The following is a 54,076-nucleotide window of genomic DNA, read 5'->3' as shown; positions in this document are numbered from 1 at the left end:
ACCTAACCTAACCCTAACCCTAACCCTAACCCTAACCCTAACCTAACCCTAACCCTAACCCTAACCCTAACCCTAACCCTAACCCTAACCCTAACCCTAACCCTAACCCTAACCCTAACCCTAACCCTAACCCTAACCCTAACCCTAACCCTAAAAGATTTATAAAATTAAAAAGATATTATATAATAAGTATAATAAGAAATATATAGAAATAATAATAATTCGGGTTAAAGATTAACGCGTTAATAATGTTATAAAGTATATAAAAAGCTTAAATATAATATAAAAACTTATTAAATTAAAATAAAATTATTTAAATAAAAATATTTAAAGTAGTTTTAATTAATTTATAACATTATAATTACAAATTTAATTAAATTATATATTATATTAATTAATATAACTAGCTTCTTTAAATAATTAATTCGCTTATAAATTATATTATTAAAATTAAAAATATAAAGAAATATATTTATTTAATTATTTATAAGTTTTATCTTTTTAACTTTATATTAATTAAATTTTAAATAATTAAGAAAAAGGTTATATAACTTATTTAACTCTTTTATAATATTAATATAATTAATATTTATTACTTTAATATAAAGTTTAAAAAGCTTTTAAAAGGCTTTTCTTCGCTTTAATAATATAATTATTTACTTTATTAATTTTAAAAATATTTTATAAAATCTTTATTTTATTATAAATTACTTATAATAACTTTATTAAAATACTTTTCGCGAATATTATTACTTTTTAACGAATAAGTAATGCTTTTTCTTTAAAAGTATTATTTATTTATTATTAATTAATAATAATTATTTAAATAATCTTATATTTAAATATAATTATTATATTATTATTATATAATTTATAAATTATTATTATATTATTAATATTATAAGCTTTATTTATTATTTTTAAAACTTTAATAATAAACTTAATTTTTAATTAATTTCCTTAAATTCCTTTTATTATTACTTTTCTTTTATAACTTATTAAAATAATTATTATTTATTTTTATAAATCGACTTTATTATATTTTAATTATATATTTATTATAATTTTAATTTAAGTTATATTTATTAAGTTTTTCTTTTTTATAAGAATTATTTATATAAATTATATAAATTATAAAATTATTTATTATAATTTAATTAAAACTTTAATTATATTTTCTTTATTAATTATATAATTTTTATTTTTAAAAAAGTAAAATTAATATTATTAACTTATTAACTTTATTAATTTATTAATTTTTTTAAAAGTAATTAAGCTAATTATTATTAATTTAATAAATTATAATTTATTATTAATAATTTTATTTATATTTATTTTATTATTTTTTTATTATTTTTTTATTATATTTATATTAATTAAAGTATAAATATTTTTATTTATTTAAAAGTAATAAAAACTTTAATTAAGTTTATTTTACTTTTTATTAATTATTATTAATATTATTATTATATTATATTTATATTTTAATATAAATATATAAATATAAATAATAAAAGTCGATAATAAGGATTTAATTATTATATTTAATATATTAATTAATTATATTTTTATAAAGTTATTATTTATTTAAATTCTTTTTTTTTTTTTATAAATTTTAATAATTTTTATTTTATATATTTTATATTTTAATAATATTAATTTTTATTTAATTAATATAATTATTTTAAAAAAATTAATTATTTTTTATATTAAATAATATTTTTAAATATAATAATTATTAAATTAAAACTTTTAATATTTTAAAATTAATATAATTATATTATATATAAAATTAAAGTAATTTTAAATAAATTTTAATTTTTTATTTATTATATTATTCATAATATTTAATTAAAAAATATTTAAAAATATAATTTAATAATTTTTTTAATAATTATAATTTTTAAATTAAATAATATATTATTATTAAATATATTATAAATTTTAAAGTTTTTTAATATTTTTATAAATTTATATTTTTAAAAAAGTTATAATATATAAATAATTATAATTATATAATTATTATATATATTTTTTTTTAAATAAATAATATTTTTTAATTAAATATTAATAAATATAATAATATAATATTTAAATTTATTTTTTAAAATTAAGTATTATAATTATATAAAAAATATTTAATTATTTTTATTTATAATTAATTATTTTATAATTTAAATATTTATAATTTTTAAATATAATAAAAAAGTATTATTTTTATATATTTAATATTAAAAAAATAAAAAAAGATTTATTAATAAGTTTATTAAATAAATAACTTTTAATATAAAATTATATTAATTAAAATTTTTATTAATAATTAATTTTTATTTTATTAATATTAAATAATAAAATTAATAAAATTAATTTAAAATAAAAAGTTTATAATATTATAATTTAATATAAATTTAAAATATAAATTTAAAATATAAATTAAAGAAATTTATTTATATATTTATTATATTTTATAATTTAATTATAAATATTATAATAATAAAAAATATTAATAATTATATTAATTTTATAAATATTAATTATATATTAATATTTAAATATATATTTATATATTAAATTCTTATTTTATAAAATATTATATATTTATTTTATAATATAAAAAATAAACCTTTTAAAAAATTATTTTAAATTAAATATTTAATTTAAATTTATAATATATATTTTAATATAAATATTTAAAATAAAAATATTAAATTAATATTTAAAGTTAATATTTAATATTTAATATATAAAGTTTAAAGTTAGGGTTAAGGGTTAGGGTTAAAGTACTAAGCTATTTTAATATTTAAAATTAATTAATATTAAATTTAATATATACTTTTAAATTATAAATTTAACTTCTTTTTATATTTAAAAACTTTATATAACATAATTTAACTTTTAATTATTTTAATATAAGTTTTATTTATTATTTAATAACTATGCCTTTAAAATATATTATTATTTAAGGTTTTAATAATAATCCCTTACGTACTCGTATAGTTTATTAATAAATAAACCTAGAGAGTTTATAAATAATATTATATTAAATCCTTTTATTTAGAAAATAAGCAATTATTATACTATATATACCCGTAATGTCTTACCTTTAGTTTTATTTATAATTGTTCCTTGCGAATTCCCGTGACTTATACCGCTTTTAACGGCGCGAATTCGTAAAGAATTCCTTATTAAAGTAATGTAAGTTATAAAACAAGTAATTATTACGATATATACATTAATAATGTTATAAAATAAGAGGTTTATACATTCGTTCTTTACGAATTCGTATACTTAAACGGTATATAAGTCACGTACATTCGTAAAGAACAAGCTATTAAATCTGATTAAGCCTGTTTATTATGCTAATGGCCCGGGTATACCGAGATTATCGAGTATTAAAAACATATTTAATGTAATCTGTTTATACTAGAGCGAGTAAGCTAACGTTATTAGTTATAAAGACATATAACCGGTAAGGCTACGATAAAGGGCGGTGTCGGTAACCTAAGTTAAGTGTCGACTTCTTCGTCGTCCTTACTTCCGCCCTTATTATTATCGTTACTTCTATTATTAGCCTCGCGACTTTTACGATTAGACTTGTTATCACTTCTAGTCTTAGAGTTATCATCGCCGCCGCCCTTACTTATGCCCTCGCTCGCGTCTTTATTAGCGTCCTCGTTATTATTATCGCTTATATCATTTATAACCACTTCCTATTCTTATAAAGACATTATCTCGACTAACCGAGTTTAGTCGATCGGGATAAGGGTAGCCTTCTTTACTACACGCTTGCCCTTTATTTCCCTGGCCATGTCTTTAACAGCTTGCTTTAAGTCGGTGATTTGCGCTAGGACGTCTTTCTATGCTTATATATGCTTAAGCTCACGGGCCGCCTTTCGCTCGGCCTTCTTTTATAAGCGGAGCTCGGCATTACTTTTACCGTCGTCATCGGAATCCATATCAGAGTCTATATTAACAGACTTAAACTTCTTCTTCCTACCCTTGGAGGCCGACGCCATCCTGGCTTGTTAAATGATCTCCCGGAGAGTGCGACGCACTTATTACGCATTGACTAGGACGCGGGCTTCGTCGCCCAGTTTAGTGTACGCCTTGCCGATTTGGTTTATATATAAGCTTAGCTATAGCTACTTCTCGGGTCCCTTCATGTCGTCCGGGAGTTATAACAACATAATTGTAATAGTAAAATAGAAGCTGCCTAGTATATAGTAACGGTGATCGTTATATTCTTGTACGGTAGCGGGGGGATCGATGTTAACGGCATTTTAGCAATACCGGTTAAATGACTAGGCTAACATAACCTTTATTTGCTCGTACGCTATAATACGTTATAGCTTTGGGTTAGTTAAGTAGTCGGGCGTATAGCCATCGTTTCGGAGCACTTTTATAAACTTCCGGTACATCCTGTCCTCTTAGAAATTATAATAGCTACCGACCACCTTTATGACGATTACCTGGCAAATTTTGGTCTGGCCGATGCGGAGAATACGACCTATCGCCTAGATGAGGATGGACAGGTTCTAAAAGAATTATACGATGAGTATGTAGTGGCAACATGCCTGTAGGTTAAGTCTGGTAACGTTAGTAAAGGTATTAATTATAAAGGCCGCCATCTTAGTATCTTTGTTAGTAAAGTCGGCAATTGCCTCCTCCCTCTCCTTAGTACTATTTACGGCACGGATAGAACTTACTTCTTAGCCGACCTTTTCTAGAATTGAGACGAGGAGCCTATAATTAAGTTAGCGACGTGACGATGATAAAAGACCGAACCCTATTCCCTGCGAATTCGCAAAGATACGGTCCATTAACTTATCGTGCGAATTTGCGTGGAATGGATATACAGTATAAGGACGCGGGATGTGTTATACTAAGCCGAAGACTTTTATAAAAAGAGAAACCGTAGGTAATTCCATGCGAATTCGTAAAGAGTTAAGCGGTGGACGAGAAACGTGCGAATTTGCACGGAATAAGCGAGTACGAGGTGGCAGGGAATATAAGAAGGGGGAGGGGGTATTTATTGTTAGTAGTACTAGTTATCGACAACGATAAGCGTGCGCTCCTTGTTAGACCAATTTTCGTGAACCTTGCGCACGATACGGGCTATTATAGGCGACTTGGAAATGGCCTATTATACTATTTGTACTCGCTCGATTAGAGGTAGAGTACGGGTTTTTTCATACTCGTATAGTAGCTAACTGTATATAAGGCCGCTATCTGGATTAAGTTGTCTTATCTCGTCGACCTGCTCTACACCTAGGGCGATATCGCTTATAGCTTTAGTAGCCCGTGATTTGCCCTTGTTACGAGAAGTAACTGTCTATTTAAGTCCGGAATACGCCCTGGCTGCCTCTTTCTGCTTAATCCCTGCTAACTTTAAAGGCGTAAGGTTAGCCTTGTTAATGGCGTCCTCTTTAGATAACATGTCCACGGTTCGGAGGTCGAAGCCTAGAAAGACAAGCTGCCTATATATATGTATGTTTATACAGACGTCGTTTAAGTCGCCATCCCTAGCTTCGCCGTGGTCCGGTAGCGTGTCTTATAGTACGGTAGGTCCGATGTTAAGCCTTATGGCGAGGTTGTTTGTTAAATACTCGACAATGTTTTTGTCCTCGGTGCCGTTAAAACCCTTAAAGGAGAGCTCCTTTATAACAACCTCGTGTAAAGGTATATTAGAACCCGGGAAGTATTCGACTATTCTTACCGGCTAATCGTCGGTCGCCGGGAAGGGGACCTTAACGGTATCTCGTATTGTCCGTCTCGTTTGCATATACCGGACGGCATGGCTGTAAACCTTATTATTAAAGTCCCCGTTATATTCCTTATCGGGGGCTAGTTTCTCCGTATAGGCGTAGAGGAGGACCTATAGAGCGTGGCCAATCTTTACACGGTACGACTTAACGAGGGCTATTTAATCTAGTGTCGTTCTAAAGGCGAAGATAAACGGATAGTTTTTGCCGGCATCTATATCTTGCGTGTAGTTAACGCGGTCTAAGTCGTAATGGTCGTTTAAGGAATTTAGATGGATAACCTCGCCGAAAAGTAGAAGTATAACTATAGCTATCTAGTCTAACAAACCTTTAATATCACTTAAGCGGTTTAATATAGGCGTAACGGTTATAAGTACTATTATATCGCGAGGAATAAGCCTGTTCATCCTGGATACCATTGACTTTAGATTACGTAAAGCCTGGGCTTCGTCGTAAATAAGTTTCCTAAACCTGAACTTAGGCGTAGCACTAAGGTTAAGGACGCACACTGTATGCGTGAATATAATCTTGTCAGATCGGGCCTTGCCGCTAACAAGCTGTCCAACGTCATAAATGTCCTCGAACTACTATGCCTCCCCCTAGTCGAGATCATCGTCGTCCTAGTATTCGCCACCCGATACACTAGCCATACGACGGTTACTCGGATTAATCCATTACACTTCGTCAAGAGTGTCACGTAAGGCTTCCTTATCGTACCCGGTTATAGTCCTCTTATACGTCTATCTATACAAAGCAGTAGAGTAGGTGGTAACAACCAATTTAAGGGCATTCTACGCGATGTTAGTATAGGCTCGGACGACATATAATGCTCGAGAGCGACACGGAGATTTCATGCGAATTTGCAGAGTAATGGGCCCCTATTACCGCGCGAATTCGCATGGAACAGTGGATAATATCAGATAGTAAAAATACAGTGGAAGGGACTGGCAGTAGGGTATAGCGAGCAAGCCACGAGCGATTCCATGCGAATGCGCAGAGAAACCACCCCTTATCGCCGTGCGAATGCGCATGGAATCGCCGACAATATCCAATGGCTAGGATATGGTAAAAGGGTAGGGGATCACTTACTCTAGGGTCGCCAGTCACTGTCTTATAACGACTGGTCTCCGCGGTCCAGTCTGTCCACTTGTCGACTATACTAGTAATGGTAGCGCGTATGCCTTTAAACTCGCCGGGAGATCCATAATAGGACAAGATGTCGATAAGTCCGCCGAAATGCTTAAAGAGCTCGTCGATTGTCTGGCCAATGAGCCCTACAGTAACTTGTAAACAAGTAGGCCGAGCCTTAAATGCTTCACCTACCGCTTTCTTCTTACACAAATCGAAGTAGTGAAGGATTATAAGGGAAATAACGGTGATAGTTTTGCCAGTCCCTACATTATTGGCTAGAAGGGCGCCTCGCACGAGAGATTTCTCCTTTAACTAGAGGATATATACATCGACTAGCTAGTGATGTATAACCGTAAACTCTGGGTTGCCGGCGGGGTTAAGCTTTAGATGCTTACGCTAGGGCTTGTTAGGGTCGAGGTTAAAGGCTTTTAGCATTGTCACAAAGTCGTGTTCCTCCGGTAGGGTGGCGTTCATCATCTTGTTAAAAGTCCAGCTGCTCTTAATATGCTCGTTAACCTTTACAACAGCTTCCTGAGAGGTTATGTCGCCAGCCTCGGCAAGAACTTGCCCTAATCGCTCAGCTAGGGTCTCTTACGAAGCCATAAAGCTTCTCATAGAGGGATCTTTCGTCTGGATAAAGGCCTTAAGAGCGGTGACGCTACTCTCGTCCGGCCTAATCACTTGGACTTCACCAAAGTACGGATCCACGCCGTTAAGTACCATTTCAAGGGTGGTGCTGTCGATAGGCGGAACTAACGGCAGGTCTATCCTGTCCCGACCCTTGCCCTTTGGTTTACCCTACTTCTTGCGCATATTGGCTGAACGCCTCTAGTACGTGTTGCGCATCGAGCAGATAAAAGTAAGGCGTTAGTTATTGCTGTCCATGCGCTCTAACACCTCGTCAGGCGTGGCTGCCGATACCTCCTCAAAGCCGACATTGGCTACTAGAGCGCTTTGGAAGGCGATCTAATCCCTCGTGGTAACGGCATGAGGCAGCTTTTCGCCCTGAGCAGCACTCACTACGCTAGTAAGCTCAGACACCTTAATGCGCTACAACTCCTAGATGGGGCTGTTAGAGCCTTATGGCCTATTAATAGCCTTGCTATCGGCGCGTCGGCGGTCGTAGAATGCATTTGTTATAGCTAGTATAGTAACCCAATGGTCGGCATAGTAACCATAGTAATACGGTTCTATAAGACCCTTATCACCTTCTTTAAAAGGGTACCGGGCGGTGCCGTTATGGTCGGTGGCGAACTTTAGTACGACTAACACATTGGCCAGGTAGGTTACAACGAAGTGGGTGTAATAACGCTAGTTCATCGGGTGGTACGCTATATTAACGTCGCCATTACGTACATAAAAAGAGCGTGGCTCAAAGATGTCTCCTACCGCATAAAGGACCCTATGAACACCTCGATCCTTATATTTGCTCATAAAAACCTTACCAAGCTTTTCAAAAGCGGGCTGCGTGCTAAACAGAGCCCAACTGTTTTTGCGCAAGATAGCGAGCGGTCGGAACAAGTCGGCAGCTATAGAAATATTAATATAATATACCGTCTAGCTAAGCCAACTTGGTAAGGAAACAGGGAGTGTGAAACGAGGGGTGTAAGGCATAGCGAATCCTTGCGAATTCGCATAATTAAAGGGTATATAAACGACGGGAATTCGCAAGGAACAAGACAGAGCCATGCTAGTATACAAGACCGGATAACGGCGTATAGAAAGAGCCAATAGGGCTTACGAGCCGATAAGGGCAGGGCACAACGAATCCTTGCGAATTCGCATGGTTAAAGGGTATATAAATAGCGGGAATTCGCAGGGAATAAAATACCGGGACTATGGCGGTACTCACCTTTAGTGTCGAGCCAGGTGACAAACGCCTTAGATGTCGCAAAACCATTAAAGGGAGCATTAAGGCCTACTCCATGTGCCTTGGTTCGGATGACGAGCATGACGGTTTGGCCTTGGATGAGAAGCGCCTTGTCTTTCTTAAAGGCAGAAGCGTCCGCTTCGGAAGGCAAATCGGCGGTGAACTTAGGCTCGGTCCAAGCCCAGTTATAGTCGTGCCACTTGTCAAGGACCGGGATATCCTTTTTAAACTGTTCGATGTTCTAGAGGTCGTAGTTAGGATGGCTTACGCGGACTATGGCGGCGTATTAACTATACTTGGCTCCGTACTCAGCCTTAGCAGCGGTGACCTGTTCATCGGTAGCGGGTGCCTAGTCTACAACTTCGATAGCATCGAGGTTCATGACGTCTAGATATTCAGAAGTTGCAAATGTATAGGTTCTAGTGTCGATATAGTCGTCCACTAGCTCGTCGCTATCGTGCTTAGATACAATAGCTATAGTTTTGGCCTTCTAAGGCCTACCACGCTTCCTAAGTTGGGTGCTTATGCTCTTATATACATGTTAGCATTATACATCGTGTATTATAACAAGGCTTGACAAACCCGGAGGCATTTCGCTTTCGACGCGGCATCGTGGGAATCTTTACGAATTCGCGCGGTAAATTATACGGGAGCGGGAACGGTGAATGGAGATCGGGGCCGGTACTATGGCGATACGGGGGGCGATCGGGTAAATGGCGGCAGGCGGTGGTCAAAATCGGGACCTAAGCTGGCAAGGTTTGGGGACGACAGGGGAGAAAAAACGGTGATATAAAGGTATAAGGATATCACTAAATTATCAATGGTAAGAACAACCATTTAATCGCAAGAATTCGCACGGAATTAGTAACCGTTCCATTGCGCGAATTCGCATGGAATTATTAAACTATACTCACCCTATACAAGCTTAACAAATACAAATAGTGAGCACCGACACCGTATTTACTATTTTATCTAGAATGGATTATTATCGGCTTATTTCGATTCTCTCCCCACTTTCCTCCTTATAATAGTCATATTATCCTATACATATTAAGCCCGTTCCTAGTCTATAAAGTAAGACACCTTATCATTAGCTACCCCGTTACGTTTATAACGAGTATAATAGTCCTATATACTTATATACTACTAGCTATTAGCTAGACGGTAACTTAGGCAAATACGTATATTAACTTTATCACCCGGAGCGGCGGATGGCATTCCGTGCGAATTCGGGCGACTAATTGGCCGGTAGTGACCATGACTTGGTATACTCAAAACACTCCACTTATTATACAACTAGCTGCCGCCTAACTCTGTACCGCCTCTCGCCCAAGTCTCGCCCCCATCTGCCCATAATCGGGCTCACATGTACACGGACCTTTACCCTATTTTCCGTACGAATTCGCAAAGAATGGCGGCCTCCACCGGTTGCTAATGCCGCTAGGCCCCGGGAATACTTCTAGAAGAAAACTGCGTACAATGGCTATATAAGCCAGTTTTACGCCATGTCGTTCCAGGACCTACTATATCCTAGTATTACATTTAGAACAGCTAAGCACTATATACACTATCGTAAGGCCAAGCACTTTAAGGACGAGGAGTCCGCAGCCTATATCGCCAGCCTACCAACCACATAGCCGTCAAGAGCCTACTATCGAGGAAAGCGTGTCAAGCCGTTTAACAAAGACGAGTAGGCCAAAGTTAGTCGGGACGTTATACTACGGGGTAACATGCTTAAGTTCACCGCCCGTGGTATAACGATAATAAGACGGCAATTAGTCGCGACTAGAAATACAAAGCTAATTAAAGCTAGTATAAATAAGGTATAAGGCATTGGTTTTATAAAAGACGAGGCAGAGTATCATCCTCGGTCACGGTAAGGCCAAAACCTCCTTAGCATTTGCTTAATAACAATGCGTAACGCCTTAATAAAGGTAAAATCTAATGCTTTAGATTCTTTAGGGTCGCCGCTATCCTCTAAAGATAAGTTGTTAAATAAGGAGGGCCTAGCTATTACACAAGGGGGCACGGAAGACGAGCTGTTACGTTCTAGTTCGGAGGAGTCTGGCCAAGAAGTGGCTACCGCGGAGGAGCTACCGCTCCTAAAGACGGTAACCACCACTCCTCGTATAAGTACTCTTACACGTCTACTATTTCCCAAGTCCACCATTCCTAATTCTCAAGACGACATACCCGGCAAGCTTGGTTAGATACCTAATATACCCAAGGCAGCTAACCATACTGCCTCGTATAAGCGTAAATCTAGAGAGGGGCAAGACGTGGTCGAGGCAGTTATAACTAGTCCGGCCAAGAAACGGAAAGTTAACACTCCGGAGGGTAATAAGAAAGACAAATCCTCCGTCGATACTATTAATGTTACCACTAGGCCAACTACTAAGGCCATATCTAAGGCCAAAACTTTAAACAAATAACTAGGGCTATAAGCTATACATGACGGTACAGGCGATACGGGTGTTATACTATAACACAAGATATACGGTAACGAGAATCCGTGTAAATTCGCACTAAATTAGGGGAGGGATAGCATGGTTTGGTTTAATATATAGCCCGTCCGCATCTCTAAGTGCGTATACAAGGCTAACGCGTAGTTTCTTTTTAGCTAATAAAATTCATAAGTACGTTTATATGGACGGTATACTTCGATCCTTTTTATTTTTGTTAACAATAGTGCCCTATATAAGATAAAAGAACAAAAACGTGAATCCGTGCAAATTCGCAGGGAATTAAGGATTACGATAGGCCTACGCTAGACTTGTACAGGCAATTCTAAGGCTAATTTATAATGTCGAATCGCTATAATCCGCAAATCATTCTAAGTCTATAACGTGCTTAAATAGCGTTCATTATTATTTAGGAGATAATAATAAAAGGCTACGTAAAATAGTGATTGCTTACCCCGCCAAGTCTATGGCCGTAACGATTCTTTACGAATTCCCACTCTAAACTATTTAACTTTCGGGCCCGACTCTATCCCGGCGCGCTTCCCTAGCTTACATATTATAACCCCGTTACTGTGTATTCGGGCGCGATTAGGACCCGAGTATCTTCCGAACCTAATCCGATAAACACTACGGCCTGGCGCCTTCGGCCTACGCGAATTCGCACGGAATCTCCGCTAGGCGGCCGCTACCGACCGTTACTAACTAAGATGTCAGACACCGACGGCTCTATCGCTTACCCCAGTCCACGTAAGGGCCATCCCACTTACGCTGGAAAGGGCATTCCGCCTTACGCTGGACAGGGCATTCCGACCTACGCAAGAAAGGGTCTTATAACGTACGCTGGAAAGGGCCTCATGTCTAGCGGCACCCTGCCAAATGAAAGCGATAAGGAGGGCAACACCTTTGATTTTATACGCGTACTTATTCCGCGTAACGGGAAGGTAAACCCTAGCACTCCTGAAATAAGCAAGAATCCTAAACGTTACGGGTATTACTAAAGAAAGATATTAACAATAAAGGGGAAACTAAATCCCTTTATCGTCTACTAGAGGACGCCTTATACGTAAGATTATATACTTCTTCTCGATATCGACTAATTATGTTAGCCGTTACATGCTTAAATGCTAACCGCGATAACAAAAGACGCCTTATCGCTTGGGGACAGGATGATACCAAACTCGAGGAACTAAAAAGCGCGATAAAGGCTGTTAGGGTCGAGGCTACTACCCTTAATAAGATTACAGTTAGCCACGATAATAAATTCTACTAATACGATCCTACGGACGAGGTAAGTTGCCATACTAGTCGTGTATAACTTCTATATTAACAAAACTACAATATATACAAACTTAGTTAGTCGCCGCTAGACGCGTATTAGAGTATTACCGTTCGCTCGATCCTAATAGTACTAAGCCCATGACGACACGTCTAAAGGAAGCGACTAAGCGCAAGATCGAGGACGTCTCCTCTACTAAAGACGACGAGTTTAAGCGTACGGTGGCGTAGCGCATGTCTACTAGATAAGACCGAATCCAAGAGCTATAAGGCGAGTAGCGCCGCGACATGGACCTTTTACTATAGCTACAAATTGCTAGGCACCCATCTCTTATATTGTCTACGTTAGTAACAACGTATACATTACTTGTATAGCAAAGGGTGTTTCGGGAGAAGGGGGGGGGGCGCATATAGTCACGGAATAGATTTCCATACGAATTTACACGATACCCGTTGATTTCTATTGTTCGAACTTCGGTGCGGATGTGCACGGAATGCCACGGGGTTTATGGTTTAGGTGTAATAAGATCTGTTCGTATTCTCTTGGCTTAGCCGTGAAATCTGGACTATAATAATGCGACGTTCTTTTTCCTCTTCTAACTAAACTGTAAAAGGTGTAGTTTATAATATGTATTAATAATGCGGCGTAAAGTAATATATAACGCTAACGTTTTAGATAATCTTTAAGTAATCCGTGCGAACGCGTATAAAATGTGCCTAGCTTCCTTAGGCGAATAGTTTCCTTATAAAATCACTTATCTCTAATAATTAGTAACGAGGTGATTTATATTCTATATATATTGTACAAGTTACCGTATTTCTAATATAACTCTCTATATAAATAGACATAATCGACAGGTTTCTAACTTTCCTTATTTAACCCTTTTTCCCATCTACCTGGTTATACTGTCCTCCCTTCTCCCTTCGTATATATCTTTTCCCGTCTTTTCTCCTTCCTTATACTCCTAGCTTTTAATTACCTATACTATTATCTCCGGTCGCAAACAACGTATAATAAGAAGTCCGACGTATAAAATCCCTTTATATTAATAAGCCTCTTTATTATCATCTTCCTTACTAATGTATTTTAATCCACCTTACCCGTCTTGCTTTTCTCGCCATAGATTACACCACTCTTACGGCATGCCGTAGTGGTAATAGCTAGCAAATGTCTCTATATGCCCTCGCAACTTAAGCCGGCCGTTAATCGCCCTAGGGATAAAGTTCTTCGGTAGCCTGGACTCTAAGTTAGGGCAATCAAGTATATTATATACGCCGTCGTAAGGCGGCATGGGTACTAATCGGAGCGTAGCTAGCCAACTACATACGGAGCATTCGACTCGGAACACCTCGTCCATTAAGTCCTTAAATGCGCGTATATCGGCTTCCGTTTGCTAGACCGACTGCGCTCGCTGTTGACGGAGATGTTGTACGTCCCTCTCGGATATGCGCACATCTTGCACTGCCCTAAGCAGCCCTGCCTCCGGCTCCTCCTGTTCCGAGCCATCCCTTGCACTAGCGTCCACTCTGGACCTCGCACTCCCAAAGCTGCTCGTCTTTGCCCCGGCCTTATACACGTCGTATATTTGCTCCCCTTCGTTACAGCCTCCCCTCTCATCGTCCCCGTCCATAATAAAGCTCATAACCCTTCGACGGCAGGTCAAACCGCTAAAATAATCCCTTAACGTATACGGGGCGAGGGGGTCCGCCTCTTCTCTCGCTCGCCGGTACCGCTTTAGCTACGCCTCCCCTATAAAGGCGACCGCCTCGCTCGGCTTCCCGTCTTAGCCTACGCGCCCGCTTTGTTATGCGTAGTCTTGCATTCGGTAAACTGGGCCTACATGGACAACCAGCCGCACGTCCGGCACGTCGATGCCCAGGCCCATGGCGTTGGTCGCCACGATGACACGCCCGTCCCCGTAACGCCCTGGCCGTGGCTCGCCCGACATCCACGCCTTTAGCAAGTGGCTCTTGTCCTCTTTGGTGCCTAGCTCCCGGTAGTAGGCATTACACCTAAGCGCAGCAAAGAGCAGCTTGGTGGCCTCGACCTTAGTACAATAGATGATCACCTTGGCCGGCTACGGGTACTCCTCCAGCTTGCTATCGACCAGGTTCCTAACCTGCTATTTAACAAGCTTTAGGGTATATAGCGGCTTAACGTGGACGCCATAGCGGATATTAGTACGCGTCGTACCATCCCGGAACATGGTGACGTGCTCGCGGGGCTAACCACCTAAGTGTTTAATAAACTCCGCCTCGCTGGCTAGTAGCAACGTGGCCGTTAGATAGACCATCTAGACACTAACTAGGCTCAGATCCCCGAGCTGTTAGAGCTTTGGTCTAAAGTCCTTCTTACCCTCTAGGATGGTGTAGCATTCGTCGACGACGATCCGGTCCAGGCGCCGGCTCTCCTATAAGAAGGCTAGATACGTGTGGAAACCCTTGGTCATGGCCGACTCGGGCGTTACGAACACGATCTCGGCCGCCGCGTATGGTTGCTAGACGCTCCACGTTACTACAGATATGCCCATCCTTATGCAACGCCTCTCCATGTCCCCCTGTAGGGCCACTAGCGGCACGACGACCACCGTAACCCCGCCAGAACAGACGGCCGCTGGAAGCATAAAGCACAGGCTCTTGCCCGCGCCCGTCCCTATAACGGCCACGATCGGATTAGTTCCTTGTAAGACGGCCCGGATAACGGGCTCCTATAAGCTGCGGAACTCTGCCTCCTCATACATCTTGGTCCGGAGCCACTTGTGGATGTCCGCCTGTCGTAACACCTACTAGCGCATAGTCTGCATCCGCTCGTTCTCGCTCTAAAAGAGCGACGGGTTCTTACGCTTATGTCCTAGATGTAGCGGCCCCCACAGTAGTTGTTCGGCAGCGGACGGAAACCCTAACAACCGATGCCAGTCCCGCGAGATGGCCCGGAACTGCTCCCGCTTGTCCAACGTCTCAAAGGCGGCTTCGCTAATAAGACGGGCGTAGATGCGTCCGGCTAAATGGCTGTCATGACCGGCTTGCAAATCCCACGCGCTACTCTTCCCCCGATCCGTGTCGAATATGTCCCCGTCGTCCTCGTCACTAGCATCCTCCGCCTTCTCTAGTAGCCCCTCCCGCGCATCCGTTCCGAACCACTTACGAAGATAACGTCGAGCCATAGAGATGGCGATATAGCGCCAGCTGCTAATGTTCAGCTCTTATCCCGTATACTGCCTACTAACCCGGCTAATGACTAGGCGTAAGCGCGCGCTCGTCTAGCGACTTCGGGCCGGGCTTCGTCCCCTAGCCGGCTCGTCGTCCTCCGCCACCGTGACCATCGCCATGAGTGCGTTGTCGTCCAAATGGGCTGGTATGTAGTCTTGCCGAGCTCGGACACCGTCATCCTCCACGTCCGCCCATAGACTTAACCGGAAATTCGTGTCCCCCTTATAACGGGCCTGGCAGCTCTGCCAAAACGGCAAGACCAGCCATAAATAATATACGAGCAGCTCCCTAACCTCGCGCGGTAGAAAGCGGTGGATGACTTACAACTTCCCCGTCCTTGCGTAGCCTTTATGATAGCCGATCACTACCATCACCTCGCCCTTGTCGATAAAGATGTTCCGAATCCCTCCATTCGTCGTGTTTCGGTGGCGCACGGACAGCACTTCGGGACCACGTGCTGGCTAGCCAACACTCACGTGTACGCAGAACAAGAGCATCTCTAAGAACTGGTTAATCTTGCTCTCGTAAAAGTCTAGCTAGCATGCCTGGAAGGGCACTAAACCCTGCTCCCCTTGTATAACTAGGCCGCTTACGATCCCGGACCGGTTAAGCCACAAGGCTTATAGGTCGGACTCGTCCAGTATGCGACGGAACAGCCACGCACGGCCATCTAGCGCCTTGTACAGCTCTTTTATAAACGAGTAGTATTATATATGCTCTCCCGGGCTATCTATAATCATGTCCTAGGGCACGGTAGGCAGCTTCTACCTCTCCTCCTCCCCCTTAACCCAGGGGAGGGCTAACAACTCGTCGAGTAAGACCTGTCGATACTGGCTAACGGCAGACTGTACCATGGCCTGGATGTCGCTTAGTTATAATCGCACGCCCTTGAACTGGATCGTCGCCCCATCCCAGGCCATATGCCCGGTACTAACGACAGATGCGTGCAGCTTCATAGCATACTGTCGTAGGCGGAGAACAAATTGCGTCGGCGTAGGCACTACCTTGTCGCCCTCTACAAGCATGTACGTGTGGACGATCGCTTTTACCCGTTAGAAGTAACTAGTCGACTTCTCCGCCGCCTCCTCCTCCGAGAGCCCTAGGTCGATATACTTGCGCATGTCGGCCCGGCGCATCTAAAAGGCGTGTATAAGCACCATTAGTCGCAATACTACAAGTAGTGCCGACAGCTTAGGCGCGACGTTGCTAGGCGTGTCCCACGTCTCGTCGGTCCGAATGCTTAGCACTATGATAAAGCTAACAAGAATGCTGTCGTATTCCGACCCGGGCGTAACGTGACGTAATATGGCTATAATATGCGCTAAGACTTTCTCTTTTACTAGCCTCTAAGCACTTTGTACGGAAGGGTGGCTCTTATCGTCTAGGTGGGCCTCCCACGCTTCGGTAGCCCTGTCGGCCGCATGTAATATCTCTAGACGGGTCCTGGCCTACCATGCCGTCAATCGGAACGGCGGCCGCCTATCGTCTGCCTCTAACGATTCCGTACGTATAGAATAGGCTAATAGCTGCTTAAACACGCCGATATACCGTGTATACGTCTTGTCTCGATGGTTCCAGTGAAAGGGCTTAGTAGAGCCGCTTTGTAGGCTAGGCCTTATAAGCTTAAACAATGTCGCGAGCCTTATTACGTTCTGCCTAGCTATAGACTTCCCTAGTAAACAAAGTCTGCGTAGAGCCTAGTATACTTGTTGTATAGCTTTCTCGGTTTCGGCCCTATCATCGTCTTGCTCGCTATCCCTTTGCACCACCCTTGTATCTTGTGTAGTAGACGTAGGACCGGGTAGACTAGTAGAGACTAGCCCCCGTAAGAACGGCTTCTCTCCTTATAAACTTGCTAGGTGATGTAAAGCACCTAGCCTCGTTACCCACGGGTTCGGTGCTACGAACTCATTCACTATATCGTGTTAGGGTATCCGCTTCTCGTCGCCAGCTACTATAAACGCATCCATAAGTTTTTCCTATACCGTGATATTGTCGCTTATATCGCTTATACTAGCCCGGACGGCATCGTTAACGTGATAAAGCACTTAGAAGTACTCACGGCCGTGTTACCGTACAAATAGCTGCTAATACTATACACTAGTCGCCTAGGGTCGATTTTCTATAATGGTATCCCCTTTCCTCGGGCGGCCACGTTACTTATTTGTATGGTAATAGTAGGCGCTCTTTAGGTGTTCTCGCATGCGTTTTTCGTGTACTATTACAAACTAGCAACTAGGTTCGAGTAAACACCGGAGACCGTTGTTAGTAGGTAGCCGGATATATGGGATAGGTAAGACGTCGCTTAGGATACGGAAAGCTCGTAGCTAGGCTTTAGTCCTTATAATGTCTTGTTATATAGCCTAAGCGATAGCTTTTAATACGTTACTAGATTAGATATTATGTTATTAAAGGTGGGCTTTAATACGGCTTTGGATAACCGTATACTGACAACGCTTACATATAAGTAACTTATAATCTGGTAATATAGAGAATAATTCCATTTTAAAGATAAAGAAGCACTATGTAATAGTTTTTATAGTTAATATAAAGGACTATTATAATAAAGGTCGAGTATAATGCACTAAAAGGAAGAGTATAAGAGTATAAAAGAGAATGTCGGTGTATAGAAAGTGGGTATATACTTACTAGCCTAGTCACGTGATTACCACTTCCTAAGTTCGGTAATTTACGCGCTCGTCGCCTTAGTGTACGGAGTGCTCTCCGTATACTATAGACATCTATAGTTATTTATATTACCACATTTTTCAATTAATTAATAAATTGTGGGTTAGGGTATTATTCCGGCCTAGTTAGTTTGCTAGCCTGTACATTTCTAGCGAGGAACATTTACATTTTTACCCTAACTTTTCTTATTAGAATATCTCTATAGTTATAAGTCCAATCCGGAATTTGACAACTGATTTAAGATCATAATAGTTAGATTACCCATTCATCAAAATTATAGCTTGTTACGACAACAGGAACATTGGTTTCCTAGTAAATCCGCATACCTATCCTTTGAAAATCCGCATACCCCTGGTCAATCCTTAGCGCTGGTTTTCTGTCACTGAATTTAAATCCGTAAAGGGTATGCGGCGCAATGCATACTTATAAGGTTTGACCGGGTAGATTTTCATAAATCTAGGTTCCTTTCCGTCCTGGAGTGGAATCTCATGGTTAAATACCGAATACGGCGGTAATCCTGTGTCGAGCTTTCCGTTAAACAGTTTTCTAAACTTGTTATATTCTTCGGGTATCGTTTTGTTTGAGTTCAGCTTGACATCTTTAGTTACTAGATAGAATCCAAATGTCTTAGGCTTACTTGAGGGTTTCTTCAAACACTTCTTAGAGGCTAAGTCTCTGCTTGGTGTATCCCACTAGAAATGGCCTGTGATCTAGTTTACTCTGGGATTGCTCGCTCGTAACCAAGGTATCCCTAGGACTAAGTCGTAGTCCGTGATTTCGGTGATGTCGCATTGGAGTTGTTCCTCTCGATCTTGGATATAAACGGGGATATGCGTAGTCTCTCTGCTTATAAGTCCGTTGTCGTAAGTAACGAATTCTCCATTTACCGTCCTGAGTGTATAGGGCGTCGTTTTCTGCTTCTAGTCGATTTGGAGCCTATTAACGATTTGTGGCGAGATAAAATTTCCTTAAGCACCCGTGTTTACTAGGGCCTTAATATCGTGTCCTATGATTCGAACCTTTATCGTGAAGTAATCATGTATGTTGGTTGTGGTAATGCATAGGGACCTTTCTTCTAACCGTTACTGTCCCGTTACAAACGGTTAGGTTCTTTTCCCGATCTTGTCTTGATAGGTCGGCGTCGCTCTCGACGTTCTATGGCTTCTTGTATAGCCTAAGCGTACCCGCGCCATTCGTTTGCTTCGTAGTCCTCTTCCTAAGTTCCTGGGGTATTGGCTCGTCGTCCTGTCGCGGTTATCGCGAGGATTGCGTAGTTCCGCAATGTTTCTATCTAAAGTGGAATGACTCCGTCTTGTTCTAACTCGTGTTGTCGATCTCGTATCCATCTCTGGATTCTACTGCTAGGTAGATTGTCAGGGGTTAGTGCTCGTCTATAGATCGTGACTTGATTTGTTGGTTTAATGCTAGTTCTCTGGCGATACAACTCTAGACTAAGTTGTTCCCATTGTCGGGAAACGTCCCGATATATTTCCCTAAATAACGGCTAGTCGTGGCTGTCGTCGTATTCATAATACATCCTTCGCTCGACTTCCTCGAGTAAGTATTTGTGATCGTTATATCCTTCCTAGGGTGGTGATTCGCTTAGGAGGTCTCTCTTAACAACCTCGATTCCCGTTAATCCTTCGTCGGGGTCTTTATCCATGGTATCGCTGTCGCTATTACTGTCGTCGACATTAGGGGTTTTCTTGTTCTGTCGTGCTCTAAGTCGTTGGCTTAGTGTATAAGCTTCCTCTCTTTCTTGCTTATTAATGCTAGGTTGTTAAGTAAGGTGCTAGATTAATTGTTCTAGTTTAAGGCTTTTCTTATTTATAATGACGCGAATTGCGAATTGTTAGTAATATTGTTATAGGCCTCTTTACGCGCGGCACTTCATGTCGGCGTGTTCTATATAAGTGTTATCGTGGTATTAGTCCTAGTTAACTTGTCCCTTAAGGCAAGCGAAGTATTAACGAGGGTCCGTAGTAAAGATAGCGTATCCTTACGGGTCTCGGTATCGTACCACTACTTCTCCAATCTTATTGGCCAAGTAAGGTTTGTTAATAGACTATAATACGATCCTATTTAGAAAGAATTCATGCTTTAATTTCTCTTCGAGGTAAAACGCATAGTTCCTGTCGATGCATGAGGTCTAAGCGAGTGTTCTATGTCCTCTACTATTTTTATATAATATCTGGTTATCTCCGAAGATGGCTCCTAGTGTCCACTTCTCCCATCCTGTATTACCAAGGTTTTGTACGTCGTTTAGGGCTTGATATAGTTCCTAGGGGGTATGGAATGATTGTCCTGCGAAGATCATAGCTCCTATCTCTTCGAGGGTATTTTCAGTAAGTACTCGTGGAAACTCTTAGGTTCGAATAGCTCGATCCATAAGGTAGCGAAGTTTCGTAACCTGGTTGTCTCGGTAAACGTTTTCTTGGTATCGATCATTGTTTGCTCTGATGTCGAAACCGCTTTGGTTGTCTTCGGAATCTTCCTCTAATTCGTACTCTAATTCGTTCTTTAGACGGGTTGGTCCGTCGTATTCTTGGGCAGCTAGTACGTGTTCCTCTGAACTATTATACGTGTCTTCTACTTATGTTACTAGTTGTTTACGAACTATGTAAAAGTTACGTGGTTTAGAAAGGTATTAGCCTTAGTCCCTTTTGCTAAAAGCGTGCGTATTATAGCCATTGTTATAGCAAAATGTCTAGTATAAGTCCTTATATAATGGTTCGGTACGGGTGGTTATATTAACTTATCGTTCTTCCGTAATATTAGTTCTAGTGGTTACTTAAGCCTGCCGTCCTTTTGGAACGGGTTTAAAGCCTCCCTTCTTAGGCTATCGGCATTCGTTAGCGAAGTGACCCTTTCTGTTATAGTTATAGTATATGACATCTTTTTTGTCCTTCTTAGGTCCTCCTCGTTTAGTGGCGTCGAGGTCCATAGGTCCGCTATATTGTCCGTATAACGTCTTGTTACGCCAGCTGTTATCCCGTGGTCGGTTACTATTACGGCTCTTTCCTATATTCATTCTAGGCTTTTAGTAATTGTCGCGGTTACCATTTCCGGATCCTCGCTTCTCTAGCCTTCTCTTATACAGGCGGTTGTTAATCTTGACAATCCTTTCGACGTAGTCGTCGAATTCTTCCGGTCGATCTTCTTTAGCGACCTTATCCTTGACGTCTTCGCGTAGTCCTGCGTAGAAGAGCGTTATAAGGGCGTCGTTATCACTCTATATAATTCTAGAGGAGATTTGCTTAAACTCGGAAGCATACTTAGATATAGAGCCCTTTTGCTTAAGTTATATAAGGCGTCTTTCTACGGTTCGTGTCTCATCTAGGTTACCGAATGTTACCTTAAGCTTGTCCTCGAACTTGGCGTAGTTAGCAAACATTTCATTGGTGCTATCTTCTCGACTAGCTTCGGTGTTGTTGTTAAGGTAGTCTCTCATAGTTGGCTCGAACCATTCGAGTGCGTCTCCTCGGAGGAATCCTGTAATTTAAAGGATCTTATCAAATAGCGTGATGATTTTGTCTCGATAAAATCGTAAATAAGCCTTACATTAAGTAAGGAATCCTTAAACGTTCCCATCCTTGCCGTCGTATGCCTATGGTGCTAGCATCTTGTATCCGTTACTCCTATGCGCGATCGCCGGCGCTAGAGCAGTAAGGGGTATAACAACAAGTTGCTCGTTTAGCTATTCATTATCGTTCCTAACGCTAACGTAGGCGGCTTAGAGTTCGTTATTCTGAACTTGGAGAGCTGTTATCTGTTCCTAGAGAGCTCGTATTATCGACAATACGTCGGCTCCTCCCGTAGGATTGTTAACAGTGCTTCCGTTACAAGACATCGTGTATTGTTCCTATATGGAGTATTGCTTAGTACTTTTCGCGGATAACGTACTTAAACAAGAGTAATCAAAATGTAACGATTATATTATCGGGTTATATAACCACAAATAATATAATATAAGGGGGTTTATACTAACAAGGTATGCTAGCCGTAAAGAGAAGACTATAGAGATAGACCTTTAGAATATATTGAGTAAAGAGATTTATAAGTGTAGTCGTCAAAGCGTGAGCTTTACTTATGGGTAAAATAGATGCTTAGATTGATTACTAAAGTAATGACTGTCTATGTAGAGTAGGAAATCCAATCCTTATTATATCCATTCATTCTTTCACTAATGTTATTAGCTCACCTCTGGCTTATTGTTAGCTCACTGCCGAGTTAGTGATCTAGGAGTAATCCTTTGTTCGTGCTCACCTTTGGCTTACTAATCCAAAGGTAATCCTGTCACGTGACCCTTCTTTGTCGGGCCAGCCGTCAGGCGCCCTGCCGGCTGTACATATGTGGGGCCCCTGGCCTGCCTTCCGGCCAGGTTCGTAACACTTTGGACTACTGTGACGATTATACTATCGGGTTGCACAACCACAAATAATATAATGCAAGGGGGTTTATGCTAACAAGATATGCTAGCCACGAATAGAAGACTATAGAGATAGACCTTCGAATATACTGAGCAAAGAGATTCACAAGTGTAGTCGTCAAAGCGTGAGCTTTACCTATGGGTAAGATAGATGCTTAGATTGATCACTGAAGTAATGACTGTCTATGTAGAGTAGGAAACCCAATCCTTATTATACCCATTCATTCCTTCAATGATACTTCTTGGAGCGCTGGGAGCGCGATGCTCCTGTCGCTCCTGGAGCGCTGGGAGCGCGGCGCCTTCATCGCTCCTAGAGTCGCATGAAGCGCCGTCCCTGTGTGGCTCCCAAGTCACGTGACCCAGAGTCCTGTGCTGTCTTTTTGTCCAATGGAATCTCAGCAGTGGTGACTGGCTGGTCCATGCTTCCTTTCTCCACTTCAGGCCTGGTTCCTGGCCTTCGTTCGTAACAACTACGGTCGCGTAGCTAGTTTTTATAACAGTGCATTCGGGAGACAACGAGAATGGCTCGTTATTACTAATTAATGTTATTTTGGTCACCAAGTTCATTCTTTCCATTCATTTCTTAGTAATCAGTCCGCGAGTGAACTAGCGAGTTCGTCGTAAGGCTTATAACTTAAGGGACAAGACAGTGGTCTTAGTTCACTCTATACGCTACTTAAGCGCTAAGCTAACACTTAGGCTAAGTTGTTACATTAATATTATCTTAATCTTTAAGTTCATTGTTTCCATTTATATTTAAATAATTAGTTTACGAGTAAACTAACAAGTTTTATCGCGAGGTTTATAACTAAAGGGATAAGATAATAGTCTTAGTTTAATATATAACACTATTAAGGTTATGATTTTTTAATTAATTAATAAATTATAAGTTATAATATTATTATAACCTAGTTAGTTTACTAGCTTATACATTTTTAGCGCGGAACATTTACATTTTTACTTTAACTCTTTTTATTAAAATATCTCTATAATTATAAGTTTAATCCGGAATTTAAAAAGTAATTTAAAATTATAGTAGTTAAATTACTTATTTATCAAAATAATAGCTTATTACGATAATAAGAACATTAGTTTCCTAGTAAATCCGTATACCCATCCTTTAAAAATCCGTATACCCCTGGTTAATCCTTAGCGCTGGTTTTCTGTCACTGAATGTAAATCCGCAAAGGGTATACGGCGCAATGCATACTTGTAAGGTTAACTAGGTGATCAAGTCAATTGTGGAGTACGTTATAGAGATTAGAAACTTAAAAGAAAAGAGACTAGCAATTTTGTAGCCTTTTAGCTGCTTGTTACTGCCTGTGCCCTCGCTGTAACAAAATCTTCCAGGCTTGCTATTAACTCTACATATTCGGGCCTTGATATCATCGGGCATACGTGGTGTGGGTCCCAGATCTCCGACCTTGGAAGCGTGATATCTGCCCCGCTGTCGAGAAGTAATTCAACAATTTTCGTGTTCTTCTTCTACATCGCAAGCTGTATCACCCTCCCACAAGAGAAAACTGCTGGTATCTCCACCTCTGTGTCTTGGTGATCCACGCGAAGGCATAGATAGTGGTAGCCAGCGTCGGCATCAGCACCATACGCAAGTAGCATCCGAACCAGGTTCGGCGTTACCTAGTACGGTTGCTCGAACGATGGGGGGTGTAAGATGGAAGGCTGAGAGTGTAGGTACGCCAGATCTGGAGTCGTATATATCGGGAGGGTTAGGAGGAGTAAAATCCGATCTTTTGAAATCACAGCAAACGCCATCGGCGAGTAATGTACTAGCGCTTGTGGTGTCTTGCATCTCTATCGCTGAGCAGAGAGCTCTTGTCGAAAAAAGCCGGTTTGTTTTCTTGAGAAGAGCAGCTATGTTTTCTTGGTTCTTTTTCCTGACTGCCCTATGTAGAGCAGGTCCTATTGCCACGCTATAGGTGTGGTTCGCGTCGGCGCCGTTGTCTAAGAATATGTTGACCAAATCGAGTTGTTCATGCTCCACAGCCCATTCTAAGGGCGTGACCGGAATCGCATCTATGATGGAATCACGCTTGTGATCGTACTTGAGTATGGCTATGTTGAGATCTATATCATATGTCAGGATCTGCGAGACCACGCGGCTGTTGTACCCAGCTTTCAGTGCAGCCGCCAACGCGTCCCGTTTTTGATCCACGCTAGGACGCCGCGATATTGCCTCGTCATTATCTTCCGGCACTGTAGGATTGCTTTTGGATACGCTTGCAGTTCTTGGGGCTTTTTCTGCTTCTACCGTTGTATAGGAGCCTTGAGGGCCAACTGGTCGTTTCTCGTCAGTTAGACGGTTTTTGAAATGAAATTGTCGAATGTTTTGATCCCAGACCAACTCCCACCCGTGTTTATAGGCGTCAAGTGCAACGTCATCGTAGACATTGACTCGATTTTCTTCTCCTTTGTGAGACTCCAATGTTATAGCTTTAAATTTGTTTCTGATGTCTACCCCATTTACCACAAATGGTGTAGATCTTTGCTTTGGTGCTTTTGGGTTCGGAACGAAGGATGTTGATATATTAACTGGCATCAGTGGGCTCATTTGTTTACGTTGGAGAAGCTCTTGCCAGTTGATGCCATGGAAGAATGCATGAGTTTTCAACTCTGAGGCTCCGTTTGCCCCGAGACGATTCGCGGGACTCTTCTGAAGCAGACTGTGCAAAATGTCGTTGGCAGCTGGAGGGAATCCTTTAGGGATCTGCAGAGCTTGACTGAGAGTCTTCTGACGTTGCTCGCCAGCGTTTTTATGTTGGAATGGCGGCAATCCAACCATCATCTCATAGAGAACAATCCCAAAACCCCACCAATCGACTTTTTCGGATATCTCTCCCCCGGTAAGGAGCTCAGGTGCTGGGTACTCGGTCCCTAACAAAAGGCAATTCTTATCGTTCGAAGCCAGCCCAAAGATGTTAGGGCTGCATAGGCTGATGTGACCAAAGGAGTCCAAAAGAATATTTTCGAGCTTTAAAGAGGCTATAATGCCCAGCCCATGCAGATGCTCCAATACACAGACTAGCTCAGCAGCGTAAAACATGACTTTATCAAGTTCGAAGCGTCGTTCCTTTTGCAGGTAATAAAAAAGGTGACCACTACTGGGTACCGGCGAAAGAAGGCTTAGTCCTTGGGGAGACTCGAAAACGAATTGCAGTGGTGCAATGAAAGGATGTTGCTGAATCTTAGAGCGAATATTTTGCGTAATATCAGAATCAGCGTCAAGTACAACCAGAGGCAACGTCCTCATAGCATACTTTCGATTGCCGTTCCCTCTTTTACATGTGACATATGCATAACTGGTGTTCTTCAAGACGGACCATTCTTGTGTCCAGTTTTGCCAAACATCAGGGTCCGGTCCCTTTTTCTCGATGTATGAGACATTGATTCGAATCTTAACGGTGCTGTCTTGGATATTTCTCCAGCCTCGATCCGGGGAATCGGTTTCTTGGAAGGGGTTGTATTTGATCAGTCCAAGGGGTATGACTTGCAGCTCTTCTTTCAACCCCGAGCAACTAGATGATCTAACCAAAAGATGTACAGTCAGCTGGGAAGGCCTGTAAATATCAAATTTCAGCGGTCCGTGGATTTGTGACCACCTCACACGCCCTGAAATATCCCAGTTGAAGTCTTCAATGCGTTCCTGGAATGCCTCATATTCTAGGATCGCGTAGACCTGCCACTTGTTTTGTACAATCGCTGCACCTGATCCTGTGTACCCAGACCCTCGAACATGGTCGGGAAATCTCAGCCCAGACACGTGACACGACGCAATGGTCAGTATCCCAGGTGCGCGCGGACTGGGCGGCTGAAGGTGAACAACTTTAGACAAGGCTAGGGAAATTAGCAGAAGTCGTAAAGATGGCACTATGTATGCATTCGTACCAGTATCTTCATTCTTAGGAGAAATATCAACAGTAGGATAAAGCGATGGCTTCCACCATTCCGGCCTCTCCTGGCTGGCCATCTGATCTGGCCGAGGTTTTCTAGACCTGTCTTAGTATTTCAATTAATAATACTAAAGAATGCATGGCGGGTAAGTCGAAAGTGAGCCAGCTAGCTTACCTTAACTTCTATTACAAGATATCTACGATATTAACATAACGTTTTAAAGGAGGTGGCGGGTTTTAGGTGGTGTAAAAGAAAGATTCGAACAGGCTAGTTACAGCGCGTAAGAGTAGTTAAGACTGCTCTGACTTTGCTGTACGTATTGTGGAAAATCTAAAGCTAAGCGAACCCAAATTACACACGCGACGCGTGTCACGGCGCGTAAGAGTAGTCAAGACTGGGCTCTGACCTTGCTATACGTATCATGGAAAATCTAAAGCTAAGCGAACTAAAATTATATATGCGACGCGTAGCTTAATATCCGTAGCCCCACCCAGCATATCCACTACAGTAGGTGGCATTTAATTTGTCCCCATATTAAGTACTCTATCTATTCAAATATGTCATAGTAGTGTTTATAACGATTACGCTAACTCCAATAGTATGAGTGAGCTAGTTTAAATACATAAGATACTTGACCACGGGGACAAATTAATTGCCTCAAACTGTAGTGCCTAACGGGCCGTGGCGGGCTATATCGACTGGCAGGACCGTCATAACGCGTAGCTAAATATCTAAAGCCCTACTGTGACGATTACACTACTGTATCGGGTAGATAACCACAGATAATATAACAAGCTGGGTGTATGCTAACAGGGTATGCTAGCCAGGACGTCAACACTATGACGATAGTGTGAAGGTAATACTGAGCAAAGATAATTCACAAGTAATAGTCGTCAAAGCTTGATAGGATTTACCTATGGGCAAGATAGATGCTTAGATTAATCACTGAGGTAATGACTATCTCTGTAGAGTAGGACATCTAATGCTTAATATATCCATTTATTCCCTCACTAATGCGTGGCTCACAGTCTCCCACCGTGAGGCTCATTCTGGGATCATCGCGATACAATGGTGATCCGTCGCGTGACTTCTCGGGGCCATCCGTCTCGTTTCGCATTGCGTCTGACATATCCAGCTGTCCCCCACCTGCTTGGCCGCAGCTGTGCAGCTTGAGAATGTGTTCCCCAGTTCAGGTTCGTAACAATAATAATTTAAAACATTTTATTATTAAGATTTTAAATTAATAAGCTAAGTTTAATTAAACTTGATTAAAAAATGTCTTTTATAAATATATTAATTCCTACTTATAAAATACTAACGCAAACATAATAGCCAAGGCCCAAAGTGGCACAAGTGCTTCCTAGGCAGCCATGCTGGTATCAGAGATTGGATGTCTTTGATCTTAAAGTCAATCATGCAAGAACAAATCCTGCCAAGTCTATTTCTAATAGTGGCGCGCATTAATGCGGTAGCTCAATCACAGAGAGTGGCAAGCTGAGTGAGGCTGAACAGGAAGTGTCGATATGTGTAACCAGGTAAGATTATCTGAACTAATAAAACAAGGATCAATAGCACTAAAGGCGAAGATTGTAACAATTCTACCTACAATTTCCATCTATAAGGCGATGGCACTTGACGCAAGAACAAAGCCAAAAATGACCCAGAAAGTGTTCAGCCACATCTGACTGCCACTCCCTTCATCAGAGGTAGCGCTACCAGTCCCATCCTGGAACGACTTTCCAGTCGGTGCCGTGCTCCCTTGTGTCCCGTTTGTAGCACGCAAGCACGACAGAGTGCCTTTCTGGTAAGTACCTGTACCGAAGCTAGCCATAACAGGCCACGCTATACTGCCAATATAGTTATAATCCGTCACATTTCCACTATCATGCAATGTAGCTCCACCATATGTCCAGGTATCCAATTTGCCATCTTCCCATTCCCGGATGTGTGTCGAATTGAACAGACGCGCGACACAAGTGTTTTGCCAAAGACCACTGTCATCTCCCAGCGTAGCGCACGATAGTATGTCCTTGGTCACTGGACAGTTGCATTGGTATGGCGAGCTTCTCGTTGCCACTGCTTTCTGCAAGTCGGTAATGCATTCGCTGGTCAAGACGCTAGAGCAGCTGCCGTCGTCCGTACGTAGCTTATCAGGATAGTCGACATTGCTGATTTCCCAGTTGAAGAGGCAAATCTGCCAATCGTCATTTACAGTGAGGTATTGTGTAGAAGATGCCAAAAGAGAAGCGGGTGCATTGAAGGTCAGCTTTCCGCCGGTGTAAAACTTCTCGCTGCCATATTTGGAAGCGAGCTCGCTGGCAATTGGCAGATCGGCTGTAACGGCTAGTGACCAAGACCAGCCGTCTAAAGTATTGTCATCAGTATAGGGCACAGAAATATTCGGTCCGGCGATTCGATAATTTCCTGTGGCATTTGGGGCATCAAGACGCGCTTCAAAGTCCTCGATAGGCTCTTTCCAGGGCCCTTCATCGCCAGTAGCTTGAAATACCGTCACAGAGCCTTTAACAGTATCTATTGCGGCAGCCAAGATGGGATAGAGACAGAAAATGCTTGCAACAACGTGGAATACGCCCATTGATTGGGAAGTCACTGGCATACTTGCCAATTGAATGTCAAAATCTCGAGAAAATATGCAGATGACGAAGTATGAACCGAGCAATATGAATATTGAAAAACGAGGCTTACAGCAATCACAACTCACTGAAAACTCAAAGCAAAAGAATTTGTAGTCCGCGGGGCTGGGCACCTGTGGATTTTCGGTGGAAAGGTGGTGACGTAGGGCAAACAGAGGTTTCATGTATGTCTTCGGTTATTTGTGCGGCGCAGTGCTGAGCGGCAGATACGAGTGATGTAGAAGTATCTTCTATTGCGGCAAAGGGGAAATAATCGACGTAGCGGCTGTTGTTGGTGCATTGCCAAGTCTGTGTGTTTCGGACACAATTTAATGAGCCTCGGACCGGTCATGTCGATCGCAAAGAGATGATATGATTGAAATTTAGCCCGACGTAGCCAAGCCTCATTCAGGGCCTTGTAGCCAATGACTGTGTCTTGTGTAGATTACTGGGTGTATGATTTGGTGCCTGGGATAAATATGAGATGCCGCTGTGAAGGGCATCCTCTAGATCAATTATGCAAGCTTCGATGAAGGATTTATATATCTTCCATTTATGCCAGAGTTCAATTTGAGGTCACGCACATACCTAATGAGTTTTGAAACTAGTGCACTAATTAAACTTAGATCCAAACCGGCACCATCCCATTCCAACCATTCTTGCTCCCGATTCCCCGCTTCCTGCGGCAAATCCCTCGGCTCGAATCAACATGGGAGGCCGAGCGCTAACCTCCTTACCCGCTGGTCCCACCGGGCGCTAAGACGCTTACAGGCATCATTTAGGCAGAATTCTGGCAGCACTAATGACCGTCTTCACGGAAGCCTGTTAAAAAAGTCTGTCGAGACAGGGATCTTAATTGATCGTCAGAGGGAATTTAACTAACATCGAGCGGAATGACCTTGCATCCGTCAGTCTCAAAGTCAGTGATGAGGGCGGTACATCCACTGTCCGAGAAAAGGGTCACGATCATTCCGTCAGCCTCAATACCGGTTGCGACGATATTGTGCGCAGAAGCGGTGCCGATACACCAAAGCTCATCTTCTGCATCTCCAGCTGTAGTGCCAACACTATCTCCAATCTCGCCTTCCGCTGGACAGCCAGTCTCATAGAAGTCGAGAATCCTGGTTTTTGACCGCATCAGAACTTGTACAGTACCCACGGAATCGAGATGGGTGGGTGATCTTATGCATAACTTACCAGGTGGCAGAAGCCCGCTGAAGCAAGGCCAGCAATGAAAAAGTGGCAATTGCTCTAAAATGCATCGTAAGTCTTGTAAAAAAAAAACGGTATCAAAGCTAGTATTGGGAATAATATGTAAGTTTCACGAAGAGCTTGATGGGTCATCTTTCATGACAGGCGCTCCATATATATACTCTTAAAGCTCTGTAATACGGGAAAAGGTGACCACTTCGGCAAAAGCCTGTGGAAGGATCCCGTCTACCGCTGCGCGTTAAGATTCCCAACAGTCGATGGCTGTGCTAGTTCGAACACGAATAGATTTCGCCAAGTCATGTAGGATTCAAGACGAACATATCATGGTGATATGGGCTGACACAGTTGCAACTATCAAAATGGATTACATGCACATATTTGCATAGAAAGATTTAGCCCTGACCGTAAGCAGATGGCCACGGCTTGAAGCAGCAAATTGGACCCCTCATCTTATATCGTATCTCGTATCGTCGAAGATACATGGAATGTAATAATTGTATTTCATGCCGCTGGAGTTGCTCGAAGCCATAGTACTTTACTGCACTATTCAAGAGCGCGAAATGTGTGACACTAGGCCAGCAAGCATGGCACGATTTTCAAAGATCCGAAATGATGTATCGATTCCATGCAGGCCCGAGGCATATGCGTTCGTGCTCGTTCAAGACCTTCCCGAAGTGAACCAACCGTTTTCATGCATCTGTTTTCATGCATCCAACTAATAAACCTTATATGTCAATCAAAAAACGGCGAATCCATCGGGGTTTAGTAGCTGCTTTTTGATTGGTTTGTTGAACCCGACATTCAGGTACTGCAACAGTAATATGATTTGGCCGGAACCAACAGGATGTTCCCGGTAGACATTAATCCAGTCGTGTCCATACGAGGCACTGCAGCCATTAACAACTCCCAACCTCACACGTAAAGCATTCCTAATTGCCAATAGATCTGCGATTCCATTCTACACAAGGTCCGACGTGATACGGCCACTGCCCTGGTCTCTAGACATACACAGATGTACTCCTATTAAGCGCCTTGGAAAACGATGATCTCCTTCAGTTGTGTCGATTTACACTCGTTGAGGGGTAATACGACGGAAAGAATACTAACCGAAGTATCTATTTTAAATATCTAGCCTTCTAGCGGGTTAAATACAAACCATGAACAGGTTTTGATAATAATTACACAACACTCTATGTATCCGAACACCGAGTATACATATCATATGAGTTTTTCAAAATTCGCTCACTCACCGAGCCATCCGTCAGTCATCCGCAGCCTGCGATCGCCAATTTGGTGTGGTATTTACTAAATGAATGTTACGTCCATGACATCTTTCAGAATTCCTCTCGGGGAACCGCACTTCAATACCGTACGTTGGGCGATTTATGAATCGGCGATCTATGTTGCGATCAGGAAAGCGACTACTGTGACATGACGACTGTACGGCAAAGTCCTTGGCATACTGCTATTGTAAGCTCCAGAAAATATGTATTAAGTCATTGCTAGAGGCTACAAAAGGCACGTCATATCATGAATTGAATCTGTGTCAAGTTGCCTTGTCAACCTACACCTTGAAAGAGAGAATCCCATCACAAGAAATTGTATACCACATCCTTCAACATGACGTTACGCTTCAATGATGCATTTTTGTTGTTCGTTGCCGCTTCCTCTTTGCTAAGAGCTGTAGCGCAGGACCCATTCACGTTTTGCAAAGACGACGGCTGTGGCGACTGCCCTGTCTCTATAACTAGTATTGGGACAGGGTATCCCGACTGTGCAATCTACAATTCAGTAGATGTTTTTGGTAATCAAGGCTTCGACGAGGAGAAAAAGTATGTAAGATCTATATATGTTATCATCAATCTGAGCTAACCGACTTACAAAGCTTCATTAACGCTTTCCTTGACGTTCCTCAACAGGACGAATCACAGCCATGCTTTATCATCTTTAAATCACCCGCTGACCTTCAGCAGCCTGGCTGGTATGTAAAAATGAAATTTCTCTTGCTATGGATCTTATAATCCTCGTCATCCGAAAAAGCATATCGTCGTATTTCGATTGCTCCTGCACTAACTGATATCCACTCATATAGTGGAGAAATCCAGAAGACCTTCCAGGATGCTACCTGTGGCGATATCAAGTTGGACACAACTTTTATGGTGCAATTCTGTTGTGGTAATGGGGACTGTGCAGCAGCTGGGATCCCCGGACTACCTAGTACGCGCAGTATATCTCAATCAGCTAAGTTCGATCGCAGTATGCTCGCCGCGCTGGCGTCCAGCGGTGGTGGCGGCCTGAAAAGTCTCCGTATTGCCATTAATGGTACCGAGATTCAGCCGGCATATGTAGGATCCCCTCCTGTCACAGATTCTATTAGTGAATCTTTTATTAAAAAACCTATGCTGGCGAGGCGGAATGGGGTTTGTGCTGGTGATTGGGTACCAGTTGCCGGAAAAGAAGACTATACTAGACCTGCAGACAGGCCTCAAATCGTCTCTAGTGTTTACACGGGGCCATTCGTTGTTCAGATAACACAGACTCGTACCCAGGAATGGAGCATGACTATCGAGGCTTCTCTCGGCTTTGAAGATGTGGTTTCCTTGGGGATTAGCTTTTCATCGACATTTTCTGAGTCGGTTTCTAACTCCGAGGCGGCACAATTCACTATTGCTGAAGGTGAAAAAGGATACGTGGCCTGGAATTCCTTCGTTCGATGCTCGGAAGGTAAGTTCTTCTCGAACTCATTTCTGGAATAGTGACTTTTGTTAATTCTAAATGATATAGGTACTGGAACCTGCAATGATGAACAGATCTCAGGAGAGGTTTGTACCCCTTACCTGGATGCGAATAGTGGTAAGCTTGCCGGTGAATATACACTTGTCGAGCAAGGCTGAGGCAGTGAACTGGACGAGCCCGGATGCAGCTGCTCGTGGTGACCCAGGGCTTATGAGTCGATACACAGATAGCGATTCGCAGAAAGGGTCATCTCCACCGTGCTTGTTCAACGTACGACCTTGGGCAGGTTATCATTCTAGGTTGGACGTTGCTGAAACGCTTTTCTTTTTTTTCTTCTCCTTCTTATTTCTCGCAGACACGATCGTTTGAATATAAGCATTCCGACAGGCTGAGTCTGTAGTTACAGACTCAGAAAATATATAGCAATAATTGTCGATGGCCGTAGCTTCAATTACTGGGTCTGAGAACTCAGCACAAGCCAATCACAGTCCTTAGACACATCTCGCAACCCTTGCTCTTGTTTGCAATTTCAAGCGTGTGCCGGCATTTAGGCTTCTTGTAGGTCAATGGTCAACAAAACGATCATATCCAGACGCTCAATATGGAAGGCATTGGGAACTAGGAACGGCTGATCCAAAGCCATCGAAGCGGAAAATGCTGGCATGAAGTTTCGTTCAACCTTTCACACAGCGATCATTTTTTATTTCACTGTTATTACTTATAATAGTTTTTGTTTTGAGGTGGCTTACTGTATAACAGTTCCGATCCCTGATCTAACGTCTCCCTTTAGCGAAAGACATGACTTTTCGACAATGCTAACCTGATTATGTATAATCTAGTAGTCATCATTCTGAGTGCGGACTCATGATGAAGAACAACGCCGTTAAAAAGTCAGACAACAACGTAGTGGCACATATCGAAAGAACAATTGACTTGTAAAACATGGTTGCTTATCCACAGAAACAGCGTGGGGACAGGACTCCTGACATTTTATTGCCTAGCTGAACGGGTGGAATCTTTTCCGTCAGTGCCAAAATGGGAACAGGCTAGAGGCCCCACATATGAACAGCCGGCAGTATGCCTAACGGCTGGCCCGACAAGAAAAGGTCACGCGACCAGGATCACCTGTAGATCAGTGAGCCAGAGGTGAGCATAGACAAAGGATCACTCCTAGATCACTAACTAGGCAGTAAGCTAACAGTAAGCCAGTAGTAAGCTAATAACATTAGTAAAGGAATAAATAGATATAATAAGGATTGGGTTTCCTACTCTATATAGACAGTTATTACTTTAATAATTAATCTAAGCATTTATCTTACTTATAAGTAAAGCTAACGCTTTAACGACTATACTTATAAATCTCTATTATTTAATATACTTTAAAGGTTTATCATTATAATATTCTCTTTACGGCTATATATCTTGTTAGCATAAACCTAGCCTATTATATTATTTGTAGTTTTATAACTTAATAATATAATCGTTACATTTTAATCACTCTTATTTAAGTACGTTATCCGTAAAAGTATTAAGTAATATTTTAAATAATTTATCGAACATCGGAAGAAATAACTAATAATTACTTAAGGCCTTAGCCGAAAGGATAAAAGTCGAAGAATCCGACGAAAAGGAAGAATTCGACGTTAAAGTATAATACGAAGAATTAATAAGAGAGATACGCGAAACCCGTAAGGAGAACAGCCTTAAAATATAGCTTATTAACAAACTTTAGGAATTTAATAAAGTTATAAAAGGAGTAGCAAATATTATTGCCACCCTTATTACGAAATAAGAGGGACTTAAGCTAAACGCCTCCTTACTTTACGATAAAACACTAAGAGGACTCCTATTATAATACCTATAGCGGGGCTGTAGGCTATAACAAGTATTGAACCAGGACCACTGTCTTGTCCCTTAGGTTATGAGCCTCACGACGAACGAACTCGCTGGTTCACTCGCGGACTGATCACTGAGAAATGAATGGAAAGAATGAACTTGGTGACCAAAATAACATTAATTAGTGACAACGAGCCATTCTCGTTGTCTCCCGAATGCACTGCTGCAAAAACTAGCCACGCGACCGTAGTCCAAAGTATGAAGAAGCATGGCCCTCCGACTATTTACAAGTTCCATCCCTTCGACCTTATACTGATCAGACCCTGGACAACCACGACGAAGGTCGTACGACCCACTTGGCTCCCTTGTAGCATTAGTAAAGCCAACACTCACTACTTCAGTATATAGACAGATCACTCTGATCTGTACCTAGGATAGCTTTCAAAAAAAGACATATTACAAGCCCATATCAACTTTGCAGTTCGTAAAGTTGTAGGCTTGTTGTCTGACACCTTTATTGTCAGCTCTCACAGCTTAGTGCTATCCACACCCATACCCTTATAGATATACCTTAAGATTACTATCGTTTTATAAACGGTAAGCCTACTGTTTTTAAATGTTATAATTCTAAGTCCGGTTAGCGTTACAGTTTAGGGCGCGCATTTTAAACTGTTAAAAACAGATGAGTTATACGTACGGCTATAAGAGCCTACGGCGATAGCTGCCCGAGAGTGCGACTAGTTCGTATAGTAAGGCGCATCGCACATATTCGACTCTTCTAAATAGCTATTCTACTGGATAGTGACTCCGAGAGAGGATCAGCGCGACAGCGGCCCCAGAGTGGTAAATCGGGCGCAAAATCCCTGAGCACACGGAGAGGTCTAGAGTTCGATTCCATAAGAATGGTCGTTACATGCAGCCCTTCCACTAGGGGGTGCAAGGCCTAGGGAGTGTTTCGCAACGAATATATACCATGAGATTACCATAGTTCTAGGGACAGTGGGCCCAATGTTTTCAAATGTCACACATAATGTAGAAGGAATGTTCGGCTTCTCGTAAATTACGTTGTAAAAAGGGGAGGGCAGGGGGGTTGGTTATATAAGTGAGGGGAAATGGTTAGGCCGTTATAAAAATGACCGTAAGCTGACGTCAACGGTAAATAGCATTTCGACTTCTCGTTCTACTCTCTTATTACGAATAAGTATAATCCGAACCCAAATATCCCTTGTTATTATCATAGGCATAGCCGTGGACATTTAGGATAATGGCATGTTTAACACAACAAACAGGATCGGAACAGTTCGAGGATTGGGAATTAATATCTGAACGAGTAACCCGCCCACACGCCAAAGTTAAAGACTTCGTTGCTGTTGCGAAAAAGTGCATTTTCACCATCATCACCACCACCCTTTTGATCCCCGGCGATGGCAAGCCTATCCTAGACGCGATACTCGTTGTCGACGGCAGACTAATAGCTTGGATTGGTCCAAAGTCCGATCTGCCTGATAAATACAGCGAATCGCCACATCGAGCAGTTTCAGTGCCCTATTTGATGCCGGGTCTCTGGGATTGTCACGTTCATTTCTCCGGGGTACCCGAAGACGCCACCAGCAATGCTGCCTTCCTCACTACTCACCCTGCCGAGGCTGGAGCACGACTCGCCAAAGGGTGCTGGGACGCGCTCCAGTGGGGCTATACCTCTGTCCGCGACCTGTCCGGGCTTGGATGTGAGATTGCGCGCGCCGTTGAAGACGGCACCATCGTGGGACCTAACATCTACAGTTCTGGTGGGGGTTTGAGCCAGACTGGCGGGCATGGCGATCTTCATGACTTACCAGCCGGTGTGGTCTTGAGCAACATTGGTGTAGCAAACGTTACATCAGGTCACTTCGGAACAAGCGCACTAATGGTGGTAGACGGCAAGGAAGAGTGTCGGCGTGCTGTACGTCTCAACATCCGCCGCGGTGCGCGTTGTATCAAAGTGATGGGGTCTGGCGGTGTTGGGTCTCTGAATGATGACATTTTCTGCGCGCAATTCAGCTCCGAGGAATTGGAATGTATTGTCGAGGAGGCCACACGACAGAACCTTGTTGTAGCCGCCCACGTGCATGCCAAGCCGGGCATCATGGCAGCTGTCCATGCTGGGGTTACAACAGTAGAGCATGGTTCGTTTGCAGACCGCGAAGCTATAGACCTCATCAGAGAGAAGGGTATCGTATATGTGGCTACCAGAACCATCAACGAGATCTTGCTGTCGACCGGTGGCAAAGGGTTGGCGCCGCAAGTTTGGGAGAAGACCAAGTTGGTGGCTACTGCTAACAGGGACGCTTATTGCCTGGCTATCAAGACAGGTGTGAAGATAGCGTTAGGGACAGACATGTCCCCAGGTTTCAATGCCGCGAAAGAGTTGGAGTATGCCGTAGACGCCGGAATGAGTAATCTGGATGCTATCAAGGCTGCTACTGCGAATGGGCCACTGACCGTGGGGTCCAAGGCCCCCAAGACAGGACAGCTGAAAGTTGGATACGAGGCCGACATTATCGGGCTTTTTGAAAATCCAGCCAAGGATGTTAAAGTATTACAAGAAGTAGACAGCGTGAAGTGGGTATGGAAAGCGGGCAAGGTATTTAAAGGACCAGGTGTCGGTCCTTGGGGAGAATAGCTCAGCTCGTTCGTGCATTACGCTGATGACAGTCATATAATATCTGGTAGAGCGGTGACTTGACTTTGAAGACCGGTACAATCGCAAGTTGATCGGGCATGGATTTCTCAAAGAACCGACAGATTAGTGGTTGATTTGATTCACATCTCGATAATGCAGCCCCATTCTGTTTCAAATCTAGAACTCCCCATATGGTATCTTCATACCGAACAATATCACCACTACGGGGGGTTTAGCAAGAGCCACGACTTTGAAGTGATTATGAATGTTGAGTTAAATCCTTTTGCCAGACATGGATTGTCTAAAAGTATACATATGTAAACACAGCTGGTAGAAAAATATATGATTTGATCATTCATTGCGCATCTATTCCAGGGGCAATTCAACGAGCATCGGGAAATGCAGATGCCGGCAAGATCATTTCTTTATAAATTATTCCTCATCCGTGGTAGTATCTCCGTGCATGACAGCCATGAGCATGAACCTGATCCGTCGGTTGACTGGAGTATGAGACTCTGGTCGATGATCCTGTCGGCTTTGCCGCGATGGACGTCATAATTGACGATTGGGTTGGCGTAGCTATCGGGTATGATTCGCCTTGAGCCGTACTCGGTCCACCAGATACCACAGAACTTGTACTAATTGCGGCAACGGTAGAAGAAGCCGAGAAAGTAGAGTATATGACTGACGGGAAGAAGCTGGATGGCAGCGCGGAATTCTTTGAAGAAGAAGTCGCAGTGGGCGCAGACGCAGAGCTCGTGGCGGACGATGTGTCGTTATCATCACGGTGATACAGCAATGAGCCCCAACCGAGACCGTCAAACGCGCCGGACGTGCTCCCTGAAACTCCGGCACCTGGCTCAAATCCCCCATATTGATTCAGACTATAGTTGAGGTACGCCGTAGTCCAAGGCGCATCCAGCTGTTTGATTTGCACGTAGTGACTATACAGTAACTCCCAGGTTGGACGATTCGCACCTCGAGAAACGTTGCTGATGATATCGAAGCTGACGATACCGTTCGTGTATGCCTCAAAATCGACATCATGCCCAAGGTTATAACGTGCGAAATACTCCGCGCTATTCAAGACATTAGCACGGAAGCGATAGCGAAGTACTGTAGACTTACCCTTGGAGAATACGACTGTCATTGTAGCCAAATAGATCTTCCCCTTGATTCCATGCCTGCTGTCCGATAACACCCAGCATTTGCCAGTCAAGCGCCGAATGGCCCTGGTCTCGACCAGACTCCTGACCTTGACCGAGCGACGCTCCCGTGTCAGGGTCGATAACGATGTTAGTAACTGCGTTGTTGATACAGCCGTTTCCCTCGCCATTCTTGAAATAGTCGACGGCGAAGTCCCACAGCGTCGAATTGTCGGTCAACACAGCAATAGCCATCGTCGAAGCCAGATTTCCCAGTTCCCAATTGGCGAAGAAATGCTTGACATTGTGCTCTGATCCGAGCACGTGGTTCAAGAAGTCGAGGTTCATGGGGAGGAAAACCGTCGTCATCATGGACTTGAACGCATCAAAGCCATCTTGCACGAATGGTTCGTAGTCGCGGAGTAGCTCGCCGGCGTTCGCGAACTCGTGTCCCTGAAATCCTGCTGTCAGGTAGGCATCATCTGTGCCACCAAGGGTCGTCAACGTCTCTCCCCATGCTTTCAAGACGTTGGCTGCAGCGTCGGCATATGAGTCGTTACCGGAAAGCTTCCACCTCAGGGCAAGGGCAAAAGCGGCTGCAGCGTCATTCCACAAAATATCTGTGTTCGCTGCGTGCACACCATCAGATCCTCTATAGACGGCACTGACGGGATTTGGCGTGTACTACAACAACTGGGGTCAGCGATTCCTTCTTCACATGTCCTTTAACGGAGTATCGGGAGTTGAAGTTTATATTCCAGGGGCAAAGTCGCTAAACCTATAACTGGCCTCTCCTTAAACAGGACATAAATGGCAGAAGATGACGTCGAAAGTTACTTACAGAAGCGCTGGCGACTTTACAACTGGTGAGCTGGGCGTATGAGTTATTCCATGGAGCATGGTCCAAATTGGCGCTAGCACGATTCAGATCAGCGTCGGTGACTAGCAGCCCTGGATGAACGAATGACTGAATGCTAAGCGAAATGAAAGAAGTCAAAAGAAAGTATATGGTCAACATCGTGAAGTCAAAGTGGTAATAATGAATGGATTGAATCTAATTAGAAAGAAAGTAGATGACAGGCATACTCGCTGGGCCGCCAACAAGGTCAACGGGAGACATTTTATCGATCGAATTCTCATTCTCGTTAAAGATAAAAGGTTGAAGTAAAAAAGTGACAGTTAGATGCCCAAATTAAAGGTCCTTGTCCTGAAACAGGTCTAACTTGTCACCCCTGCTCGCCGAACTGTAAGGGTGGGTCTCGCTACCGCTTGACTCGCGTTCTAACCAGGGGGTTTTTTTTTGGGGGGGGGGGGGGGGGGGAGGGGGAGGTTTGGCAAACCCCAGTTTTATTAAATTTCCACATTGTACGGCTGAATGGACCGAGGATCTGTATGTTGACTTAAATTTATGTGATTGAATTAAGATCAAGTCATCATTTGATATCTACTTCTGCATCCCACCGGGGAAGGGTTCTTAGTATGACCAATGTAATGGGTAGTTGCTGACATTCTTTGCCAAGGTGCGGAGCATGACGCGGCAACAACGACATACATTCGACCGTTGTTTGCATATTACTAAATCGTACATTACCAGTATAGGTATATTGGTGCTGTGCACGAGCGCTCTCTTGTGAATATATACTTGCTGTTAAGCCTATTGCAAGAATCTCGGAACTGCGGAGGCGGTCCGAGATATCACCCGACGCCGGGCTCCGGAAGCTTTTCAACCCTGCAATTAACGATTGTTTCGAATTGAATGCCGATCAATCTTTCTGGCTTCCACTATGGCTATCTTTGATTGGAATTATGCTCGGATCTCCGGGCATTCTGTTAATCAGGTTTCAATCCGGTTCGCTGTTGTGCTAGGCGAAGTGTAACCGGCCTAGCAACTCTTGATCGAACGACTTCATTAAAAATGGGAGGTGGACAGGACGTAAATCCGTGATTGGAGGTTTGCAATACATCGTATTATCTTATTTGTTTCAAGAGTGTAGCTGAACTTGCGGAGCTTTCGCTGTATTGTCAATGCAGAATAAGTGATTTAGCAAGGACGGTTAGCGTTCTAGGTTCCGTCGTCTGGAAGGTTTTAAAATAATGATACAAATAATCTATTTGACAACTAGGACAAAGCAGTTTCTCCTGAGAAGGATCTCGAACTATAGCTGATAGATTTCTCTTCCTGGTACGATGGTTTTGGATGATTGGTGACGAAGATTGAGGCATTTCAAATACTGTCAATCTATATGTCAACTCCCGTAAGATTCATCACCCAGAACCGGAAGTTGATGGGAAATTAACATGATCCAAACGCACCATGACACGTAATGAGTAAGAGCAAACAATCTCTGAAAATATTGTTTAAGGTTAACGTACCCCACGGGCGAACGGATCACACGGGCGAACGAACCACTTTACATCATTTTCGTACCATCTAACTTTATTCCTTAATACCACCATAACGCAACATGGTCGGTACTTATAATGAAGACCAAATTAATCTAGCGCTCTAAGCGCTTCGTACGAACCCAAAATTAAGTTTGCGACACGCCGTTACGACGTATAATATATTATATAATACTTTACGTAGCCGATAACGCGGCAGAATTACGCGGCGCGAAATCTCCGCGAATAATCGAAAATTAAGCGATTTTAAAAAACTAGTAATTATAAAATATATAATTAACCTAAATTCGCGATCATTTCCTCTTCGAATAAGTGGTGTCGAAGATATAGCGAACCGACTCCTTTCCTAACGCGACGCGGGACGCGTCGGAGTAAACTAGGCGTTAACCTTTGTACGACGATAACCATAACTCTAGACGCGCTTTAATCGACGGATCGATAACTAAAGGGTCCTTTACGAAGATCCCGACGCGTATCGTACGTGGTTTACCATCGTACGAAACGTAATCCAAAAATACGCGATTTAAGAAGATAATATTTATAACTTCGACGAGACCGGCTTCCTTATAAGGCAGATCTCGTCCGAAATGGTCGTAACTACGTCGGATCGGCGTGGAAGACTTAAGACGGTATAACAAGGTAATCGGGAATAAGTAATAGTTATCCAGGGCGTTAGTTCGCCCGGGTACGTTATTCCTCCGTATATTATCTTCGCCGGTAAAAGGCACCTCTCTTCGTGTTACGAGGAAAGCCCTTTATTAAAGGATATAATAATTATAGTTATTAAAAGTGGCTAGACTACGAATAAAAGAGGTAAAGATTAAATATATATTAAGTCTTATACGAAAAGTATTTATTATCTTCTTATTCTAGACGGCTACGAAAGCTATTATTCGACCGGGTTTAAGTTACATTATAAAGAGAATAATAATATTACTCTTTATATACTTGTTTACTCGTTATATAAGCTTTAGCCCCTTAACGTTAGCTATTTTCGGGTTTTAAAAAGGTCGTATAAATAAGCGATCGAGTATATAATCCGGGCTAGTATTACTTGTATTTAGAAAGAGGACTTCCTTCCCTTGTTTGATATAGCGTTTTATATTACCTTTTCTTCCTTTAATATTTAAGGAGATTTCTAAGGGGCCGGATTAATACCACACGATTTATAATACGTTATTTCGCGACTAGATATAAAGTTATATACTCTAATACCCTCTAAGACCTTGTTTAGTCTTCCTCTTATTTAGGAATTAAAAACCCCGAATAACCTAATCGAGGCAGTATCTTAAAGCGAATATATACGGAATTGTATCGTACGATACTTAAATAGCTCTTATACGGCTATGCTTTCAGTTATAGACTAATTTACAAAGGGCGCGATATAAGTAATATACCGGGTCGTCTTTTTAGAAGGCGAGAATCTTACACTTCGAAAGGCGAATAATCTATTAAGGCGATACCGTCGTACGAAAAAGACCTAATTACAAGATGGAGGGTTACTTAGTATACAAGCTATAAAAGACTAACGGTCTTAAAAGGAGGTAGACGGGCAATTACAAGGTGAATTACGTCAAGGTAGTAGTCGTACGAAGAGGGTTAAGACGCAGCCATAGCGCTATAAAGGTGCGGAGAGCACGGACATAATACGCGCACTTATCAGAATGTTGTAGAATCGTCCTCTTTAAACGAGGACGATTAATTTGAATTGATTTTCACCGTTGTTGTGAAGATGACTTATACTTTATGGTGCGAGGTTTTAAGAAGTGGTTCGTTCGCCCGTGGGGTACGTTACACGGTTCTATATATCCTGTAACCGCTATTTAGCGTAGTTTCCAAAGCTTGCCCGTTGGGCTCGTTGCGGTGTCCATGACCAGAATTCCACGGCTAACAACGGAGAAGGGAAGGGGGGAGAGGAAAAAAAGAGCCAGGACGACGCTTCGACCATCTTAAGACGGATCTGCGATGTTGAAATAAAGGTCAAATACAGGGTGCAATGGGCCCCAAGACAATATACGTTGCGGGGCACCGTGGGGTGTCTTGGCCGAGCTCAACCCCGGGAAAAGTCGCGGAGCCTTCCAGTTGGGGACAACCTTGTCATCAACATTCACTCCGTAAATCGTACTTCTTTATTGGCGCGCATGATCTTCCTAACTATTCAAGTAGATTTCAGATTGCAGGAGGTTGGAAAATAAAAATTCCGTCCGTGCCAGGATGCGGGAATGGGGTCCGTGTGGCCGTGAAGAGCTGCTCATCCTACTAGATATATGTAGGGACGCGTCGTGGTTGGGCTTCATTCTGTGCGAGTTCTCAATAAGTGCTTAAATAGATTAGAGCCATTTGTGCAACTGTTTCCACAACACTTCATCACCATCATGTTACTCCCGCCGCCAAGTCGTCCATGAACCTTTCTCGGCACTCCACCACGATGCTCACGATCACCAGACTGAAGCCGTTCCTGATGGTTATATGGGTATTGAGTTCAACTGTATCAGCGTTAAGTAACTCCGCCTTCATACAAGAACAACCAATTGAGGTTAATAAATCTACGACTTACGAAGTCTTAATACGTGCGAACGATGCGTCCGCGAATGGCACGTGGACTACCGTCCCTCTGTACTCTGCCATCGTAGCTGAGATCAATGCTACAACAAGGAGCTCAAAGAAATACTCTACCCAGTTCGGGGTCTTTGATTATGATGGGACCGTGCAAGTATCGGTCACGCCTAATCCGACTATCTTCCCTGTTCTCTCATCTGTCCGCATACGGCCGTTATCTTATGGGATTCTGCCGGATGTTCCAGATGGTACAATCTCTTTCAATGTCTCAGCCATGCAACAATATCGTTGTGGAAGTGAACGACGATATATTTAACGTTGTTCATCTCTTCACAAGTGAGATCGAGACAGATCCCATCGCGGAACAGGAGGCGGCCAATCGCAGTGATCTTGTATACTATGGACCCGGCTATCATGAACTGCCAGGCCAACTCAATCTCACATCCGGTCAAACGCTGTACCTTGCCTGGAGCCTACCTTCATTTCCCGAGTGTCGCAGGAACCGCTGTCAGTATTGTCAACGCCTCTGACATCGCGGTTAGAGGAAGGGGTTTTCTTTCAGCCGCTATCAGCATACAGTACTCGAGCAATATCATCATTGATGGCGCCTTCGTGTCAACAGGAGGGTTCCTTGTGGCCCAATCCCAGTTGATCCATGCTCGCGGCTGGCGCAGCATCACCAGTCACCAGTGGGGCGACGGCATGGATATATACTGTAGCCAGGATGTGCTCGTGGAGAAGGTCTTCATACGCAGTTCAGACGACTGTATCGCGCTCTACCAGCACCGCAATGATTGGTGGGGCAACTCGTCGAATATAACGGTACGGGACCCATCGCTCTGGGCCGACATTGCTCATCCAATCAACGTCGGTACGCACGGAAACCCATTGAGCCCAGAGACAATGGACGGAGTTACTTTTCGGAATATCGATATTCTCGACCAGCGAGAGCCGCAGATTAATTACGAAGGCACCATCGCCTTTAGCATCGGTGATGAGAACTCGGTTCAGAATGTTGAAATTGATGACATTCGAGTGGAAGATTCCGCTGGGGCATGCTCTTTTCCTTCCGAATTATGTACAACACGAAGTCCAATAATGCACCGGGCCGTGGGCTGAAGATTGTCACAGTGAAGGATATGGCCTATAACTCCGACAAGAGTAATGGCCACACAATCAACACCGCAGCCATATACAGCTATGCTGAGGATTGTTCGGTTGACTTTGTCGATTTCCAGGGTTTAACTATCAACGGTCTGCACGTCTGGGATAACATGACCAAGCCAAGCTGGTATGTCACGACGGACTACGTCCCGGCGGTAGTTGGCAGCTTTGTGAACAACTTGACATTCTCTGCATGATCTACTATCTATAGAGTCATTAATCGGAATACAATACACCCTTGGTCTTCCCGTATACATCAAGCTTGCACCCATGTGTTATAGGAGCGATTGAATGTGACTCTTTAAGACTATTTACGTAGTAATGTATTCAGGTGGGGCTAATATACCGAGTAGAAATGAAAAGGCAAACCAGGATCTGCAAGTTGCTTTCCTTTCCGTCCAGTATCTACTTATCAAGCGTCGTAGCCATCCAAACGATGTTGCCGAAACCATCGAGGTTCCGGCAACACTCTGCCATTTTGCTAAATGTTCGGTTTTCACGACTGGACACATCCAAGTTCGTGCCCGACTTGGCAACAGTGAGGAGATCGCGAATGGTCAGGATACACCTACTCGACCTAGACTGTACATACCTGTCGAGTCCATAGGCCCCCAAAACCTTACTTCCATAGTCCCACAAGTCTCTTGAACAAGGCAGCGGAGGAATGCTCAATCCTAGGCAGGTGGAGTTTCTCGGTCGGCCGATGATGATACCTAACAGCCTTTCAAGGACGAAGAGCAGATTTAATGATATGTGTCCATGTTTGAGTATTGAAAGCGCGAAGGAAGTAATTTATAGATTTAACGTACAGTCTTGTGCTCTCATGCAGGACACATTCTCGGTAGGTAAATGAATTAAGGGAATATATATCTGATTGTTAAGAACATGACCCATGCAAACGCGTGACTAACTCCTACGTCGAAAGTGACGGGTTAGCAAGATCTGTCTCTCTCCGCAGCAGATAGAGAAACGCACGTCAAGACCCATGACGATAGACCCTACATCATCCCAGGAGGTAGATGAAGCGTATTGGGCTTGAAGAAGGAACTAGATGATTCCCGCCTATGTTGCAGCAAGCAGAGCCATGGTATCGTATGTTTCTATCTGGTGATATTGGCTACGTCAAAACTGGTCAAATGTTACACAGGTTATGGCGGTTATTTACTCACATCTCTCAGCAAATTCCTTTGCTCTCCGGAGATCGCTTTCGAATTAAAAGCGCTGTTCTGACTATTTCTTGAGAGGGATAATTGCACAATAGTAGTGCAAACAGCCAAGGGATTGGGAAAACAGAGATGGATTCCGTCCTTCACATATGACCCCACCCGTTTGTCGTCTAGAACGCTCATAGGATATATGAAAGGTGGTAGCTGCTCTTTCTGCAACATTTTCGGGAACTCACTGATTTAACTCAATAGAACCTGCGTTATCAGAAACTACTTGCTGGTGAGCATTTTGTTCTGTGTCATGACGTCGAAATGCCTTCCAGCTACGTTGATAACCTTGTTACCAGCTGCCGAAGATATGTGATAGAAGTCCATAATACAGGAATTGATTTGAACATCATTCAAATGGGTGGAGGGATTCGATAGATCTGAACCGCGATGATCCACCACCCAGTACCGTTGAGCTTGGAGCTACGAACGCGTGTTTATCGCAGATATGATTACAAAAGGTCCCGATGCAAAGATACGGACGCGTTGAACGCGTGGTACAAGGACAGTGAATTGCCGAAAGATTGGAGGATTGCTGTGAGCAACAACGGTTGGACGACTCACGAGAGAGGCATAGAGCGGATTCAACACTTTGACCAACAATTAAAGTAAGAATGGGCAAACACGAAGCTACCTCCTGTAAACGAACATCAATGGTTACATGATTGGGAAGGCCTTAATAGTGTGGAAATGCCGACAAAGCCATCTTAAACTAAAGGGAAGGTGGAAGCAAGCCCATGGTATCTAATTGAATGGTTAAAGGAGGAGGGATTGGCTGGCAATATAGATGAAAACAGTCGATAGCTGAGAGCCTATACTCACGAGAATTTCAACAGTCAGCTTGGGTTAAGACATCCCCAGGCCCTAATTTTACGTGTTCCTCGGTTAAGTTCGCGTCACTGCCCTGACTATGTGGCATGATGTTCATTAAAATATTGTTTATCATAGTAGAATCACCTATCTTTCATGCTAAAGTGTAACGCGAGCTCTCTTTTCTGTACTTGAATTAGATTCGGATCCTAACTAGGCCAGGTTTCTCGTAGAATAACTAAAAACGACTCGATTTCGAGTGAAGCTTAAATTGGATGTGTGTTTTTGGTATGAAAACGCTTGTTATGTTATTAAACAAAGATGCTTATGTAGTAGAATTCGAAATTCTCGTCCATCTCAGTGAAGACTTTAGCTTACTCAACTACGCAGGCAGGAACGGGAGTACGGACACTACAGATAAATAAAATTATTTTACAAAATGAACATTAACTTATCATGCTTAATAGTAAGATATTTAATGTTTTACTCATTTTTATAAATTTCTATTATTAAGTAAGTTATAAATTATATGAGAAAATTTAATTATTCAAAATATTATACACTTAAACTCATATCATATGATAAATGAATTCTTAATTTCTCTACCTATTTTTAATGCTTATGATATAGAATTACAATTATTAAACTTACTTTGAAATATTTTACTACTTATAAGTAGCGAGTTATTAAATGTCGAAAAGCTAAAGGTTAGGTAGGTGTAACAATTACGATAGAGTTACCAGGTGATAAGCTCTTAGGTATGACGGTTATATTCAGAGACTTATTCTTGGAGAGGGGAGAATAGATTGTCTCCATCTGTTGGAATATGTTATTCGCGGTCTCGTACGACGGTTGACTACATAGTATAGGTAGTCACCGGTGTGCTGGCAGTAAGCCACTACAGCCACAATGTGGCTGTCGGCAGCCAGCAGCCGTACGGGTGAACCCCAAACCCCTATCTATAGACCACGTACGAGGGGAAGACTCCCTTTCTTCTCCTTCGTAGGACAGCGCTGAATAGATCTGTTTGTCGCCCACACTCTACGGAAAGAATTGAATGGAGAAGCCATTCCACACCGTCGCTAGTTACGAAGCGGAAATTTTACGCTGACTACGCACGGGCGCACTGCGTACGCTGCTCGAGCGCTAGGCTGGCACCATGGCCAGGTCGTTACAGTAGGGATGTGTTCGGGGAGGGGGTTCATTCGGAAAGGGGATGGAGATAGTTAGGAAGTATAGGGACAGATTGTTGACGTGTACCTAACCCTAGTTAAAGGTTCCGTGCAGCAAATGACAACTTATTAGCCAATCGTAGTGGATATGCTCTTAAACGATATGAAAAAGTCCTTTACAGCAGGAATGTGCATGAATCCTTTTGTGACGTGGGTCGAGAAGGAGGGGATAATGCTTGCACAAAGACTTGTATGGGAATCTGTGAGAGGAAATGTCTTGTGGCGTAGATGTAAAATCCCCGATTTGTAGCATGCTTAATTCGATGAAAATTTTCTGGCATTTTGATAGCAATGAATACGAGTTCTTGAGATTAAACAGGGATATTCTCCGGCCACGGACTTCATATGCCACATGTATACCTATCTTACGCTATGGCTTCGAACGAATGAAAGACTGGGTGAATAGTAAAGTAACTACGAGAATTTGCGCTGCCGAGTGGTGAGTGGTGGATGGTGTTTCATGATATACGAGCAAAATCGAGACTATATTCTCTTAAGCAACCTGAAAAGAATGATAGGAGTTCAGTTTTGACGTAGTACAGCCAGCAAGAAAAACAAACCACTAGGATGCCGATGGCCTAATTTTCCGGGGTTCCCTGACACATAGGTGCGCTAGCTCCTCTGTACCGTAGATGATGTCTCCTTTTTTAGGCCCAGAGCCCTAGCTCGTTCGTGACAACCTAATAAAAAGACCCAGTGCTAAGACCTTCAATAGTCCGTATTCGGTAAGAGCAGAGCTTGGAGAGAAGTACTCAATTTGTTGGCTTGGGCTTAATTGGTGTGGGTGTACACAGTTCTCAAAATCTTGTAGATCAGGGTGCGCGTAGGAAACCAATGTTACCTCAAGGTGTTGGTATTCCTTCACTCTGCTTCCCGGGGTGCTGAGATATCAAGTTCAAGACCACGACAAACGGACTTGAGACATAAGATAATGAATTTGATAGTACCCCTATTGGTGATATGAAGTACACAAATTTCAGCCAGTTTGATGATTCGTGCAAGCGCTAGACTCAGCAAATTGAACATGTCCAAATTCCTCGATAATCAGATCTATTCGTCTATGCAGTAGCAAAAAAGTCTGGTGTCGCACGACTTGATGCAACTAGGTTAGACTAGTGCTAGCGTGGCACTAACCTTAGACCACGGGTATTGTAAATCCAACCATGACTTCCAAGGCACTTGATGAGGTGTTCATTTCTCAAAGAAATCAAGAGCTTCGTGGCATATCTACACTCAGACTGTCAATTTTATATGACTTGCGGGCATGACGGAACCTGCAGGTGCCGGAGCCAGCTTTGCTTCTCCTATGGATTGGTTCGCACAACGGGCTACGATCACACACTTGTACCAAGACAAGAACATGACTCTAAGCGAATTGAAGAAGTACATGAGGGCGCATCATGGCTTTAATGCCACGTAGGTTGGAAGATATCTTGTTGGCTGAATTGTAATGCTGACTAAATAAATCCAGAATAAAGATGTACAAATACCGGCTTGGCCAATGGAACATTCGCAAGAACTTGCGGTACTCAGAGGTTGAGAAGTATGCGAATTCTGGTGCTGAGTGCTCAGATGGTGACAACATACCAAGATTGCGCGGCAAGAAAGCAAGCCAACGCAGAATCAATGCCTATATCAAGAGAAGATGTGGTCAGTACAGCATTAGATTTCACTAAGAAAGACATAAAATTTACGTGGCTTTATCTAGAGCTCGTTCCGACAGGGAGTCCCAAGAAAGACCTCATATTTTGGGGCGATACAAAGGCCCTCGAGAGATGTATACACGCCACACGCTGCTATGTTTTGGGCAACCTTGGCACTGCAAGATGGAGCACTGTTGCTATAGACCCCATGAGCATCAATGTTGGGCGCCAATGGCACCAACGTATGTGGTCAGCAGCCAGTTTGTTGAACATGGGCCAAGTTGACCCGGCATTTCGTTTGTTGCGAGACTGCAACAAGAAGATTGAGGATCTTTTGATCCTCGATGAACCGACTTTTTTTGAATTCGCGAGTCTCTCCATATTACGTCTCTGCACATCGTGGCCCGACCTGGCACTTTCTGTCGTGGGTCATATGTATTCACTGTCCAAGGTCATCTTCCAGAGCTCCCAACACCCTGCAGTTATATTTTTGTCATCTCTATACAAGCTAGGTCCGTTCCAACAGAGTACCGCAAGATAACTTGTGTGTTAAACCACTTCTAGGTCGTCTCGGTTCTCATCAAGTGGCATTGGCGTGCGTTCAGGGCTGCCTTGCAGCCTTTCAAAACCATCTGCCACAAACAAACAGGTTTCTAGTGCTTATGAAGATCGAGGTGACTGTATATCTTGTTGCAGGTGGTGCCATTGACACAGTTTCAGGCATCGCTACCCTGCAAAAGATTTTGTCAGACTTGCAAGCTTCGGCGGAGCAAAGATATGTGGACATACTCATGATAAAATCACATATCTCTTGGATGCACTTTCAGAATGGGGATTATGATACCGTTTCGAGCCTGAATGCTGAAATCTTGTCGGTCATCGATGAGTACTTCCACCTAGATCTCCTTAATTAATCACCACGTGACTAACTATTCTTAAGCGACGTAACAGGGCTTGGAACACCCCGGGTGATTACATGTATGATTTCAAGCGATGGCCAAAAAGTGGATCCGATTGCCCAGGGCTACATGATGTTGTTCTTGATCGAGCAGAAGCATGGAGAGGTGGAAGTTGCGAGAGCTGTTGGCAAAAGCCTCATTGAGCACTGTCTGGAAACATATGGTAGAGAAGACGAGCGCACGAACAGGTCTCTAACACTTTACGAAGAATATCTCAAGAAAGTCTGGAACAACCATCTTGCAACCTCGGTGTTGGAATTGTCTGATGATGATAAATTGGTAAATTGTGGGGAGTGGAGTGTGACTGATCATCACAGATTCTGAAACAAGAACTTCCGTACAATCTAACAGGTCTCAACCCAAAGCACTGTAACCATCGGAAGCGGCTTACTTGCTATAGAATCAGATTTTCTAATTACTATATATATCCGTGCCTGAACAATCAAAGCCATACAGTTCCTACCCATCGCCCATACACGCTTTTAGGCCTCCAATCAATTTAATCGTTACTTCTCAAAAGTTCAAATCACTTCCACGAGACTCGGTGAATGGCACCTGAATTAACTTGATCAATTTGTCTACTGTTTAAGTATCTTCGGCTACAACAGCGATGATGAGGTTGAAAGGACACTGAGTAAATTGATTTGTAGGGCAATGCTCACCAGCATATGTACATATGAACGAACCGTGGAAAAGTAATTGGGCCGTGATATCGTGGCCAAGAAGTTTGACGAGGAGCACATTCAGCGCATGCTCGTTGAAGAGACCGTCGATGCCAAATTTCCATTCAGCTTCAAGCGGATATAATCCGCATGTGCTAGGGACTCAGATCTTGGTATAAAGCAGGGCTTGTTTCGCAGATGTATTCCACCATAAGCTCATGATTCCACGAACAACAGGCGCTAGCACTGGCGGATATGGCCGAGAAATGATCCAAGGTTAGAAAGACGGCGCCAGCATGGATCCACTAGGTTAGTTGCCCCTTCAAGGGCACTAGTTTGAAGGCGTTGGAGATCTTCAACCTTAATCAGTGCTAATGGTCTTACCAAATCCATGAACGACAAATCACGTGTACAGATCAATAAGGATCAACTCAATCGCGAATGATTAAATCCAAGCCTCAACTAATCAATTATATGATCTTTGCAAATGCAAAAATCAATCAAATCCGAATACTCCTTTGATTGATTGGATTGGACTGGCTGAAGGCCTGCACTCCTTCTACGTTGCTCAATCTAATACCTCATCCTACTAACGTGACATGAATCAAGAAATATAAACCTAGTTGCAGCCGGTATGGATTCCAATGGAGTTTGTCCCAGGTGAAGCAACATTCGTACTTCCACTTGGGCAACCCTGGAACTTGCTCAAGTTTCCATTACAATTGTTGTTGTTCCAGTACCAAACTTGTGCTGAAGTGATATCTGATATGATAAGACAAGCTGTACTCTGAGCCGACAAGCATCCGGTGTTTCCACTGAAATCTGCATTGAGAACAGTCCTACAGCTTGTGCAGTCTGCATTAGTGCAAGCCTATTATGCATACATCTCGTATTAGTTATCAACATAAGTATATGTGGTAGCTTGCTAAATAATTGACCTATATATTTATGAAGAAGAATTCATTTAAAAGCAAAATTCACTCACCTGGACCTGAATGTGTGAACGTTTCTCAACAGGCAAGGCCGCTTGCTCAACAGCTATGGCTGTTGCCAATTCCGGTGACTCAACGTAGGCAAAGTCATCAGTACGAACAAAGACCTTCATTGTGTTGACGTTGTTTCGCGGAACGGCAAGAATGGGAGATGCAAAGAAAGCTAGCATAAACGTTAAGTTGATTGTATATGCTTTGAAGGAGGCCATGGCTTCTAAAGAAAAAGAGTAATTGTGCGAAAGTGGATAAGGAAATGTAAACTCCAGAAGTTTTTGAATGATATCTAGGTTTTATAGTTTTTTCCAAAGATTTATTTTGATTCTACTCACATAATTCACTCAGGTTTATGCGGCACCTTCCCAAACCAGCTTCTCAGATAACCTTTCTGCAATCACTGCATAATCCCTTTCGCTAAATAGAAATCAATCAAATTGAGCAGCCCCTCATCTACTGATTTAATTCATTTCCAGCTCTGTCTCTTGGTTCTCACAGACAAAATGTATGTAAGCAGTATAAAAAAGTCCTATGCAGTAGTTCCGGAAGAGAATATGTAGATCAACCAGCTCTCATAGGAGGAATACAAACGAACAAGGTCAAAAAGCCCCACGTGGCAGTTCTGACGGAATCTACATGGGAAGATCCTTCTAATAATTTAATTCATCTAACCAGCGTGAAAAAGTCTCGCGCTGCAGGTTTCTGTATGCATCCCTGTATGGATGTGGGCCCGTACCGAGATGGGGAATTTGTAGCAGACCTGCATACTGTAGTATCTTAGATTCAGGGCATAAATCTTTACAGGAAATTGATGCGATGGTCATTGCCCACCATGCAAATGTCTCTGAGACTTCTCGCGAGCGCGAGGCATTCGAGTAGGTTGTTCGGGTTCGAGAAGTTTGGCGCCGCCGCACGAATTGGTCAATTGACCTGAAATTACTTTACAATTATTTCTGTCGCTGACAATTTTGCGCTATGGCTCGGCTCAACAGCCCGCAGCCACAGAAGCTTATCTCCTCCTCATTCCTCAGGCCTCACGGCCTTTGGACAAGTGGGGCTGTGCAGCTGAACGTGGCCCGTGTATTGATCTTGCTGTTCGTACGCAGCACGTTGTTGCAGAGATGCCTTATACGTTATCACCATCGGCCGACCAGAGGGCCGATCGGAACAGATATTGTTCAAAATGCTTACCTTCAAGCGTGCGACGAGTCTCTGTGAGTATGTTGTCACCGGTTTGGCGGCGAGCCAGGCTGTCCCGGGGGCGGGTAGTACTTTGCAGAGGTATCGATCTGCTCCGCCTGCAGGGTTAACATTGGGGTTTAACGTGTATTTGGTGTCTAACCATGTATGACAGTTTCTATAATTGATATAGAAGACTGTTGTAGTGTAGGTCTGGTGTGATGCACTGAAAGGGAGAGCCTAAATCTACTCGAGCATAGGATCTTGAATACGGTGCTTTCATGAGCGTGGGATCGCAAGTGTAA

General features: G+C 42.8%; 14 protein-coding genes across 14 annotated transcripts; 7 read left to right on the top strand and 7 right to left on the bottom strand.

Annotated features, from left to right (window-relative positions):
* Positions 1 to 6,494: 6,494 nt before the first annotated feature.
* Positions 6,495 to 7,616, bottom strand: BKA67DRAFT_542437 (uncharacterized protein; the record flags this gene model as incomplete). Its single annotated transcript, XM_046101111.1, has 4 exons — positions 6,495 to 6,506; positions 6,852 to 7,205; positions 7,289 to 7,295; positions 7,489 to 7,616. 4 exons carry the CDS (start codon positions 7,614 to 7,616, stop codon positions 6,495 to 6,497), a joined length of 501 nt encoding a protein of 166 aa, XP_045951417.1.
* Positions 7,617 to 10,244: 2,628 nt separating this feature from the next.
* BKA67DRAFT_527899 (uncharacterized protein) lies at positions 10,245 to 10,400 on the top strand (the record flags this gene model as incomplete). The annotated part of the gene is made up of 1 exon (XM_046098908.1): positions 10,245 to 10,400. A coding segment is annotated over one exon (156 nt), but the record flags the coding sequence as incomplete, so codon positions are not given.
* Positions 10,401 to 10,676: 276 nt separating this feature from the next.
* Positions 10,677 to 12,247, top strand: BKA67DRAFT_697108 (uncharacterized protein; the record flags this gene model as incomplete). Its single annotated transcript, XM_046109366.1, has 2 exons — positions 10,677 to 10,968; positions 11,940 to 12,247. 2 exons carry the CDS (start codon positions 10,677 to 10,679, stop codon positions 12,221 to 12,223), a joined length of 576 nt encoding a protein of 191 aa, XP_045951415.1. The 3' UTR covers positions 12,224 to 12,247.
* Positions 12,248 to 14,305: 2,058 nt separating this feature from the next.
* On the bottom strand, positions 14,306 to 14,572 carry BKA67DRAFT_527929 (uncharacterized protein; the record flags this gene model as incomplete). Its single annotated transcript, XM_046098912.1, has 1 exon — positions 14,306 to 14,572. A coding segment is annotated over one exon (267 nt), but the record flags the coding sequence as incomplete, so codon positions are not given.
* A 505-nt stretch (positions 14,573 to 15,077) lies between these two features.
* Positions 15,078 to 15,269, top strand: BKA67DRAFT_504701 (uncharacterized protein; the record flags this gene model as incomplete). Its single annotated transcript, XM_046097119.1, has 1 exon — positions 15,078 to 15,269. A coding segment is annotated over one exon (192 nt), but the record flags the coding sequence as incomplete, so codon positions are not given.
* An 8,855-nt stretch (positions 15,270 to 24,124) lies between these two features.
* Positions 24,125 to 27,217, bottom strand: BKA67DRAFT_697107 (kinase-like domain-containing protein). The gene is made up of 3 exons (XM_046109365.1): positions 26,911 to 27,217; positions 26,731 to 26,831; positions 24,125 to 26,679 (listed from the first exon to the last, which is right to left on the bottom strand). The coding sequence occupies exons 2-3, from the start codon at positions 26,810 to 26,812 to the stop codon at positions 24,422 to 24,424; spliced, it is 2,340 nt and encodes a 779-aa protein (XP_045951412.1). The 5' UTR covers positions 26,813 to 26,831; positions 26,911 to 27,217; the 3' UTR covers positions 24,125 to 24,421.
* Positions 27,218 to 28,351: 1,134 nt separating this feature from the next.
* Positions 28,352 to 29,353, bottom strand: BKA67DRAFT_665287 (uncharacterized protein; the record flags this gene model as incomplete). Its single annotated transcript, XM_046108532.1, has 1 exon — positions 28,352 to 29,353. One exon carries the CDS (start codon positions 29,351 to 29,353, stop codon positions 28,352 to 28,354), a length of 1,002 nt encoding a protein of 333 aa, XP_045951411.1.
* Positions 29,354 to 30,243: 890 nt separating this feature from the next.
* Positions 30,244 to 30,631, bottom strand: BKA67DRAFT_542432 (uncharacterized protein; the record flags this gene model as incomplete). Its single annotated transcript, XM_046101110.1, has 2 exons — positions 30,244 to 30,490; positions 30,567 to 30,631. 2 exons carry the CDS (start codon positions 30,629 to 30,631, stop codon positions 30,244 to 30,246), a joined length of 312 nt encoding a protein of 103 aa, XP_045951410.1.
* A 1,570-nt stretch (positions 30,632 to 32,201) lies between these two features.
* BKA67DRAFT_665285 (uncharacterized protein) lies at positions 32,202 to 33,475 on the top strand (the record flags this gene model as incomplete). The annotated part of the gene is made up of 4 exons (XM_046108531.1): positions 32,202 to 32,413; positions 32,467 to 32,562; positions 32,674 to 33,305; positions 33,366 to 33,475. The coding sequence occupies 4 exons, from the start codon at positions 32,202 to 32,204 to the stop codon at positions 33,473 to 33,475; spliced, it is 1,050 nt and encodes a 349-aa protein (XP_045951409.1).
* A 2,855-nt stretch (positions 33,476 to 36,330) lies between these two features.
* Positions 36,331 to 37,976, top strand: BKA67DRAFT_587786 (amidohydrolase). The gene has a single exon (XM_046104353.1). It carries the CDS (start codon positions 36,418 to 36,420, stop codon positions 37,813 to 37,815), a length of 1,398 nt encoding a protein of 465 aa, XP_045951408.1. The 5' UTR covers positions 36,331 to 36,417; the 3' UTR covers positions 37,816 to 37,976.
* A 133-nt stretch (positions 37,977 to 38,109) lies between these two features.
* On the bottom strand, positions 38,110 to 40,143 carry BKA67DRAFT_135960 (chondroitin AC/alginate lyase). The gene is made up of 3 exons (XM_046095036.1): positions 39,802 to 40,143; positions 38,944 to 39,644; positions 38,110 to 38,894 (listed from the first exon to the last, which is right to left on the bottom strand). The coding sequence occupies exons 1-3, from the start codon at positions 39,976 to 39,978 to the stop codon at positions 38,255 to 38,257; spliced, it is 1,518 nt and encodes a 505-aa protein (XP_045951407.1). The 5' UTR covers positions 39,979 to 40,143; the 3' UTR covers positions 38,110 to 38,254.
* A 3,681-nt stretch (positions 40,144 to 43,824) lies between these two features.
* BKA67DRAFT_596206 (pectin lyase fold/virulence factor) lies at positions 43,825 to 45,283 on the top strand (the record flags this gene model as incomplete). Its single annotated transcript, XM_046105271.1, has 4 exons — positions 43,825 to 44,160; positions 44,195 to 44,379; positions 44,414 to 44,957; positions 45,014 to 45,283. The coding sequence occupies 4 exons, from the start codon at positions 43,825 to 43,827 to the stop codon at positions 45,281 to 45,283; spliced, it is 1,335 nt and encodes a 444-aa protein (XP_045951406.1).
* Positions 45,284 to 49,534: 4,251 nt separating this feature from the next.
* Positions 49,535 to 51,359, top strand: BKA67DRAFT_651828 (Clr5 domain-containing protein; the record flags this gene model as incomplete). The annotated part of the gene is made up of 6 exons (XM_046106088.1): positions 49,535 to 49,758; positions 49,814 to 49,992; positions 50,051 to 50,497; positions 50,550 to 50,871; positions 50,926 to 51,223; positions 51,345 to 51,359. Exons 1-6 carry the CDS (start codon positions 49,607 to 49,609, stop codon positions 51,357 to 51,359), a joined length of 1,413 nt encoding a protein of 470 aa, XP_045951405.1. The 5' UTR covers positions 49,535 to 49,606.
* A 785-nt stretch (positions 51,360 to 52,144) lies between these two features.
* BKA67DRAFT_671150 (uncharacterized protein) lies at positions 52,145 to 52,807 on the bottom strand (the record flags this gene model as incomplete). The annotated part of the gene is made up of 2 exons (XM_046108690.1): positions 52,145 to 52,477; positions 52,592 to 52,807. The coding sequence occupies 2 exons, from the start codon at positions 52,805 to 52,807 to the stop codon at positions 52,226 to 52,228; spliced, it is 468 nt and encodes a 155-aa protein (XP_045951404.1). The 3' UTR covers positions 52,145 to 52,225.
* Between the last annotated feature and the right edge of the window lie 1,269 nt (positions 52,808 to 54,076).

Source organism: Truncatella angustata (assembly GCF_020726525.1).
Source record: "Truncatella angustata strain MPI-SDFR-AT-0073 chromosome Unknown BKA67scaffold_13, whole genome shotgun sequence".
Taxonomy (NCBI): Eukaryota; Fungi; Ascomycota; class Sordariomycetes; order Amphisphaeriales; family Sporocadaceae; genus Truncatella; species Truncatella angustata.
The sequence above is the reverse complement of the archived record's forward strand: the minus strand, read 5'-3'. Positions and strand labels throughout refer to the sequence as shown.

Excerpts from the sequence above, each read along its gene's own strand:
- BKA67DRAFT_697107 (XM_046109365.1), bottom strand. The coding sequence starts at position 26,812 with ATGGCCAGCCAGGAGAGGCCGGAATGGTGGAAGCCATCGCTTTATCCT. Across the intron at positions 26,680-26,730 it reads TCCTAAGAATGAAGATACTG|CCTTGTCTAAAGTTGTTCAC; the intron begins GTACGAATGCAT and ends TAATTTCCCTAG.
- BKA67DRAFT_587786 (XM_046104353.1), top strand. The coding sequence starts at position 36,418 with ATGGCATGTTTAACACAACAAACAGGATCGGAACAGTTCGAGGATTGG.
- BKA67DRAFT_135960 (XM_046095036.1), bottom strand. The coding sequence starts at position 39,978 with ATGTTGACCATATACTTTCTTTTGACTTCTTTCATTTCGCTTAGCATT. Across the intron at positions 39,645-39,801 it reads GTAAAGTCGCCAGCGCTTCT|TACACGCCAAATCCCGTCAG; the intron begins GTAAGTAACTTT and ends CAGTTGTTGTAG. Across the intron at positions 38,895-38,943 it reads GACAGTCGTATTCTCCAAGG|CGCGGAGTATTTCGCACGTT; the intron begins GTAAGTCTACAG and ends TGTCTTGAATAG.